The following is a 69,399-nucleotide window of genomic DNA, read 5'->3' as shown; positions in this document are numbered from 1 at the left end:
TCTCGCTTATACGCCCCGATCGCGTCATCTCGTTCACGACGTCCACTATCTTCCCGATCTGTTTGTGGCCAGCGCAAAAATCCACGGTGATCGACATCCTGCGCACTTCAGGCATCGCCGTCGGGTTTGGTTTCGATGAAAACCACCGCACCAGTGAAATACTTCAGCAGGCGTCGATGCAGGTGATCGAGAAGCAGCGATGCATCGAACAGCTGCCTGAGCACGTTCGCTATCTTCCGCAGCACGTTGGGAAGTTGTGTGCGATCGGGACGGAGACTGGCGCCAACGTATGCAGTGGTGATAGTGGCGGAGGGCTATTCTTCGCCAAGGACTCGGTGTGGTATTTGCGTGGTATCGTGAGTGCGGCAGCTCGGAAGGACCTGGATAATGGCAAGTTTAGCTGCAATGCGGCACTGCCCGCTACGTATACGGACGTCTCGGAGTATGTGCAGTGGATCGAGGCGCATCAGAAGATCGTAGATCAACGGAACCTGCTCAAGCTGGAAGAGTGCGGTGTAGCACTTCATTCTGACGTGGCAAACGAAACGCTAAAGCCGATATTCAACCAGTATCCGTGGAACGTGCTGTTGGAGTTTCGGCAGAACGAAAAATCACCAGTTCACTTGGTGTGCAGTGGTGTGTTAGTACATCCGCGTTACGTGCTCACTGTAGGTCACTGTTTGCAGGGCATTCACAACAGCTACAATCTGTAAGTCTTCGCACGGGAAGGTGTTTGCTGGAGTTACAAAGTGAGCTAATGGTGCTTTTAATTTTGCAGAAAATCGGTGCGACTCGGCGAGTACAACATTCGCACGCTAGAGGACGTTAATCCAGACGCCCCGAACGCGACGCCTACTACAACGCAGTCAGTGGACATTGAGCGAATCATTTTCCATACCAGCTTCCATCAACCGTATTATGCCAACAATCTGGCGTTGCTGAAACTCAAGCACAATGCCGACACGAGCAAACCGAACATAATGCCGATCTGCCTGCCGAGTATGGACGACTACAAGGAGTCCTTTCTTACGCTGAGCGGCTGGAAGCGCAACAAGAACGTTTTCCCGCGGATGGAACGATCTGCGATGAACTTAACATCGACCACCGAGTGTCGGGAAGCGTACGAGAAGCTGGGCGTACGGCTACCTCAGTCGGAAGACGCCTTGTGTGCCATATACGATACACAGCTGATGGCCAGGTGTCACAATTACGCGTCGGGATCATCGTTGCAGTACATCAAGCGTGTAGATAAGCAACCCCGCTATTTCCTAGCTGGACTGTTGGCGTTTAACTTCCCGTTCTGTCGCCAGAACGGAAGCGAGATGTTCGTAAACCTCAACGATGCGAGTGAATGGATCAAAAAAGAGATTAAATGAAGCGTTCGGGATGCGTTAAATTATATGATGAACGTAATTAGCTGGTAGTAATGAAGAAAACACAAATGTTGAAAAGTTTGACTACAGAAATGTTACTTTCAATGTTGACAACAACTAAAATAAAATAGCGTTGATAGATTCGTAGAAAGTTATGAAATGGTATAGTTGTTTCAATACTATAAATCGTATATAGCGGCTCGTACCAATTCAATGAGCGCTACAAATATACAATAAATAAACATGATAAGAAATGTATTTTGCGCTTTGTTCTAACATTTACACAACGTCCTAAACAATATTTTTCCAAATGTAACTTTTGAACACTTGTGTTCTCTTGACAAAAAACAATACAAAAAACTCCTCAGCCACCGTACTTATTCGTCAAATATTTGAAAATGTTGGCAATATTCCATAAAATTATTAATATCTGTGAACAAATCGAACGAATTTTAACCGTTTGTCGTTTTCGTTCATATGAAGCGTTTTTCGAAGCGTTTTAAAACATCGAATATAGCTATGCTTGTTGCATAGAAGCAGGGGCATTCGATGTTTTGGACACATCGTTTGAATTAACATTACGATGAAACTGAAAGAAAATGATTAAATACTATTAATAGTATTATCATAACGTTTGATCGCTTACGAAAAGTATTCGGAGTTTGGTACTAATTTGAAATTAACTTGATGTTCAAAACGTTATTTTTTGTATTAATTTATTCCCAATTTGTTGTTAAAAATCACATACAAAAATGCGACATTTTCTAAAACCAAACAGAATTTTTATTATATCAAAAACAGTATCTAGTTAATGTTGTATTTAAAACCCACTTAAATGCAATATGGTCGAAACGCTCGCCTTTGGCACACGTCAATCCACATCGATTGCACAAAACAGTGATAGTAATTGTCGCCCTTGCAATCCGTTGCCTGAATGATTGGCCTTGAATGCTTTTACAACCGGAACCGATTCTCGAACCGGAAAACGTCGCCATAACCACTTTTCGCAACTATCGAAGCATAACGACAACCTACGCTTTCTTTCTAAACGATCGATCACCAGTGATAAAGATTTAAAAGCATTATTTAAAATACGTTTCATTAACTTAAAAACGTATTAAAAACATCGCATTGAAATATTGCATTTTAATTTCCTGTGATTACCAATAAACGTCTTGATTCCTGGTATGAAAATGTCTCTCCTACGAAAAATGAACAAATGTGATTAATCATCCTCTATGCCAAACGAAGAACGATTGATTAAAACCATTTAAGACCGTTAAGTTACTCATAGGCAAAAATGCTGCTCTAGTGAGTCATCCAAAACGCACTCTCGGGGGTTAAAGTATCAATACCTCGATCAATAGTAATCCTAATTAAATCAATCAACCAATGCCGTCAATCGAATCAAGAAGTGCAATCATGTGAATCATCGAACCATCACTTGATCGACATACCAAACCACGTTCCGAAACAATTCTTGGCACAGTTTGTTTAGCTTAAATTTTTTAATTTATGTGCATCTGCACCGTGGCGAATCCCAAAATCAATCGAAACGCAAACACACAACTCTGTGAGACAAACGGCAACGCCCCGTCTCGTCACACATTTGTCAACTCGCTTCTATTAGACTCACAACAAACGCAAATCCAACGGTGAACTACGCACCAAACAGGCGTAATGACGGTAATAAACGATGCCGAAACTATTCCTGCGATTCCATTAAATTCCCTCAAAAAAAGCCACCAGGACCGCCGACGAGGGACGATCCTTTCGATCACTGCGCTGCATTCGGTGAAAGATTTGTCGCTCTGCAAGCAGAACCCTCTGCATCGGGAGCACAATTCAGGACGATCCGGTTGGCGTATCACCAACATCTGCCCGTGCCCGGTGGTACCGCCTGCCGATTCACCAATCCCCGGCACAGGATCAAGCGCCGGGTGCCTCGCCGATTCTGGCTGCAACTGCAATCGACCCTGGCAGAACGACCAAACCAGCTGCTTCACCGAAGACGAGCCACGAGGACACCATTGCGCAATCCCTGCCACGTAAGCGTTCACCCTGGCGAGAAGAACGGAAACGAAAGGGATATGTAAATCGATACCAAACGATTGTACCTTTGCGTTTTATACGAGGCTCGGATTCAACTTGTAAAGGCACCCAGTCGCTGCGAAGCCCGATAGAAACACTAAAAGTGTGTCATTCTTTCCGGTTCGCGTTGTGGTTGACTCGCGCATCCATTGCCAACGGGAAGGGATTTCGATTTAATTTTATTTTCATTTTTCCCCGCCTAAGTGAGGCAACTTTTTATAGAACATATATCTTTCTTTGATTCGTACTCAACGACAAAAGTCCTCCATGGGACAGAGCTACGATATCGTTTCCAGACGAGTAATGGTGCTCTTCCTATCCCAACATGAGTTTGTGCATGGAAAATGCAATTTGCACTCGGTCATAATTTCGTCCCTCCGCATGGGACAACGAATGACCACGATGCTACCGTTCTGTTCCTGTTCTGTTTGCCTTTACAGCCCGCAGAACCGCGTGTGTTAGAAGGGGAGTTGTCAACAGATGTACGCTGTCATGTTAACACTTGCATCACCTAGCCCGTGGACACCGCCCGTTCACGGATGATTAATTGTTTGCCCATGATAATCGGGCCCTGTCGACGCGGCACGGAGGGTGTGTGAAAAATGGGAAATGTATTAAAATTTTCAACCGTTAACCGTCCACACCATACCCGGGGGCTGAATCAATGGAAATAAATTATGTTTATGAGTTATAGGTCAATTTTAATGGGCTACTGGTTTTCTGAAACATTTCTCTAGTGATTATAACTCTAAATTTGTATATCACATTATTGTATAATTTATGCGGCATTTTGAATATGCCACAATGTTTTGGATTATTTAATGTACATTTAAACAAATAGACTGAAAAACGTACGTAAGTTGAGTTCATTAAATATAGCCATAGAATGCATAGAACAAATAGGCCTAATTGCATTATTACAAAAAAAAGTCATCAAGAATAATTTGAACATAGCTTATCCGCGTCATGATTTGTGATGAATTTTGCAGACTGTTCCCTTGAAAGCGTCGTTCCATCTGATCGTGTACTCACTCTTTCCCGAAATCCATGCTCCAATGGGTCTTTATCCCTTGGGTTCACCTCCATTGAGCACAAGTCTGCTCGATCGCTGGTAGGTCCGAGTGATTGTCAAAGGTGTAATGTCCGAGGGATCCGAGCGGGAATGACAAAAAATGCAACTGCCACGCATCATTGGCTAAGAACAACGAGCAAACACATCCGGAGGGTTGAGGGACTCGATCGAGCCTATCGATCGAAGGTTTCCAACCCATTCCCTCCGGAATGAGTTCGTTTTCTCGAACTAGGACCGTCCCTTTCGCGACTGCACCGGTGGCCGAGGTCAAGAACTTTGCGCTAGCGGACGTGAAAATATCCGCGTTCGACCCTAACGAGCCCATCGCGGACAGGACGGGTTTTCTGCTGTCCCGCTGTAGAGTGACGTGTAGAAATGTCGATTCCAATTGCTTTCTCATTCCAGGCAGGTATTGCTGGACATTTTTAAACTGCAGCTGGTTGCATTATCAAGGTGATTACCAACGATCCAAGAGATATAGTTTGTCTTTTGTGATCGATTGGATGAAATAATAATATATTTGGCGTTTCAATTCAAATCACGTTTGAAATTCTACATTCATTTGTGAACACTCGATAACTTTCGAAGTAAGGAATCCAATGTAAGATAACCTTTAAATACATTGTGAACGAATATCCAGTACAAATAAAGAAATCCTTTACAATCAGAGTAACGAACAGCGTAAGGTGTGCTTCTGTTCTAGTAAACGTGCCTACGATCGCTGCATGCGCATCAATCACAGCAAAACCGTGTCAACACGACTGCAAGGACTCACGTTCGCCGTTGGCTTCAAAGGGCTCAAGCTCCGATGCATGGACTCCCAACAGATCAGCCTAGTATTCGGAATATTTGAATTCCTACCATATTCAAGGTATTCTGTTTCCAGCCTTCCCTGTCCTGTCAGGGGTCCTATTCTCCCTTAGACTAATAGAAATTCTACATTTCCCCTCGCTCTTTCTCATAGCTGTTGGCCTCTTTTTGTTGCTACCCAAGTGTGTTCGTAAAGCTTTGCTGAAAAAGGTACGAGAAGCCCAAAAAAGACGTTTGAGTGTATTAGTTTCTCGATCGAAACATCTCTTCGCTGCTCCGTTACACGGGTATTACCGCACTGATGCCTTTAACGTAAGGAAAGGACTGTAGAATGCGTTTTCTTTTTGTTGTTTGCTTGTCGTTGAATTACATTTTGAGCATCCCAATAACGCGTACGAGAACGGGCCGTTGAGGAGAGAATGAAGCTCTAACTTTAAAGGATCAGTTCTTGCTCGATCCATCCACGCTACCAACAATGGTTAGGCTGTAGGCTTCGATCTTCAGACAGATCGAGAATTTCATGCGAACGCACACCGGATGGTATCAGTTATGGTATTTAAGGGGTGAATGTGATTTATGAAACGACCTAGTTATCGCTGAAACGTTTACTTTGGCATTAGAAAACCGTCGATTTCTCCAGACTTCCTTTCCATAACCACTGAGAGCGGATGAAAATTTGCCGTGTTCCTTACAATGGATAGTTTTTAATTGGAATCGAATTGATTCACATGCGTTGAAATATTCGGCAAAGCGATTGCCGTAATTCAATCTTAAGCTTACAGCATCGTTTTATTGCAAATTTGTGATCTATCAATATGTTTCATGGACGAACTGCACATCATACATTTTCATTAAATTCATTGCTTCATTAAATTTAATATTAGTTCAATATTACTTACAGTAGTTCGTTTGTCTATTATGCTATTGATCCTAAAATCTACTAATTCTTCTTATTTTACTTATGCATTATGAAAAAAATACACACAAATTAAAACTTTAAAAATTAAAAGGCCTTATCATCTCCAAGCAAGTCGCATTCGATCTTGCGAAAAACTAAACATACATTGCACCAAGCATAAAATAGCAGAAAATAACTATACCATGAAACACCCTGTGTCAGGGAAACAGTCGTTAAACTCACGCTTACTCTCCTCATTATCCTGCATCAATCTCAACGGCGTTGTAATCGAGAGAGAACAATATAAAGAGAAAAACTGATGTAGAGTGAGGTACGAGAGACACGTATCGAGAGAACGAACCGGCCGGCAGCATAGGGTGCATGCTACAGGGTTGGTAATGCAACATAAAACATTATTCAACATTACTTTATTTCGAATCTCATATCCATCATCAGTTCATGTTCATTCAATTTGTGTTTTTGACTAACGTATCGTTTGACTATTTTGTGGGTTGAGAACGTTTTGTAAGTTGACGAATTTTGTGTATAATGCTTTGGTAAATATGATTTTGGTGTTTTGTATTATGTTTACGCAGTGCTTTCAAAGTCTGCCTTATGCTGGTTTGCCGCGTGTTGAAGAGCCCTGCATATTTCTTCTCCCTGCTTGCATACGCCACTGTTGAGCATTAATGCTCACGCTCTCTCGCACGCACACCACCAGCAAAGGAAGCATAGCCGCGGCGTCATGTTTTATGTTTTCCGTTTATGTTGTTTGAACGCGCGAACCAAGCGGTTGCTGCCTGAGATCGGAGCACGTAGCGCTGCAGCGAGTAAGTGTTGTCTGAGCAGTCGTCTCCTTAAGGACGTATTTAGGTGCGTGTAAGTGCGCTTGTGTACACACGTATGTGCTGTACGAAAGTGGCTAGTGTTCTGACAACGCGCCTTCGAGATAATATCCTTGTTCGAGGACACCACTGGTAGGCGGGCGATAGTATGCGAAAAGCATCCTGTTCTCCACAGGGACAAGGCGGCGAAAGCGAAACCGGGACGTGCGTGTGTGCTTGTGTGTGTGTAGAACGGTGTAACTAAGGCAACCGCCAGCACGCGCGCGCGTTGGTAAAGAAGCCTCCTTATTTTTGTGGTACGGTCGTTGAAGAGAAGCGTGAGAGGGAAAAAAAGCTTCCCAAAAAGGATCATACCGCGGGACGAGAAGCGCTGAATGGGTAGTTTTTAATTTCTTCTCGTTCCCATTCGCTTTCATCGCCGTGCAAAGAAGAAAGGTGTAAAGCAAGGACACCGGTAAAAAGTTGTAAACCATCAACAACTCACCCATAGCTAAAGGGAGAAGGAGATGGATAAATTTGAGAGAGCGAGTGAAACAAATTTTGAGTGAAAATTAATAAAGGATATTCCCGCGCATCTACACTAGAGAGAAAAAAAACTGCCTCCAACCATCGACAGGAGATAATGTGAAAAGGAATCGCGCTTAACTGCTGGCGGGAAAACGAACGCATAAATACGTTGAACCGGTAGGGAAGGGCCAAGAGATGAAAAAGGAAAAAAACACAAAATGAATAACAACAGTGTGAGTGCGTGTGCTTGTATTTGGTGTTGTGCGTGTGTGTGTGTACATTATTTTCCTTTTTAGCGGCGCCTTATTCTCCCCTCAAGCCTTATTCCTGCGTGCTAGCGTAGTTTTTATGTTAGTAGTTTGGTGTGGAAAAGCGAGCGAATGTTCTAGCTCCGGTGTACATTCGGTGAACAAAACAATACTTCTCTTTGTCCACTTGCAAGCCGGCGGCACTGCTAGACCAAGGAAAATTGGAGTGATTCATCGCCACGCCGCGTATATGCGCACAACGCAAGTGGAAAATAGTTTCCACGCGCCCGTACGGATCAACATACATGGGAGCGTGTGTGTACGGTTTTGGGTGTTGATAGTGTGGTGGAAAGATTGAATATTTTCGTGCCGTGGCTGGATATTAGTCTCTCTTTCTCTCTTATCGTAGTTTTGTATATTTTTGTAGTGCAAAGACCACGACACGTCCTTTTACACGGTCCCTCGTTGTTCTCGCACCCTATGGGCTGTTTACGTGTTGCCGTTTTGTAAACTTCACACCTCGTGATGCATATTTTCAATGTTCAGGTTCTTTTGACTCCTTTTATTGCAGAAAGTGACAAATCCTACTGTTTTATTGCTGAAAGAAAGTGTGTTCAACCAGCGAAAAGAAGTGACCAAAAGTGTACTAAGTCCGTCCAGCTGAAGTGAAGCCATCGGCTGATATTACAAAAGATAACAAAACACCGTCCGGCTAAAAGGAAAAAGGAAAAGCACGCGTCAATTTGCGACGCGTGGGTGTTTTCCGCCACAAACAAGCAACAGTATTGTAAAGCCGGGAAACGGTAAGTAAACGACAAGCAACGGAAAACCTCACATGCGTCCGTATTCCCCTTCACTAAGCGGGCGAGAATATTCAACAGCTTTTCCGAGTATAATTTTCCTGCCGGTGCCCTTTACCGCCTGTGAGTTTTCCCGGCCAAGCACACCACTCGTTGGGTATAGGGGACGTGCGGGAAAATTGCATTTATCGATCGAAGCGGACGCTGCTTCGGTGCGCGCGCGTGTATGCGTGTCCGTGCGGTGAGCGCATGGCCGGAAAAACGAACCCCCTTCGCAACGGGCGCAGGGAAACGTGTTAACAGATTTCTATATTTAATGATGCATCGATGCACTCTCGCCGATTGACCCTCCTGTCGGGGGAAAATTCGAGTAAACACCCTCCCCGTAAAAGTTTAACGATAGAGAGAGCGGTTGCGAATTTGTTGAAATCGATAAATCTACGGATAGGAGATTCGGTTTGCAATAATCGACGCTGGAAAGAGTTACTTGGAGGAGGTTTTAGCCCTAACCGGCTTGGCCAAGACCGAGTGAGTCAATAAAAACAGACGCTAGCTGTGGATTATCACACGATAGTGCAAATATTGTTATACTTTCCCCTGCATCGGGAGGCATGATATCGAAATTCATCCCCATAAACCAAGGGATCTGGGTCTTTTATCGCCTCCAGCTTTGCCATACACGGGTAAAGTGTGTAATCCCTACACCCGAAGCGAGCACAGTTTTTATTGTGCAAGAGCCAGTGCGCGCACTACTTTGCCCCTTTTTTACTACACTGCGCTCTTTTATTTCGTCCGTATCATTACCATTTTATTAGGCTGCGAACCAGAGATAAAAAACAGCACACACTTGTGCCGGTTTTATTTTGCGGTGTCCTGCGAGAGGAAATCCTAGACATCAAAAAAGAGCAAGCCTCAACGGTGGCAGCAAATGACGTTTCTAAGGACTCCACGAACACCACGAAAGCCGGTAATGAGAGGACGAAGGCACAGAAGCACAAGAAATAGGACATCTTCTTCAGGGTGGTGGGAAGAGATGGCAGCATCCTGTGGGTGGAAAAACATTCAACGTTGTAGATGTGAGTGCTCATAAGCACCATGCGAATTAAAAGCGTCTCAAGCACTGGGAAGGCAAACCGCAGCACCGAGAGGCGAGAGAGTACGTATAATGTTGTAATATTGTCCCTTGAACGAATGTTCCGTGGACACATTTTCGACAAGGATAACCAGGAGAGGAACCAGGCGCCTTTATGACCGACACACGCTGCCGGAAAGGAAGGTTCCGCGTGAGTGGACGCGTTTGCCGGGTTGTGTGCGTGATGGCGGCTTTTTGACAGCTGCATAATTTTTTTTCTTCCTCCTGGTTGTTTGCTCTTCACGGCCTGCTTTGGGAATGCAATATTTATGCGATGCGGATATTATTCGTGGTGCCGGCACGCCACGGCAATATGGGATTTTTTTCGGGATGGCCGACGAAGACCCTTCATGAAAGTTTCATTTATGTTTATTTAGTTGTGCAATCATGCGACATTTGTCCAAAATGCAATCGATAATTCCCCTTATGAGTTCGCAAACGTTTAATGCCATTTCAATGCTTCATTGAATTGACGATTTAAGCATGATAATTTAGAGAGATTCCTTTTTATTAAAAATACTCTTCCTTTTATCATCATTTATACAAGAAAAAAATCTGGAAAATCGGATTAAAGAAAGTCCCAATGATATTCACTGAAGCGTAGTAAAGTTCATGTGTTTCTGCAGTCGTTTTTAACAGGACCGCCATTTTTTTCAATTATTATTACCTCAAAACCTCAGAAGCCGTACCCATTAGACCTGCGCAGGATGCCATCAGATGGAAGCGCTTTTACCCAGAAATATGACCAAATGCTTCATAACTATGCCCAAGCTACGTCACATTAACAAATTGTTTACCCTGTTAGATCCTTCCTTTACCTGGTCGTCTAAATCTTGATCAAAAAAATATCTTAAATGAAGACAAACTTAACTAGAGGGAGCGAGAGTACACATTCTTAAACGAAGCGGTGTTAGTTTCTCAAGCCAGCTGCCATACCTGGCGTGTTACATAAAGTCCCGGTCGTCCTTTTATCGGGAATATATTCCCATAAAATGAATTGCTTTGGAGGACAGTTTATTATTACCCCGTGCGACCAAAAGCTGCTGTCAGCTTGGCTTGTTCCCAGGACACATTCGGTTGGAGTGTGAATAATTCAGGTAGCATTTTATTAAAATTCTTCAACAACCTATGTTCTTTCGACCGTTTTTCCTCACTAGTCTAATGGATTTTTTCTCTAACGCAGAGCATTCGAGAAAAAGCTCTCTCCACCGTTCCAAATACATTTCAATTACAATTTAAATGTCCTTCAATCCGTCGTAATAATAGTCCCCAACATGGGAAGCATATTTCACCGTTGTGCGGACGTACAGCTACGCTTCATACGGGTCATTGTAGACCAAATTGCCTCGTCACGTCGCGCGACCTCTTATCAGCGCTTTTATTTCGATCTCTACACCTTCCTGTCGAATGTTCCCATTCTTCCATACCTTCCAACGGTTTATGAGTTTCCCAGCCCTGTCAAAACTTCACGCCGCGAAGGGATGGGAGTGATGGGATGGTTAAACAAAAAATACAAGCCTCAGTCCTTTCCGTCGTGCAATAGGAAGCCGGCCCGACCTAAAGCGAATCTAAAAAGAATACACTTCAACCCGAACCGCAATATCACATCATGCGGAAGCGACGTCGGAAAATGCATTTTCATTTCGCGTCCACGCGCACAAAGTGCAACGATGATAGACTGTAGCAGAACATTAATTGAAAAAATAAACTGCAACTGGAAGCAAACGTTTAGCTTGGATCAACTTGGCTTCAGGGCAGCGGAAGTGACTAAACGTTTTTTTTTTCACTGTCTCCCTTTCATGTGAGCTATTGGCCGTTCGGTTCTCCCACCCGACACTTCCGGGTGGCCGGAGAGAACGAGGGGGATGCCTTATGCATGCCATAATCGAACGCTGCTCGCGTGTGAGTCCCGCTTCTAGGTCTACACGGCGGTCCGTTCCTCTTCGGTCTCGGATCAGGATAAATCGCCCGACAGCCATTTCCCCCAGTGGCATTTGAATTTCCCCCTATAGAAAGGATCGCCCGATTCTCGAACCCTCCGCTTGGTCCTGTGATTCGCCGTCCCTCTCTCTCTTACATTCAACATTTAGCTCCGGCTGGGCTATTACGAACGGAAGCCCTGGCGTCAGTAGTTGTAGTAGAACTTTTTTTTTTCTCCATTTCTCAACTCCCTTCCATGGGGTGCTGCCACACGGCAGAATGAAAACACGATTCGATTGGTCCTGCAACCAGGAGGCACCCTTTTTTTTAGCGTGCCGTCCTGGCTCTACCAATCGACGACCCCTCTCGAACCATGCAAGCAAAGGGAACGCGATTGTATCGCACAAAACCGTCTAGCTCGCTCGCCATTGCTTAGGGGACCGTTGTCCGGGTCGACGCTACTGCATTCTCGAGAACTGTACCGCATCGTCTCGAGACCGTACTGACGCCAAGTTCAGCAGCATTTAGCCAAATTCGGAGAGTTGGCACATCCTCGAGTGTGCCAGGATCAAACCATCCGCAAACTAAAGAAGACTAAAATCTCTTCGTTGTACTGCAGGAAAATTCTCCCCAGCTTTGGGTTAGTGTTTCACTTAACAAGCCTCGAACTGAGGGTATCCAAAATAGGATACCAGCATTTATCGATGGTTGTAATTCTAGCTAAATCGAACACATCGGACCGCGAATCGAAGATCGATGCCGCCCGGTTCATTGAACCTTCAGGCAATCGCATTCTCATCGCTCGATCCCGCCTGGAACCTAAGTCAAACCGCACGTGGAGCTCTAGCCTTCTGAATTCGATTCAACCGAATCCGCCCAACGCCGCTACCAGGGGTGTCCGTGATTAGCTACCCCTGCCTGGGATGTGTGGCTGGAACGAACCGTCTTGCCGGGTGGCGAACCATTTTTCATCTGGAGCTAAATATTTAACGAGATATCTCCGTGGTCGTCTCCCCTGCGGGCATGCCGCGAATCGGCTTGGATCAGTCTACCTGCAGGTTTTTTTTTTGCCTGGCGAGGTTCCTTAACTTCTTCCGTACCTGTGTTCTTTTTTTGTTCATTTTCTCATTCCCGTTCTGAAGTCGTTGCTCCAGTTCCATCGTTTAGTTTCACTCGACGGAGAAGCTGCTACAATGTTGCCCACGGCGCAATGTTACGCAATGATGGATAGCACACGGCCACAGCCGACCGAACGAGGAGGAGTCGTTTGAAGCGAAAAATAGGGGGCTCCCAAAAGAAAACACGATGGAGGATTTCAATTTTCGGTTCGCGCAGTTTTTTTCTCCCTTTTTTACGCCCTCTGATTCACGATCCGCACGAGGCACATAAACGCGATGGCATCCCGTTTGCGGGATGTTTTACGAGCGTTAATTTTTAAACGCGCTCCTCCAAACATCGCCTCACTCGTGGTGTGAATTCTGAGAGAAGACATTCACTTTTCCTTCGACCAGGGGTGTGACACCTTGATCCTTGACGCTCGCACTCATCGAAAGATTGATCTAAACGCGAACGATACTGGCGTGTGTCGTCAGGTTTGCTGGTGGCCAACACTTGACCCGACTTAAGAGGGAGATCCCGAATCTGGCACCGCTTCCAGAAACCCTGGCGAGTGGCACCAATTATACGGGCCCCCGTAGCTAAGCGCGGGTCGCATTCGGGTCGACTTTTCCATGGCCCACCCCGAGTCGATGGAGATCATTAAAAGCAATAATCGTAAAATGCTCCCAAATGCGCCAACCCAAAAGCACCATCCACAATGTGTCGGATCAGCCTGCTCGAAGAGGCTCCGGGTTTCGATTCGAACTGTCATCGGGTGAGCTGCTCGTAATGCCATAAAATTAATCATTTCTTCCCCTGGCATCTGTCCAGCGCGGCTCGCTCGATGCAGAAGATGCATGTGCGCTTTCCTTTCCGGGCCACAACTGGAGCATCCGTCCGGCAGTTAGGGAGCTAAGAAAATAATTGGCCGACAGAACATTACCAAACAAATTGTCGGAACCCGTTTGGTTATTGAACCCTCGAACCTTAACCGGGACCAACTGCGCTTGATTGGCTCGATCGATCGCATGTACGCTAAGGGCAGCAAGACGACGCTGCAAAGGCGATGGCCTTTCCGCGAGGTTCGATTCGATTCTCTAGAAACATCAACAAGCGATCGAAAGCGGGAGCGTTTAATCCAGCGCAATGACATCGGCTCTAGATCGCGGTCAGATTTTCCCTGTTCCAGCGTCGGTTACCTTCTATGGTGTCGAGCCCGACGATCGGTTGGAATTGAATAACGTAACACATGCTCCAGCCTTCGAATGGTGGGTTCCGCAGGCCAGTAAGGTCAGGCTGTGTGTCGGCTTGATTAGATTGGGCATAGATACTCAGTCACACACACATGTGCTGGCATTCAATTCCAGGTCTCTTTTCCCTGCTCTCCGCGGGGCACACAACAATGGGGGCCCAACAAAGCGCGCCGAGCTGTCGAAGTGTCGAATTAAAGCAACGCGAGATCCGCACGCTTCTGGAACGAGCAAAGGCGATCCATTTCGCCGGCACATTCTGAAGGTCTCAAAGGTCCCAGAACCCCACAAGGCACACTCTATCGCGTCTCGGGACGTGCCGGAATCGCGGCCAAATCGTGCTCAGGGTTAGAATTCAGCGCCTGTTGGGTTCGCTGCACGGTTCTATGCCCTAGACACCCCTACAGCGAGCTCACCGAACCGTACCGGTTTTGTCGTAGGGGTGAAGATCGGACGATCGAGGGTTGAACACCCACCATGGGCATTGAGGCACGGACACCGGAAAAAGAACATGAAAAAATAACCTCCCGGAAACCTACCAAATCGACGATCGAGCACACGCAAATCAAGGTTAGAGACGAGGCCTGAGTGCACCCCTAACGTGTGTGTGTGTGTCCACAGGTTGATGATCATATGATCTAGCGATCTCTGGAGCGCCTAGGAGGGCCTACTACAATCGGTTCGGGTAATGTCGCTCGCAGCTATAATGGGGGGCGCACATATCGGCTCGTAAAAACATCTCCACCCCTGCGGTGAAGGTGGGTGATGTACGATCACCGTTTGGTGGGGGATGGAAAGGCGAGACGACGAGGGAGAGGGATCGATTGTTCCGTCGTCATTCGAGTGGCACTAAAGGCGCACATTTTAGGTTGGCAACGCTGCACCGAACTGTACCGCGAGCATGTACCAGGTTTATTATTGTTTTTTTTTTGTTGGTTTGTTTGGTCGTTTTGCACCTCCTGCCTCCTGGATCCTTCTCCTTCCCCCGCGACGGTGGCGTCGTGTTCCATGCGGCTCACCACGATAATTACGTAACGAGCAAATATTGCCCTTTTTCGGGAGGGAGCGATCTACACCACCATCATCACCAACGGTCATTACTATTGCGAGGATCTGTGGGTGGGGGTGGAAGGAAGGTGGGGGAGACATTCCTAGGACTAGCTCGTGGGACTCCTCGTGTGTGTGTGTGTGTGTGTGTGTCCTCCCTTGAGCCTCCTCCCACCACACTATACCCCGTAATTATCCATTGTCCAAAGGAATCCTCTCCCTGCATTGGGCGTTCGGGAAAATGCGAGGAAACGAGGTAGGTTTTCCTTATGGCGGGTCTGTTTGTGTCGCAACGTGCCTTTTTTTCTCTTCTGTTGGTCAAATTGAAAAACACGACTCCCATGTTTTAGGCGGGAGTACGCTGCGGCATTGTGCCGACCGCACGAACAGTGTGCAATTTGGTGCAATTGAAGGCACCGGAGGCTGATTTCCTAAACCTTTACCCCATCGTCTCGTTGTTGTCTGCGCTCACGATCTCGATGTTTGTGGTAGAAGGCAGCCTAGAAGCACAAAACCACAAAGAACATGGGGTGTAACACGAAACACAAACGGTCACTGTTGTGAATTTAAACAAATTTAGAAGCTCGATTTATTTTTGTTTCGTTTTTTTTGTTCATCTATTTGGGGAAATAGGCAAAAAAAAGGGAAGCTATTATCATGTGATGAAAATCCTCCATCGAACATCCCCCAGATGCGAAAACAATTCCCTCTTCTCCGTAAGCTCAACTGGCGGTCTTTCCTGGGAGGTTCCGTGGTTTTTTATTTTCATTTGGACAAACCGTACCAGAAGATGGGAGGCTCGTGGGTTGGGTGTGTAATGCTTGCAGAACATTTTAAACTAATTACCCCACCAGCTAGCGGGAAATCGATGATTGATGAGGTGAAACGCGCTAGGTGGGTTCATCATTGCGCCGGCTCTGGCTTTTTTTTTCTTCTCTATTCCATCCAGCATTCGTACCTCCATCCCTATCGGTGGCTTAATTCCTTCTCGATCTCGTTGCTGGCTGACTCAACCTTTCTGACAGGCTGTTTCGATCTACGTGTTTCGCGCTGCCAACGCCCGTTTGACGTAGTCGTGTGGCGAGAATTGGAAATACTTTCCGGTTCTGTTTGATCCCGTCGATCTCTCTACCCCATTCTCACCCCGGATACATTGGAGCTTCCGTAATGGCGCAATTTTCTCAAACATGCGCCGTTGCTCGCCCGACCGATCGCTGCCCGGGTCGGACGGAACGGGGGATGATTTAATTTTTCTTCGGCCACTTTCAATCCGGCTCGGCTACTCGGGTGGGTGAGCCTAAAAACCGACCACAGGAAGCAACCGTTTGGTTTCCTGCCCGAATTCGATTCGCTAGATTGGGCTCTGGTAAGGCGGGTGAGGCTTTCTAGTGGTTTATTGGATTCGGTTCTCGATGAGGCTCCAAACCGAGCGACCGAAATGGGAAACGACACATGGGATTTGTTTCAGGTCTTTGGCCCAGCGGATGACTGACTTGGTAGACCTATCGGCTTCAGACGAAGAGATCAAGAGAGTGATGTCACGTCGGTGACTCTATCGCACGCGATCGTGTCCCTTTATTTCCTTGTCGTGGCTATCGTCCCGGGATTTAAAGCACAGAAAACGCGTCACTCCTTATCGGGTTTCTCCGACAGGACTCGACTGCCAAAACCATCTCGCTATGCCCGCGGGATTTTAGCACCATTTAAGGGGGACCTCGAATCTAAAAAAAGCTCACAAAAAATGAACATCCAGCATCGACTCATGCGGACCACTTCAGTCCCTTCGAGGGCGTCTTTTCGTAACCTTTTTTTTACTCGTTCTTCCCAGCGTACACGCGCATGTCGTAAACTTCGTCGGATTGGGGACTTGAACTTGTTTCATTTCCAGTTCGCCCCAGCCTCCAGGGGCCGGACGCGCTTCGTTCGGACGGTTTTTCGTTTCCTTCGATCTTCTTGCGCGGTATATTCATGTTTTTTTCTTTATTGAGGCTTCGATTTCACTCGGTCCCGTACCACACGCGTGTCCATTTGGCCTTAACATGTTGCTCAAACATTCGACCGCGCGGGCTGCTGCTACAATGTGTTCGCGAAAAAAAAGCCACCGAAACGAGATTCGCTCGTGGAAGGGCCGAGACTCGTCGATTTGTTCCTCCTAGCTTCGCGTATTCGAGCCAGGAATTAAAGATTTCTCTGATTGATGGACACCGTCCTCGAGGGTAAAGCGAGCTTTCCAAAACAAACGGCTATCGTATGCCTTTGGGTCGTTGGGGAGCGAATCGTACGCGCCCGTGGGCATGAAATTGGAAGCTAAATATGTGACAAATGAAGCAAGAAGTTTTCACCATCGCGAAAGAGTCAACCGCGCAAGGGAGCCCACATTTATCTTGCCCGTTTTTAATCGCAACTTTCTCACGTCCGGCAGGCCGATGCGAGCGATTTAAATGCTCATTTAACGCGCTCGACCGCATGATGGTGTAGAAAGCAAACAAGTGGTGCACTTCGTACTGGTTCTTTTGAGTTCCCGAGAACCCAGTTTTCCCAGGCGCGATCGCATTATGCACACGTTTTGACCCGCTTTTCAATTCGGCTCCATTTGGTTTCTGTTCGAATGGAAAGCAAAGCGTGCGTATGTGCCTCTTTCCTCCATCTCCGAAAAGAACAAAAACCCGTGGTTTGACGACACAAGCTTGCGTCACGTTTGTTCCCACCGAATTGGGCCACGGGAAGCCACCACCACGGGATTATCCGATCCGCGGTGCTGCACTCACGCGCGATCGCGGAAAAACAAACAGTTGCAATCAGTGTTTATTGTTGCAAGCGTGCTACCGGTCGGGATTGCCGAGATTGATCCTTCTGCCCCACGGGGCGAAGGTGTGAGAGTAGAGACTCTTCTGCTGCGTCGGCTTCTTTTTTACTCCTTCTTTCGAGATTACCCTCACCACATCACAACACATGCTAACGAGTGTTAACAACTCGGTGCAACAAACCGGTGCTACGGCAACGAAGCACACGGGTGAAGCATGTTTCCATAAATACTGTTCCCGATCGACATGCATCATCGGGGAAAAAAGTGCAACGAGCGAGCGAGCAAGCCCCGGGAATGAAGTAATAGTTGATGCACACGCGCTTATGTTTATGCTCGTTTCAGCTCTCAGGCTTCAGTGCGGACATATGCTGCTGGAAATGCTTTCTTCTGGGCCGTTGTTCATTTGTCAGGTTTGTTTTCAGTGGATTATGGGTGCGCTATTTATCACGCCTGTAACCGTTTGTCAGCAATGCATTTTTTCCCAGCGCTAGTAATAATCGCGATGATCGATCATGATCGTGCTGTTTGACAGTACGAAATTAACTGCCGAAGGGTTCCAGGCAGTAAACAAAGACTTCTATTCGCTTCTTGTTCGAGCGATTTTTTTCAACTTCACGCTCTAGAAAACATGCGATCGATATGATTTTGTCGTTTTTGTTTACATTCCGCTTTGCGTCATCGCTAAGCTATGTTTGCCTGAAGAGCATAAAACAACGTGGACATTTATACATAGATGAGTTCTAATTTCTTGAATATATTTGATTTCGTCGTCATGATTTCTAATTTTTATATTTTTTTGTGTATTGTTTATTATCATCAGTAATTTAATCAATAGCTCTGTTTAGTTTTTACTATGTTTCTCAGTAAATAATTATTTAGTAATAATCAAATAACGTTCTGCAAAATTGATTTTTCTCAATTTTCTACGCAATTTGAACCATGTCGATCCAACCACAGATAGTCTCTGAACACGAGCATTAAAATGCCCTATTTTACCCCGGTCTCATTTGTAATTAAATGAAAGTACCTTTACTGTAAAAAGTCAGTAATAAGGGGACCGTAGCACCCCTAAGTACCATTAAGGAGAAGCTAAAAATAGCAAACTCACGGTAAAAAATTCACTTCCGCCGCCGGTACGCGATAAGAATCCAATCAATTTGCAATAACTTTCCCGTCTGGGAGGCATTCAAATCGAGCCCGAACCGAAGCGGGAAGGCTTTCCCGTTCCCGTGGTGGTTTTATTATTATCCTCCGCATGCTTCCGCTTGAAGTGGCGCAAAGCCCTAGATCGCTCTTATCGCGAGAAGCGAAACAAGGCAGGGAGCAAAAAAAAAGGAAGGCTCCCATTGCATAAACATAAAACAAACTGCTCGACTCGCCGGCGTTACCGTAAGAGCGTAACGCGCAAAAGCCACCCTTCGCTGCTGGGATGTGTTCTGTCGTGGCTCCCTCGTGGAGGTATGCTTCGTACGCCGGATGCAAAAAAGCCCCTCCGGGAGTCGACCGTAACAGTAAAAGTGCATTTCGCTATCGTGTGCAACCGATCGGCGCGATTTCCGGCGTGCAGCAGCGTGATGGTGTTATTCGCGGAAAAAACACCGGAGTGGAAAAGATGGTGGTATGGAGGCCACGCTCCCGAACACGAACACGAGCCCATTACAATGTCGCCGTCATGCAAAACGCGACGCTTTATTGCACCCCGGCCCAAGCGTACACGCACATGTGAACCTTCGGAGCTGCACCGATGCACATCGGGTGCAGTTTGTGACGCATTTTCGCTTCACCTCGGCTCAGGGTTTGTTAATGCCCGTGAAAATGGGTCTGATCGATTTGTGGCAGGGTGAAATCGGCCGGTACTTCACATTGAACTTGGCCTCCGTTTCGTTTTTCCACCTCGACGCGTGTGTTTGTGCCAAGGAACCAGACGCCCCGTAAAGGGACTCGAATTTCCTCCCTCATTAGAACCATTGGTTCGTTGTGGTGTGTAGACTTTTCCGACTCGGCTCAGGTCGTTGTTTATTCCGTACCTTCGCGTAGCACGCGAATTTCTCGCCAATGAACGCACCCAAGAGCTAGAAGATAGATGGGACTTGTGTCCCCATCAGACATCGGACGTCGTCTATTTTTCTTCTTGACTCGGGCTCCTAGAACGGAAGCTAAAATACGGGTGTGTTCTTTCTAGGGCTTCAGGAGCGACGACGCACCTTTACGAGGAAGCCCCGTAACGTAAACACAACGCGCGGGAGTGGAAGTTAACTACAACCTTCCGAACTTGGGCAGACCGTTGCATTTAGGCTCGAGGTTTAGCTTTCGAGAGGTTCCTTTGTTTCGTTAGGTCCACAACCCACCGGGAAGGGAACCATTTTCTGCGGGTTGTGATTGGAATAGCAGAAATGTAAGACTTGTAAGTGCTTCCCGGGATGCGAGCTAAAATCCCGTTCTACGGGATAATCCAGCTGCAAATGCGAGCCATTGTTCGGTCGGTGCTTGCATCTCGGCTGGAAGATAAACATTGCTTAATTGCACGAGCCGAACAATGGCAAGCAGCAATGCACCGAGGTGCAAGAATTATGCATACCCACCGGAAGCCAGATAGTTATCGTTTGCCTGGGCGAGAAAGACTCGGAAAAGTCGAGTCGGATAAGCGAAAAACGTTTTTCTGCCATGAAATTTTCGTCTTCTTTTTTCAGCTAGAAGAGCCCTGGAAAGAGGGAAGGCATACTTGGCTCTTATTAAATCAATCCCCAATGGTAGTTTTAGACGCCTATTGCATTTTCCCGGTGAAATGGTAACCATGAAAGGGGTGACAGCGTCATTCGCAGGGCCAGAGTTTGTTCGCTAACCTTTCAGGAAGCGTCGTTACTACACCGTGAAAACAATCTATTCTTCCTTCTCCACGAGGTTTAACCTTCTACCCATCGGCTAAGGTGGCGTTCCTAACGGACCGTGCCCGTGTGCCAGCCCGTTCTCTTCCCATCGCGTGATGATGAGCAATTTTCCTGTCCCGGAATCGGAATGTTCGTTCGGTGCAATACAGTTTTCACCCGGTTCGTTTCCCTGTATTGCCGTACTGCTAGATGTTTTTTGCCAATTTATGGGTGTATCTGTTTGTTCCGTAATGAAGTTTGCAAACAAAACAGTTTGTCTGGCATTCTTTTTCTGTTGCTGTTGCGTGCATTATTCGTTTGCCAGACATATAAATTTCGTATGGATTTCTTTTTTTACACCGCTTAATTGCTCGGCGCATGCAATCGTGCCAGGACGATTTGATTGATCGTTAGCATAAAACAAGTATTTCTGCTTGCATATTTTAAATCAACGATAGTGGGGAGAAGATATAAGGCAGTTGTTTCTGATAAATAAAATAAGTTTTTTCTATTATTTTTACTCAAACAAAACTGAATACAAATATATATTTGGTTGATTTACGAACCTCAACTAAGGCGCTCATTAGTTGATATTTCTAATAGCATTAATTTCTACGACGCATATTTGTGATTTTCAAGGTTTAATGTTATTCTTTTTGTCTCCAAACACATTCCTCATTAAATCTGATTTATGTTTGCAAGGTTTTGAGTGTTATTTTTCCCCCGCTTCTCCATTTCCCAAGAGCCAATTTAGATGGCACAAAAAATAATAAATCTAGTTCCCATAAAGCACCGCCCTTTGAATTCATCATTATATTTGCATAAAAAACTCACAACGCATATTGTCCGCTTAGCGCTCCGTGCTAATTAAATAATATCTCCAACGGTTTGGTTTTCCCTTTTTCATCCATCGCAGTTCCCCACAGCTCCAAGGCTCTTGATGTGCCGATCGGCGAAGGGTGACGGACCATCTCTAGCGAACCATCCAAACCAACCTCCCCAGTGAGCGAGCGGACGCCATTTCGTATCGGAATTGAAGTGTGAATCCGGCGGTTCACCGACGACGACGGCAGTTCTAACCAAGTGAAGGTAAGCGTGCCAGCGGCCGGTTTGAGCTGACCGTTTTGTCTAGTTTGTGCTGGTTTTTGGGGAATTTAAATCGAGAGAAAAAACAATTATTCTTTTCCTGCTGGACAGCACACACGTGCGTAATAGATCGACATGCCTACACGCGATCTAGGACTGCGGTGGGATGGGAGAAAAACGGAAAAAGGGCTCCCCAAACCCGATCGTAAAACCGATCCCGGCTGTTTTGTTGTTGTTGTTGTCGAGGAAGGCTTTCACTGGAAAATGGAAAAAAATATATATATGTATGTGAAACCCAACCGTGTCATTATACGGTATGGAGCTCAATTGTACAAACCACCATTTCTCGACACTTTGTTTCTTTCCTAGTCGGTCGAGCTCTTTCATTCTTTCCATCTTTTCTCACCATCGCTTCGGTTGGATCCTCTTTGATGAAGATCCCGACCGTGATTATAGCTTGCCTTAACAAACTTTTTCCCCATCTCTCGGGGCTCTCTTCGCTGCTTCCATCCTCATCAATTATTAACACGATATGTAGCACGTACGCGGGCTGGCTTGTAAACCACGCGGACCCGTGTACAACATAAAACATAAGAGGAGGGCGCGCACGTGTGCCAGCTCGAGTTTGTTCGTTCGAATCACGGGGAAGTGAAATAAATGGCGACCTGGCCGTGGCTCGAAGATAATTGCCGGTGCCCGATTCTTCCGAGCTGGCCTTGGGAGTGCCTCGGAATGGACGCGTTCGAAATGTTGTTTACGTCGGGCAGGCGAGCAAGCGAAGCGGCGGTAGAGGCGGCCACAGATCAAGCAGGAAGTGGAACAACTCCAACTTCAACGGTCAAACGGCTGTTGTTGTCGAGGGTTTTGTCACAAACTCGTGCGTGTCCTAGGAACGTTCGTGCTGGATCGATAAGACCACAGAGACGGTGAGATGGAGGCGAATATTTTTTAAATTTAATTCCGTACGTTAATTGCATTCGACGGCATGGAGAACGGAATGAAGAATATGGCTTGAAAGACGAATAAAAACGAAACGGTTTCATGCCAGATGTTCGAAAGGATGTTTCGGATACCGCGTGGAGCACGCTACTCTCGAGTGCGTAAAATATGTTCTAAATCTGAGCAAACACGTGGTGAGGGCGAGAGAACGAGAGTGAGAAGAAGAGAAGAGAGACAGAAAGGGAGATTTCCACATGGGGCCGAGCAACGGATACGGACCGAACCCGGAGGACGATTAAAGCATAATTACAATGATTTACTCCAGCGCACATTGTTGCCGGTGCCGGTTGTGGCCGTTAGAGTCAAGCGCCGACGATGATGAATATGTTGGGGAAGAATTTCCATAGGAAACAATCTCGCCTTCCTTGTCCCTTTGCTGTACCGGAGTGGGAAGCATGAGAAACAAAACCTTTATTTAGTAACGCATTTCCTAGGCCGTTGGTTTAACGGAATCCTTGTCCCGGGTGCTCGGCAGTTCGTTTTTATTTTCCACGGCTCCCTCGGTTCGGTGAAATCGGGTCAGTTTCGAGTTTAAAGAGCCTCGTCCAGGGGTTTGTGGTTGGGATTTAAAACATGCCTCGGTTGTATGACAAATCTGCGTTCGTTCTGGAGGGGACACTTAAATCGAAACACATGTTACGGTACGGCACGCAGTGGCATATTGCTTATGCTTATGCTTACCGATGCAAGTAATATGCGAGCAATCAAATCGAGAGGGGCAATGATCGTAAAACAACGACAGTGAGGTTTATGTTTATGTCGACCCTAACAAGCACGCATTTCTGGACACCCGTGAATGCCGCAAGATGTGCCATGTAGAATAGAAGTGCCTTTGTACGATCGAATCTAGTCTCAAAAAGGTTGTTCTTAGCACGCCTGAACTCACGGGCACCATTCGAATTTGCCATCTTTTTTTTCAACAATCCATCTTCGTCTGAATGTTGCCCTCAGCTGGTGCAAAGCATGGTTCTTCGCTAGTGATCTTTAGTCTCGATAAAAGAATGGCCAACCACCAGAATGGTGGCCCCCATCCAAAAGAAAGCCCCTTAAAATCGTCTTCCCGCACACATTAATGCTCGCCGGCGTGTCTTTTCTTTTCCTCCATCGCCATTGTTGTCCCTTTTTGCTTTTTTTCCCTTTCGTCGCGTCTTAGATCTCCACTCGAGACGGATGCAAATCCTCCCTTGTGAGGCCTTTCCTTGCAAAGAGCGTATCTTGCTTTCCGCGCTGGACAGGAAATGAATGAATGGATCCCGTTTCCACGACCATGTGTGTGTGTGTGAGTAATTCCCCCGCGGTAACAATGGCATCCACGCCCCGAGAAAAGGCCGCCAAGAGTCCGATGATGGTGACTGAAAATGTTCTTCAAGAAGACGAGACGTTGATGCTAATAAAATTCAATTTACGAGTCCTGTGTCCCGGGGCCGATGATGCGGCTTGAACTTGTACTGCAATTGCCCATTCGAGCTTGTCCGTCTGATCGTCGGACACGTCATCAGGCGTCATTAGCCGGGCGCTTGTCCAGGAGAGCGTGCTTTAACCAGTGTGTAATCTCCCAAGGGTCTCCAAGCGATGAGGTCCTCGCGTATAACTTCACGTTCCTTGCTCGAGATTCCCAGCGACTCAACAGCGACCGTGAGGGAATCCAATTACCGGCGTACATTACACGCACATGACAGCATTAATCCCTCGCGGGTCAGGAAAGGAACCATCGAGGAATTGCTGGCGGTGGAAAACTGACCGACGGGCAATAAATTACAATATTTTTCTCTCTTCATTCCGCCTGATCAAGTGCAATGATTGGCTTGGTCGAGCGAGAGCAGCACGAGATCCACAGACGACAGTGGCATTAAAGGCGTCCAGAGTAGTTCCAAAATGGAGTCTTTGGAGTTGCGCCGACCGGAACGAGAAAAAGGGGTTTTCTTTCCCGAAGCAGCACGAAAAAACCGAGATCTTCTTGATTTATTTTACGACACCTCCCGGTTTGCTTTCTGCAGGGGTTCCTATCTCGGATGATGCGGGTCAGATGTTGTTGACCCGCCAGCCGGCGTGGGGTTGTGGCATCTCTGGATAAATTTGACGGTAGTCAAAAATCAACTACCACCGTTACGACGACACTGGGCTGTGGCGTCGGCTGCTGTTAGCGTGAATCATTGTCGGACAATTTCTCTGAATCCGAGCCGGCGCAGGGCAACATATAAACATATGGATCTAGTCGACGATAGCGCCCTCCGGTATCCGGTCGCGGGATCGGGCTCCTGAGGTAACGCCCTACTCCGAGATTGGTGGCTGAGAAAAGACACAAACCAGACCCGCCAGATCTCGTGCCGGTAGTCTATTCGAAGTACTGGCAGCTCAGACTCAGCTCTCTGGCGTCTGGTAGGAATCGTAAACGAGTTGTCGAACCCTCTTCAACGTGGGGAGATTGTGCTGACGAGTTGTTTTCGCTTTGTGCTGTAACGATGTTTTGATTTAGAGCTATCCGATTACCACAAATTAGCACCTTTTAAGGTGGTGGATGATGCGTGGCCATTTCGTGAAGCATTTACATCGGGATCGATTTAATCCAAGCTAAGGAAAAAAATGCCGCAAAGCCCTTAAACCGAAGGCATCTTCGTATGCTCATTTGTTTCGCATCTTGAATCCCTTCTCGAACGAACTATAAATGGGTTATTAATAGGTCCGGTACACGCACGCCCTGCCACACACATGCTCACCGACATGTAATCGCACCGCGCCGAAAAAAGACGTGTTTTTTGGTTTCTTTTTCTCAAGCGCATTATGCATACACAGTCTCACCCGTTAATTGCATCAAATTAACAGCTGAAGCATGACCGAGGACCAAATAAATTAACTGCCAGTGCAGGATTTCACTCACCAGCGACGCCAATCCAGCGGAGTTCAAGCATAAACTCGTCCTACCACGAACACAATGGCTCCAAAACGGAACGGCAGCTGACGTTTCCGAGGCCCCGAAAATAACGCACTCGGACCGGTTTTTGGCTGGGGAGTTTTTTTTTTGGTTCACTCCTCTGTTTGTCCTCGAAATCCTCGGTTTGTTCGGTTGATAAATCGAGCTCATCGTTCACACTTCCGCCCACGGTGCATTTCCCGTGGTGGTGCCCTTTTTCGGGAGGGGGCGATGGTTCCACGCGCTCTAATGAGATCTAATTTGTTGAAAAACGAAAGGACGCATCATCGCGGGGCTGTTCAGTCGATTTTCCAAACATTTCCTTCGGCACGGGACACTACCGCTTTCACTTCAAGGGCTGGCTCCGAAAAAGAAACCAAGGTGGCCAAGGTTTTCGTCGTCGTCGTGCAAATGTCGCGCACCCCCTCGGGGAAAAAGGACACGTTAGCAAACCCATACAAGCGCTGCTGGCTAACGACTATTACTCCATACCGGACGGCTACCGACGGCGAGCCCGAACGAACGAGGATCACATTTCACGCCATCTTCAAGGGACGGATGCTTCCGCTTTATGAAGTTTCACTTAAAAAAGCCGACTTATTAGCCCTCCGCAAATTCCCCACCCTTGGAAGTGATTGGGAAAGAGCCACCCGCAGTTCCCAACGTTCTCGTTCAGTTTGTAATCGCTTATCTGCTCCTACGCTCCATGGTCTAGGAACGCTGAAATATGATACCACCGTACGGGCGGGCGCCTGATGCAGCATCGGAAAGGGGGATCAATTACACAAGGGTGTTTTTTTTTGCGCCCAGAACCACCCTCTCATGGCGTCACCCCGAACGCAGGTGGGGCAGCATTAAGTTCTTACGTTACGCTGCACCTGACATAATTCTGCTGCTCCATAGGAGGGATGGCACGAGAGAGCTTGCATCATTCATGGTTTTGTAGCCAGGGTTTAATGCACACAAACACTGCTGGAACTGTTAGGGATATCATGATCGTTATGAGTTGGCTATTACTTGGGTTTGGGGACCGAAATCCGATTACCAATACGTAACATACATCACACACAGTACCAAAACCCTTCGCTTGGATTCGTCGTTGTCGAGGTTCATCGAGTGATCGAGTTGGCGTTGGAATTTTGTTCAAAATGTACTCGTAAACAACGCACTCCGCCACAAACGGTCCCTTTAAAGCCTCGTTTAGATAGTTTCCCCGTCTCGCGCTTAATTTGTGCCTCATCCAGCACCCTCTAGCACATACTTGACATTCCTATCCGAACGGGCAACACTCGCGATCACCCCTATCACGCCCACGACGTCCGAGCGCTTGCTTCCGTTGAGAGCATTCCAGCGAAGTCAGTCCAGCCCGGAATGACACACTCCCGAATATGTAGCCCATTCCGAGGGTGTGTGCGTGTGCATTGAGATGTGCGCTTTTCCAACCCCCATAGCGTGCGCCACCCAACCCAAGGGTGCATTATTTACGGCCGTGTGGCGTTGGGCATTAAGTGAATTGTTCCACGCCACCGTTCTCCATCAAGCGAACTCGGTCTCCGATGCCGGTGATATGCCGGTGTGATGTGTTAAGTTTCTTTCACACCCGCGTTGGCCGATGGCAGTGAAAATGGTGGAGCAACCCAACGTCGCTGTGTGCCACTATTTACAATGGGGAAATGAAAATAAACAGTGTCATTGGTGGGGTGGTGGTGCAACCGAGCAAGGCCTCTGACAAGATGCATTCCCAGGCTGCATCGATGCACCGATGGTCCCTTCACCGTCGTCCTCCATTGCAATCGACGGTGCTGCTAGAAGTGACAAGCTAACTGTAGCAGATGGATGTGTCAACACGCGAACGGCGGCTTCCATCCATGCACCGCCGGCAATATTGCACTTCCAGCGACTGGTAATTGCTGGGAAAATGCATTTCCTTTGCTTCCGCGGGCCGTGCCGGGTCGGGTCGACTAATTAAGGTTACGTTCCGAGCGGCCATCATCCACTACGTCCACGATAGCGATCACCGTTCTGCTACCACTTGGAGCAACGGGGCGCAGATAAGACACCCGGCACACGCGAACGGCACGAGCTGGAACGATTGACGAAAGCCATTAATGGGATCCCCGGGTGCGGAGTTCCGGTGTGGGGGCGCAGGCGCGCTTGGTACATAAATTATGCTGCCAACCGGCAGCTAACGATCAACCACGAGGGGTGTTTCCACGTGTAGATGACAAAAGTGATTGCGCTTGTGGCTGTGGTGGGTTTTTAATGTTACCCGGTCGGGTCGGGCTGTTTGATCGATGACAAAGCCCGATGGTGAGGTTGTGGAAAACGGGGAAAGAAGGCCGGAACCAAAAAGAATTATACAAAAATAGAAATGGCTGATTAGAATACGCTCAAACATGCGCTCTCACTTATTTAAATAGCCACCCCCCCGGTGTGCGTGTTTCGATGGCGACATTTATGGTTTTATGGGCAAACCACCCGCCCGGGCGTTTATTGCCCTTTGGGTGTTCATTTAGGGGTGCTTTTTCATTCACCCCATTGCACAGGTGTTAGGCCACGTATGGAAGTCGCAGTGTGGGATCGGAAGTGCCGCAATCTGGAATTGAAAACAAAACCAAAAAAGCTACATTTTCTCACTTCCGTTTCGTCGGGTTCGGGACGGTGATGCGCATTCGCTGCATCGATGTGTGCAGTTCCGGATCCGACCCGGGCTGATTGGTTTGATTTGGTGTGAACGTCCGGTTTCCGCATGTGGATGAAAATTACACGATTTCTTCCCGCCGGCGAACTAAACCTAGGGTGTGTCGAATTTTAATCGATTATTTATTCAATTTTAAGTCTCGAAAAAAGTTATAGCTTTGGTTAACTCCCCTAGCAGACATGCATAATTGCGAAAGAAGTTAATGCTTCGAATGCAAACATGCTACACAAACAAAAAGAAAGAAATTCCAAACGTTCGCATGCTGGAATGGAAATGAATAAGGCACTTTTTTGTCCATGGAGTTTGCTTTAGTTAGCCGCCACGGGCTGTGTCGCGTAGGCTTATAAATTTCGAATGTTTGTTTATGTAGTTCACACCCAGAACCATCTCGGTCAACAATCCTTCGCTCCAGGCATGAACCTACCCTTCAGCTTCAGCTCGAAGCGGCACGGCATCATCAGTGAGAAAAAGAAAGGAAAAGAACACATCAAGGATCAACAGTTCGGCACGATCGGCCGGACCAATCGGTTTCCTTTTCCTTGCGCGTTCTCTTGCTTTATTGTTTCTTCTTTCACTTGGTGTTTTTTCTCAGAGAAGATGATTCTGTAGGCCGTATGGACTGGTTTTTCGATCAAACCCATCCGAGGAAGCTCATGAGCGGGAATGAATCCCGAAAGAGAGAAGAAAGGATCATAAATTTCCCCCACGTAAATGAAAACAACCACGCAACCGCGTCCTTTTTGGTCGTCGCGTGTTCCTACGCCCTCCGCCGATGCCCTTCATTAGACCGTGAGTCTCAGCGCTTCCACAGCACTTTCAATCGTGTAATGATCGTCGTCTTCCGGGGACGTGATTACGAGGAGTTGCGCGTCCCGGGCCTGTACGCTAGGTTAGCCAGGAAGCTCCTTTTAAATCATAAATTGTTGCCTTCTTTCGAGATCCAACGCACATTCCCGGAGAAACGGTCAAATCTTTAGCATCGTTCCGATCGGCACTTTCCCTGGCTCGAGCCAACGGGGGAAAGCCATTTCGGCTTCCTTTTCGGGATGCACTAAATTAAACATCGAATGACCTTTTCCTCCTAAATGGCCACCTAGGCTGTGTGGCGTTCTTTCGAGTGAGTCGCCCAAAACTTGGAACTTGATCTTGTGGGCAGTCTGGGGAAGATGTAGCTCCTTTCAATGTACGCAGTAAAATGTGCTCCGACGATGGAAACGACACACGCTCGACTCTTTGTGGATTTCCTGAGAAGAACTTCGGAGGCGAGTAGATCGGAATCGCCCGTTCGCTGGATTCGATTCCCTTAGACGGCTGCGTGTCACCGGAGATCCATTTCGTGTGCGAGTCCAAACCTTTAATTGATTTTTTATGCTGATCGTACATTGACGATCGGTAGGCTCATGCTCCTTAGCGTGTTGGGCGATCCGTCGTCTCTGTTGGCGTTCGTCTGCTGCGGGATCTGCTCCCGTAGATCGTATCATCGTGGGTTGATGATCTTCTAAAGCATCATTCCAGCACCTTTTAAGAGCATTCGACGGTGATAGCCATACTCTCGCGTTGGGCTTCGCTTTCTTTGTTTGTCTCACGATTAAAATCTTTCCATCTTTCACTCCACGATCCACGAGGAGTTCTGTGGTGGGCGATGGGTCGAATAACGAAGGGCTTGCGAGAATTATTGGAGGGAAACAATTTGGATGTCATAAAAAATATGAACGCAACGTGCGCTGGTTGGAGCAGCGTGGAAAGAAAGACCGCGCGAACTCTTTCCCAGCAGCTTCTAGGCAGGGCAAAGTTCTTTTTTTTTTCTTTGAAGGGGTCAATCCCATCGCCCAGCGACCCTTGGGGCAGTTAGAAGCGTTTTATGTTGCAGGAAAGTGGTACTTTGAAGATGTTTACTTTGGTCCACGCCATCATCATCACCACAGACCGGAGTAGTCCGGTTCCGCCCGTAACACACACACACAGCCCGCTATGCTGGAGGACAGAATCGACCTACGAAGCCTTTCTTTTATGGGTTTACATTTTTTTCTCTCTCTCGTCAGTTTTAAGTTTATTATTGCAGTGGGTCTTTGAAATTTCTAGGCCGAACGTGATCCGGAAGAGTGTGTCTCAAGTGTGAGCCTTATGCAAAGAAGTCGAAGTAAACTTCCCTGAGACACACGCTGATTGTTTTATATTTGTTTTTTTCGGCGGTTTTTTTATTTGTTTCAGATGCAAAATAAAAATGATCTCAAAACTGGTTCTCTTCACACGTTGGAAAATTACGCCTTTTGGATTTGTGGGTGAGAAGTTTTAGGACACACGCGACGGCTGTTGAAGTTCATTTACAGCTACTTCAAGAAAGCTCTATCCTTGGTCCAGATTGAAGGGCCGAACAAAGTGTAGTGAGCATTTTATTCATGCCACATGCTTTCCCATGCCCCCTTTATGGTGATGAGATGGTCCATTACTGTTGTCGCCTTGGCATGTTTGAACCAACCAATTATGAGTCATTCTGCATTCCTCGGCAATAAAATTCGACAGAACATAATCGATGCTACCGAGAACCTTCCTCTGATTTCAACGAGAGCAACATGTATGCACCGGACACGAAACTAGCCCCGTGAGAATTATGCTTGTGCGCTGACCGTGTTGCGGGCGAATCACTTTCACGACCCGAGCACCGATTGTAATCTAATTGAACGACCCCGTCGGTCGGTGGTAATTGAACATTCATTGTGTGTAGTGTGACCCTCAGCATACCGAGACCCGGACTTGGACCCGGAGCATGGGTCTCACCCAGTTGCTATGCGCGGCCGGACACATCTGGACCGTTAGCATAAGATCACACTTTGGGGAATACAGCCCGCAAAGGGGCGTGTTTTGTTGAAGCTTAATTAAAACATAATGCCTTTTGGGGGATGCTGACTAGGGGTGAGAAGGCAGCTTCACTTCTGTGGATGCTTCTGGGGGTGTCTGATTCAACCCTGACGGGAGCAAACGACACGACCTTCCAAGCATCCCATGCAGGAAAGCATACAACTCCATGTTTCAGGCTCATCGCTTGTCGTTCTTTCATGTCGGTTGGATTGGATCATAAATAAATCTGTATTTTTCTCTTCGCCAGATTTCGGCTCAAGCTTTTAGAAAATGATATAGAGGGCCGTTGGTTTGATATCACCACACGTGCGGCGTACGCTTTTGAGATGAAGGTACCGGCATCATTTCTCGCGATGCATTATTTATTGCCCGTGAAAGGGGCTTGATTTGTTTCAATTAATGCACCACCGCAAGAGGGTTGAATGTATCGAACGAGTGTGATTTTTCCTATCCCTCCCGAATAATGGGCGTGTGATGGGCTACAAATCTCCGAACAGCGTGCGGCAATAAAATTTCCACTACACCCCGTATTGCTGAACCGCTGCGAGTTGGAGAGCCTTTCGAAAGGGATTATTACACTCGAAGACGCGATCGATTCCAAGTCTAGCGAGAGAGAGAGAGAGAGAGGGCACCTTTCAATCATTGGCGAACAAATTGCCCTTTAAACAGTCCCTAAGAGTCCATTTCCCTAGCCGTGTCGAAAAGGCGCCCTACGATCGGATCCACCTTTCCCCGGTGCATGTAGTCTGGTAAAGTAAGATGAAATTTTTTCTTATTTTCGCACCCATTTCGTGCTTGGCGAAAAAAGCAGCGAAACGGACGTTAAACGAGCGCTGGTGTGTAGCGCAATTAGCTTGCCATATTAACCGAATGACCGGAATTGGCCCCACGCGGAATGGGGGCCTTTCTCCATCAGCTGGGCAACCGAACCGGACCGCCGGCAGGTTTCGTAATCTCGGATAAGTGCAATGATTGGCCCAATGGGTGGAGGAAAAAAACGCGGATCCAATCGCGCACTAGATTGAGAGATCAGGCTGGAATAGGCCACGTGCTTTTTTACTCCTTTTTATCTGATTTTATTTCTCCTCCATCTGGCATGATCTGGCGCGGCAGATCAGGTGCATCTGGTTGTGGTTCGGTAGAGCGATGGATCTGGTATAAAAGGGGAGGGGTTTCTTTGGCCTCCGAAGAAGGCGCATCCGAAGAATCTGGCTCGCAGAAACCGGACTGAATTGGGGCCACGCTGTATGGGAACCGCGTCCGGCAATGGATAATGCGTGCGGTGAACAATTATGATCGACCATTACCTACTTTCGATCAAGCAGCGCATTCACTTCCTTTTGGGATCGCAAAAGCAGGCTTAATTCAGGGGCAGACGTCAGAACGTGACCCATTATCGGTGCATATCGGTGGCAGAAGGGCAGAATTTAAATTGCAACCTAGAAACAGGAATTCGTTAGGGGTAGAAAACTGGATGACCCCAAGAGAACTAGTTTCGGATGTCTAACTCAAGCTGATCCGAGATGGAGAGATGGTGAAACTCTCTCCGAAAGGAAAAACCCAAGAGGCGTTAAGCAAGCTCTGGTTTAATCGCGCGAATCGATCCCTGCAATTGACGCAGGTCCTAAGGTGCGTCCGTTCGTCATGCAATGTTAACCTTCACGAGTGTGGCGATTAGTGAAGAAAAAGGTTGCTTTTTTCGTACCTTTTGCTAAGCTGTCGCAATTTGTCCGTAATTGGTCGGCGGGTCCTTTGAGGGAGCATTCAAAAGGGTGGCTTCGATAACGCCCGCAGTGGCCCGCGATTGAATATGCACCGAAATGGGGACGTGGCCGGTATTAATGGGATTCTCCATGGCCTGATTGCTTGGCGAACCAAGCGGCATTAGAAAGCGCGCTAATGAGATTACATCCTTCTTCCGCAGGTTCAAAGACAGCAAGCAAAGCTGCCAGCTAAAAATGGGCGAAACCGATGAGAAGGAAACCGCACCGGCGGCGACAACAAACGAAACGCAAAAACCGGAAACTCCCCAACCAAGCGCGGACGGGTCCGAGGTAGAGCCGAAGGAGACGGAAAAGCTGCTCGGAAACGTCACCTCGGAGCAGGAGCCGGTGGCCACGGACGAGAAGCCACAGACCAAGGCCGGTAGCGAAAGTGTCGCTGTGCCGAACGGAGAAGAGATCATCAACATACCGGAAGAGGAGGTCGGTGGCGGGGGCACGACCGAGGAGGGCAAAAAGGACACCGTCGAGGAATCGGGCAAAACGGACAAACCTAACAAGGTACAGGCGGAGGAACGCGAGGTAAAGCCGAAGAAGGTCCCAGCGGGCGCATTCAAACTGCCCGGCTTCTTCAACAAGAACAAGGACAAGCCCAAGGAAGCGGACGGCGCAGACAACGAGCTGTTGGAAAAGAACGGTGGTGAGCCCGGGGAGGGCAAGGACGCAGCCAAGGCTGCCGAGGAGGGCAAGGCAGGTGCGGAGGAGAAACCGAAGCGAACGGGTGGATTCTTCGCCAACCTGAAACTACGCAATCCATTCGCCAAGAAATCGGCAGCTCCGGAAGGTGGTGCAGAGGGCGCAGATAAGGTGCCTGAGGAGGAGGAAAAGGACGAAGTGACGGCGGAAGCCACAGACAAACCGGTCGGAGCAGAAGAAGTGGCTGGAGACGCTCCCGAAGAGAAAAAGCCCACGGACGAGGAACCGGACGTGCAAGCACCTCGCAAAGGACTGCTGGAAGCGTTGCGAGTGCCACTGGCAAGCATTATCCCGAAGCGTTTTAAGCCGGTTGCAAATGGAGAACCTGAGGACGACATTGAACTGGGCAAGACACCGAAGAACCGAGCTGGACTGGCCTCGATGGAGACATTGGACGACTCGCTGAAGGACGCCGACACTAAGGACACGGTGGACAAGGCTGGTGCCAACGGGACGGACGCGGAAGCGTTGGTTAAGTCGGATGACAAGGAGGCGAAGGATAAGGCGGCCGAGGCGGAAGAGGACGCTCAGGAACGTAGCCTACTGCAGCGAGTGCAGTCCTATCGGTGCTCAGTCGGTAAGTAACGCAGGAATACAACTACCTAACCTATAGCTATTCTGCACAAGTACTTAAGTACCTAACCTCTGTCTCTATTGTAGATGACATCGCCATCATCGCCGGAGTGATGATCTTCTTGATCCTGGTCGCGTTGATCATCGCGTTCACCTTCGTAGGCAAGAGCGAACCAATCACGGCTCCAGTACGTGACGGCAAGTACATCGAGACGGTGACGAACTGCGGCCGTGTCGAGGGCATCCTTGAGGACGGTTCGTTCGCGTTCCGAGGTATCCCATATGCAGTGCCACCGGTTGGACCGCGGCGCTGGAAGGCGGCCCAACCTATTGAGAACATTGAGCACTGCTGGAACGGCACGCTAAAGGCGCATAACTCCACGGATGTCTGCTGGCAGTTCTACGCCGATGGCAAGGTAGATGGCGCCGAAGATTGCCTCACGCTAGACGTCATTACTCCCCACGTGCGCTACGACAATCCGCTACCAGTTGTGGTGTTGGTTGGTGCTGAATCCTTCACCGGTGACTCACCCGGCAAGCTGCGTCCATCGACTCGATATGCTCGCGCACGAGACGTCATTTTCGTGCGTCCAAACTTCCGGTTGAATGTGTTCGGTTTTCTGGCGTTGGAGCAGCTTACCAAGGCAACACATCCACCTACTTCCGGCAACTATGGACTGACAGATCTGATCGTGGCACTGAAGTGGATCCAGCTGAACATCCCGCACTTTGGAGGTGACCCGAAATCGGTGACGTTGTTCGGACATCGAGCTGGTGGAACGCTTGTTACTGCTCTTGCGTCATCAAACAAGACGAACAAGCTGTTCGCACGAACCTGGGTGTCTTCCGGTGCGTCCATCTTCCCTGGCAAGCCGCTGGTTGACTCTGAGAAAGCAAATGCACTCTACATGGGCAAGGTTCGGTGCGAAACAGCCGAGTGCCTGTTGGACAAGGAGGACGAAGAGATCCTCGACGCGGTACCGGACGTATGGCGTCGCACTTTCCCCGACCTACCGGCCGCTGATGAGAACACGACAGCCCAGCACGAGTGGCTCGTGTTGGATGGCAACATCATGCAGCAACACCCGGCTGACGTGTGGAGCGCGGACGTATCCAACACCGTGCGGTACGTGATCGGGTCTACAACCCACGAGGCGCACAACTCAAAGCTACACCTGAAGTACACCGAATGGACTCCGGAGCTGGTGACACGCCATGTCAACGAGAGCGTAGTCGGGCAGCTGGGACTTACTGAGGAGGCACTACGTCGATATAACGCCACCTATCAGGGTCTGGTTGCGATGGTGTCGGACATCCGCACCGTCTGTCCACTGCTCACGATCACGGAGAAGCTGCAGAGCTCACAGTTCTACGTGGTATCGCAGACGGGTGGCGAACTGGGCATGGCCGACGTTGACTCCGACGTACAAGCCATCTTGGGACGTTACGAACCCAAGACACCCGAACAACGGCGGTACGTGACGGCGATCCAACAGCTGTTTTACCACTATGTATCGCACGGGGAGATCAAGCACGAGCTGCGGAGAAAGCTGCTCGACGTCGGCCAGGACGCGCTGCCGACCTACAACACCGACAATTGCCTGTTCTGGATCAAGAACGATGTTGTGCCGCGCTACGCACGGCTTGATTAAGGTGCCAGGAGTGAACCAAAAATCAACGACTTGACAGATTGACGGACGGACGGCGAAAGACCGGTTCCGGCGAGACGGACGAAGGACGAAGGACGAACGACAGTAGGACGTCATGTAACAAAACGCGGGACTCGGTTCCCGAGGGCAGTTGTAGCGTTTAAGTATCGAAAATTATAAACCACAATCTTTAAGACAATGCGACCAGTTATACACTATACAATTATACAAGTATGTAATCGTAGTAGCCAAGCCGATATTTGAACCGAGGAAAGAACACAGCCACACTTGCCAAACCGCGGAAAGTCGCTCCTGCAGAGGGTCCTGCACCCAGACATAGCTCAAGAGCCTTTTAGAATCGGAAAATTAGTGAGAAGGCTGTAGTTTCGCTACTTCCTTTGTACTAGTTTACCCTTCCGAGCGCATTAGAGGGAAGGTTTTGATAAACACTTTTTCTCTGGATTTTTTGTACTACATATTGCGATCCTGACGGAGGATGATCCTTAGCTGTAATATTCGTAGCGACAGTATTCCGGATGGCGAGTGTCTGTGTGTTTATGAGCTCAACCCATCAAAATCACCTTTTGCAGCATTATTATCATCAAATATCATGATTATCATCACACAATGAGCGAAAGTAGATTTCATACGCCCGGAAAAGAGGGCACGACCGGTGTCGCCTTCTAGCTGGCAGCTTCATTTTCGTATGCAATTCGACGTTGGCTTGTTCAGTTTGATTTTCCGCGCTCCGTTACATTCTGGGGCATTTTGTGGCTTTTTAATATATATGTAAAAGTAGCGAAGGTTGAGTTTTCTCTTCTTTGAAAAGAAGTATGAGCTTCTATTTTTCATCTAAAAACTAACCAATATAATGCGTTGCCGTTTCTAAGCAAGGAAATGGTTTGAGAAATCTAATCATGAAACTCTCATTTTGTACGCATACTAACTTATGAGTACACCTTTCACAGGTCTCTTCTTGGGAGACTGCAGGATAAATTTTAGCATTCAAAGTAAGAATAGATAGCAGGAACACGACTAGAACTGAGACGGTACGCAACGTTGAGAAATTAAATGAAATCGAAATGACATACGTGTAAAGACGTTTAAGGTAATATGGTACAGCAAAGTGTGAATGTTTAATATATTAAAAGCAAAGTTTACGCAACCTGAACAGAGTCGTATGAGATAAGTTGAACAAGATCAACAAGGACATAGTTTTGATCAAACAGGATGAAAAGGACAAAGGTCATATGTGATTGAATGACTAGAGAATGGAAATAAAGGGAAAAAGTGAAGGAGAAAGAGTGAGTTGAAAAGATAAGGTAAACGCGAAGAGGTGTTAGCGATCGTAATTTTAGCAGAAACCCGCAGGCGAACGCATCCTACGTGTATTTGTTGTAATTTATATTCTATTTGATAGTTTTTAATTACGATATGTCCTACTTTACGGTCATTTTACACTCCTCCACCTGATAGGCATTTCCGAGGCGTTTTAAGTTTTTTTCTACCCCACTTTCTGCAACATACCTAACATAATCGTGTAAAATCTACCCCTTGGCTTGTGTGTATGTTTATGCTATAAAGTACCCGTACCGCTTAAGTTAATTTCTGTCCGACTACTCTAAAAGGTCAACTACTACCGAAAATAAGGTACTACATAATGACGCTACAAAAAACAGGAACGCGAACGAGGCAACCAATGAGCGATCCTGTACAATTTGAAACCGTGAACAATACTCAGCCAATGCTCCTGTATGCATTTACTTCAGTCAATCCAGGAGAAACTAGTTGAACATCCTATTTATCGTACTAGCGATGCAGCTCTTCTTTTGCTACCGCATATTTCTTTGTCACAATTCAGACACATAAAACAACGTACAGTTTCAGCATCATTAGTCGTGAGCGTTCGTGCAAAAATGCAGCAGTAGCATAAAGAGTACGAGAGGTAGTGAAATAGAACGAGGAAGCGATGCAATCTGTAAAGTATTAGCATGCTATTGAAACAAAAGGAATGAAGTAAAATATACACCCTTGTTTGGAAAGTAACTGTTTCTTTCTAGTATTTCTTTCTAATAGAGGTATCCGAATCTTAGTTTAGTTTTTAGCATGTATTTTTTGTATTGCTTTTTGTCTGTTTGCTGCTTCATAACTAAGTGTTTAAAAGACCATAAGACTTGCGTTTGAAAAATAACGTCATTTTTATTCTGCAATTCATTGAGTAAAAAAATCGTCAAATTAGCTACATATAGTACACGCTGGCTTCCAACCTGCTTCGCAAAAAGCTTCACAAAGTAAAAAACATTCAGAAAACGTATGGATTATAAACATTTTGCGACATCGGTTCGTGCCAGGGTTATCAGTTGCTGCCCTTACTCAGTATTCAGTCGATAAATACGACATCTACATTCGCTCAAGGCGGCCAAGTATGTTTGCCCTGGAGTAGCACGAATCGGACAAATATCAAGGATACTTTCGCTCATCGGCAGATGCTGAATTGAACGCTGGCCATTATTGGTGCACCAGGTGGCGAGGATCTTGGAACTTTCTACATATGATGCGACAAGCGTGTCTTTGTCGTTCAGGTGCACTTGGGCGCAACGGTACATGAGAGTTTGCACACGCGATCCCTCAAACGTGTGTTGAATTTGCAATACAAACGATTCGTTGCTTTTCTCGATAGTGGCCAACACCAACGTCGAAGGTTTATCTACCGTCGGTCGGGCGCTGATCAGAATCAGGCCGCTGGAAGCGTTGTAGCTCATCGAAGAGAACGTTCCGGTAATATTTAGCAAATGATGCTCAATCTGTTGAGTCGGCTTATACTCGTAAAACCAAACGGATTTGAGCTTACACACCAAGAACCCACCACACGGAATGACCGACGTGGGTTCTACTGGACAAATCTTCACCACGGCAGTATAATCCTGATTCTCAAATCCCACACGGAACTCTTCCAGCAGCTGGTCCGGTTGCCGAATGTCGTACACGTACACGGAACCACGTTGCGATCCGAGGTATAGGAACTTAGAACGCTCCTTATCGAATGCGCACGACCACAAAACTGCGTCTTGGCTCGGCGTGATTGTGCTCTGAACCGAACGGCTTTGGATGGAGAAAATCTTTACCGTTTTCTCCATAGTGGCACAAGTAAACAAGTCATCGGAAGCATCGATGGCAATGTCTCGCACGGAACGGCTCGATACTAGCAGAGTAGATCCCCCACCGGTTAAGCTAAATTCAGGCACTAGCATCATCCTGACGGAGTACCCGGGAAAGAGTGGCAGTGTGGACTTTTGCGATATTAGCAGTGTCTGTTGTTTGGCTGCGTACGCCATCACCCGACAACCTGGATCTCGCGTTATCTCCAAGTTCTTCTCCATGAACAACCTGTAGCTTGTCCGGCGGGCTGCCGCACCCTGCAATCCATTATCGCCCATCTGTAGAGGAAGCGCATGCAACTCCTGTTGCTGGGTTTTGTATCTTTCTATCATCTTGCGACAATGCATTAGCTCCACTTGCACAACCGAAAGCTTTATAGTTAGCTCAGTGTTCTTCTTTTTTTCTATCTCAACCTGTTCCCGCAACATCTCCTCTTCCGTATTATCCACTGCTTTTATACTCCTAGCGAAGATGAAGCGCATGTCGCGCACGGTTGCTTTCGCTTTACATGTTGCGCAAGAACGGGTAGCGGCAGTTTTATCCTGTAACCACCGCTTGATGCAAGACATTCCGAAGAGGTGACCACATTTTAAGGACACCACTCGATGATCGCCAGTCACCGTCCATTCGTCCAGACATATAGAACACACTGTTCCGTCATCGTCTTCGGCATATTTTGCTGAGCTGGGGGGTTTAGTTGATCGCTCTGGTGTGTCGATTCTTTTGCGCTTTTCTGCAAAGAGATTTTTCGATTGAACAAAATCATCATTTCGCTTTTCGGATACTTGAAGCCAACAAGAAACCTATTATTACTACTAACTACAATGAGACGTAGACAACTCCTCCGCCGATGGTCTTCCAGAGTTTCTGGGAGAATGCGGGCTGTAATCAGGTGGTAAGTTTCTAGACGATACGATAAACATATCGGAATCGAGTTCTTCCATAGCAAATTGGTCATTGCTTTGATCTGTTGAGATGTCGATGATAGACTGCACTTCTGGTTCATTGTTAACGTTGTTGAGCAGAATAACAGGAGAAAACATGCCTTCTTGAATGCGCGCCAGCTCGATTTCCATATTTACGGTGGGATTGTCCATGGCGTTTGATAATGGCTGTTCGAATATCTCCACAGAAACATTGTTCGAACTTTCTCCGGGCAACGGAAGGCTGTTTTCCAAAGGAACGCCTTGGGATGGTTCTCCAAGTTCAGCTCCTTCATCCGGGTCTTCTGGTACGGCATCGTTTGATTGGTCCATTATTGAGTGGTAAGCATTTGTTATTTAAACATTTGAGAAGTTTCAGTAAAACGATCGATTTATTTGCAAAACCAAGCGCAACAAAACGCATAAACAAATGGTTGACAGCACTTTTAGCGAACCAAAATTCAGAACGTTAATGACGTTTCAAAACTAATGTCTGCAATGGCGCAAACTAAATTTGTTCATATGAGCATTTTGACCACCCAGCTTATTTACAAGAAATTTCCTATCTGGTCATGGTGGCGCAGTACAAAGCTTTTTTTATTTTACATCTTTTACGTTGATTTCTGGTATTAGCTATATGATTCATTCAGCATAGCAATTAGTTCCTGAATAAAATCATTTACTTGATGTTGACCATTTTCTTTAAACATTATGTGTGCATGAAGAACGAATGGATAATAAACAATTGTTTTCAAAAACTATGCATAAAGTAACAAAATATGCTAGAGCATTAGATTTAGCTCATATTTTCAACGGTTATACGAACCACGTGTAACCCTGCTTTGTAACGCGTGGAATGAGCTGTTCGAAGCGTGTCTCTATCAAATTTATTTTATTTAGCTTAATATTGATCTATATCGTTAGATAGATTGATTTTCTATCGGATGGTGAGCTTTATCCTCATTTCAAATTTAATATGTTTCAGGCATCAACGAGAGCCCTAACCTTCAATCAATCACTGAATTTACAAGCGCTGTGGGCACCGTGTGCTCAAACGAAGTAGTTCCTCAAATTAACTGCCATTGTGATGAACTCGAAAAGGAAAATGTTTTTAATTTAGATATTTGTTAGTAGCATGTGAAAGTTAACGATTTGATTTTAAAAAAATATGAAACAATTGTTTTTATTGATTTTTATGCTTTCGAGTTATAACACATAGCTCAAATGCATCTTCGGCAAAAAGCCAAGCAACAATGGAGCATGACTTCTCAATCGTTTGGTATAAACCGTATAGCCACCCTCAAGGCAGCATAGCATTCTGACATTACTGCATCATCAAAAGGCAGCCATTGCTGAAAAATATCGCATTCGGTGAGGTTGCGTGAAAAGTGAAGAAAATCGAGAAAACATTTGGATAAAACGCAGGTTGATCGGCTGCCGAAGCTGTAAGTAGTGCAATGGATAGTGATTTATGCTAGCATATCGTTTCTGTTTTCGCCAAAACACTTTATCCTAATCGTCCGTCCGCAAATCGATCCGCCCGTCATGTAGTGTTGTGCGCGCGTGTGTGCTGTACCTATGGCTATGCGATGAGGGGCTTGGGAAGAGAGTAGCATCCATATCAAAAAAAGTTAGTGGTCGAAAGCCAAATGGACACACCCAGTCGTAAAAGCGCCCGTTGGTGTAGATTCGTGATAAATTAAATGAAGTTAATTGGATGTCCTCCATCGCATTGCAGTGGAGACGAAAAGGGCATAGATTTCACTGGAGAAACCTGACCGCCGCCGCCGCCACCTCCTGCAAATATTTTCCATTCCGCACCGCCGCGGACTCCCTCCGTCGCACAAGTCCGCTCCGGAGCTGTGGTGTGAAAAATCGATATTTGCTACAACATACCCCGTTTTCGCTCGCGGATCGAATTTGCTACGCAGCCAACACACTGCGACATTTCGATTGCGTACGTCCAAGAATTGGGTTCTCGTGCCAGTTCAGTGCAGTGGAAAATGGGAGGAAGATCCACACCCAAATACGTACTTATATCTGTTTCTCTTTGAAGTGGCACTTGATAACACTGCAGGTTTCAATTGCATCGCATCATTTCGTACGAAATATCTTAGGTACGTAAACCGTTAGCCCGCATTCCTTCCATTAATGGGTCAGCTACTGCGAAGGGACTCCCCACGTCTCAATGCGTACGATTTCTAAAAACCCAATGGTTTACTCCAGGGTCTGCTTGTGTTTTGACCCCAGTCTCCTGATTGGGTGAATCGGAATTCATGCCGCACAATGCACACTAAGCTGCCCTGTACACGCCCGATTACGTCATCATCATTCGGTGGGTTATTTTTAAATATTACCAGCTCCGGTGGCAGCGTGCAGCAATGATCATCGTGAATCGAGCTGAATCGCCTCCCACTTTCCATCCCCTTTGAATAAGAACGATGCGCATTGGGAAGCTGACTGCGTTCGTGTATTTGTGTTCGTCATTTCCGTTAAGCATAGTGCTGTTGGAATTCTGGACAATTATGTCATCTCGGCGCGATGAAAGCATTGCAAGCTATGCGACAGAGCATTTATAAGTATATGTAAAAGTTACATATTATGCAAAAATGTTGTGCACTAGCTAGTCATCAAAACGTGTGACAACATCGGTCATTCGTCATGGATTTTTAATGCACGCAAAGTTTTATTTTTTGTTTGTTATAACTTCTTTGTTTGCCAGCCTGATTGAACGTGGAATTCGATGCCGTCATACTGGTGCTGGTTTTTAGTGTATGGTGTATCACCAAACGCGTACGATAAGATAAGGAAACATGTTTCCTCCATAGTCCAAGGCGCGGTGTTCCTTGGAAAAAAGATATTGCTATGAAACTTTGTACGGAAGATCACCTTGCAGTTGTTATTTGAAACGTAACCGATGTACTTTAAGGCTTGTAAATCTCATCGATACCTAAAATTTCCGGTAAGCTTATTCGTCTCTCCCAAAAAGGGGGCGCATTTTTGGACGTTATAGCCGTATCACTATTCTAACGCGTTCAGTGAAATCAACGTTCAAGGGTGTTCGTATTAATCGGATCAAATTCAATTGTCTGCCTCCCATCCATGATTATGTTGTGTTTTTCTCAACGAATCTGGAGAGTGGTGAAAATGACTTTAAAGAAAACTGGAAGAGAATTGGGAAGAGAAAGTCGCTGAGAAACCTAAATAGAGAGAAACTGAGAGAGATATCAAGAGAAAGAGTGAAGTGGGTATGTAAATCGAGAGAAACATTTGCAAATTTGTAAATGTAAAACAAAACGTGTGTGGTGACTGCCTTGGCGTGCTTTTGATATCGAGTGAACATGAAACCACCCAAGCTGCAGAGTGCCTACGTACATGGAAAAGGCGGAAACAGTAAGCAAAATTGCCACGGATGACTAGATTTCGTTGTTATGTTGTTGGGTTACTTTCCGGCAGCACTGTTAACGATTGAGACGAATCTATTCATGCCATTTGAAATCCTTTGCTTTCGATCAAACAAGAGGTTTTTTCGAAATCGATGAAATAATCTAAATAGAATTGAACTGGTTTTTTGCCTGAAGTCGTGTAAACCAATAGATGGAAATTAATTTCTTACCCATATTATGTGAATTCTTCTGGTGAAAATCACTTCATGAAATATTATTTTGATCATACAAAAATTACACCCATAATTAGATCACCGTTCTTTGGTTGTATATTTGTACTGCTCACATGGTAGAATTTAATATTTGAACATTTAAAGAAGTGTCCACGTAACGTAGCCACGAACCTACCGCCTGGTCTAGCACATAATAGTTTTTTCGACATCTTTTTTTGAAAGTTCTCTTTTCTCGCATACTCCTGCATTCACCCGTGTATCAGTAGTTCTGCAAGGAAGATAACGAATAGTTCGTTTGGATGGGAGAAAGATTTGCAGTAAAGTAAAAGTTTGCTAAACTTTTCTTTATTTGATAAAAAAATGCCAGGGACTTCGATTGGTTGTATAATGTAGTAGACTATATGAACGAAAAACCAACGAAATTTAGCATATTTTGTTATCTGTAAAATCTGACCGTTGCTCCTTTATCTCTTTCTCTTTCTCTGTATCTCTCTGTTTTCTCTCTGTTTCTCTCTTTCTCTTTCTCTATCTCTCTGTCACTCTTTCTCTCTCTGTCTGCCACTTCTTGGTTGGTGAAAAATGTAAAAAAAAAACACTCATGTGGGCCAACTCTTATGTTCTTCTTTCGTACGCGCGGCGCGATCACGTGGACGGTAACATGTGTTCGGTGAACCGGAATTCAAACAAATCCCACTCTCGACTTGATACGGGTGCTGATGGAAAGCAGCAGTAGCTGGTGCTGCAGCATACTTTCCAACGTCGGCAACGAAAGAAGAACAGAAGTGAAGCGGGGCGGGGAGCGAAGAGTGGACGACACCATAATACGATCGTACATACAGACATAGACACACACACACACCCGGGCATCTCCCGGCTATCTTCGGTGTGGGAAGTGCATGCTCACTAGGTAGGATCGCCAGATCGTCTTCCGACTCTACTAATCTCGTCGGTGGCATCACTAGCAAGAAGTCATCACCAGCGGCCAGAAGAAAGGGGTCAAAGCACGAAAGAAGCGGCGGTGTGCGAAGAGCGAGCGGGACGGCAGCATGGCTCAGGCAACGGCTTCTACGACCGGCGCCCGGCAACCGTCCGGTGGTGAAGATCTGATGCCCACAACACCCACGGACGATGAGAATCTCTTCATCAACCCGTCCGATGGCCTACCGAACGAACATCCGGCCCTGCCGAGCGCATACGATTCCGACAACGAGTCGAACCCGGTGGCAGACGACGATCTGTTGGACGATCTGCCAACGTCGATCATAGTGACCAACATCCACTCGGAGGTGTTCGCCGACGAGACGTTAAAGGCGAGCCTGGAGGACCTTTTCCGGACGTTCTCCGAGCACACTACCTTCCAGTGGCTGAAGAGTTTTCGGCGGTTGCGTGTCAACTACGACAGTGCGCTGGCGGCTGCAAACGCCCGCATCCGGTTGCATCAGTATCCGTTCGGCAAGTCTGTCATCAACTGCTATCTGGCACAACCGGTGACGCCGGTATCAAACACGAACCTTAAGCCGCCTGCGCCGGTCAAGCAGTTCCTCATATCCCCACCCGCCTCGCCGCCGGCTGGTTGGGAGCCAGCCGAGGAGGGAGAACCCTTAGTCAATCACGATCTACTGGCAGCACTGGCGAGTCTAACGCCGGGCGAAAGCCATGAAATCCACGCCCAATCCGAGCACCATCCGGGAATCATACTGCACACTGCGGCGGAACAGCTGGAAGCAGCCGCAGCGGCTGCTGACGGTGCCGATGATGACGAGACGGGCGGAAAATCGTCCAGCATGGGTAGCAGCTTCGAGGACGATGATCCGGATAAGGAAAATTCGCCCGTCGTCGGGGCGAACGTGCGCAAATCACGTATCGTGCAAACACGCTGCCCCGAACGTAAAGGCTCCACCTAAATTGGGGGATTTTCCATTGCTAGATTTCTGCTGCTCGATCCTCGAAAAGACGGATTGGCCAGTACTCAAAATCGGGGCGTGTTGCCACCGTTCTGAAGTGAAATCCTTCCTAAAGGGTTCAATGATGAGTGGCATGTAAAAATGGAATGGCCCTAAAATATGTTGAATATTGAAATTCGATTCTTATTTTAAACAAGTTCGCATTGGTCGCCGATCCCCATTTAGTCTTGTTTAGAGGAAGGCGAATCGGTTGTAGCATAAATTGCAGTAAAGGTGCAGAAAGAATATCATTATTACGATATCAGTCCGCGAGTCGGTCGCCCTAAATATGTACGATACAAATTATGAAGTTATCGGTTGCGTTTACTTGTTATTTTGATAAGGTTGCGTGTTAGATCCAATTTGGATATGAATTTTTCTTATAGAGAAAACAAGCAAAAATACGATACATTAAGCATGCGCGTCTCTATCAATCAGAATTTATTTGGGTAACGTTTTTGTTGTTTTGATTTCATTGAATTGTTTTATTGTGGAATGAAGCGAATGATACGTATCGCAAAGTTGATACTCATGGTGAAGGAGAGCGAATTCTCAAATGTACAAGCTGTTCTGCTATTCTTATGTGATTTTTCACCTTTAACAATAAAATCTGTTTAGTTGTATTGTGATATATACGCATATTTTTTGTATTCAAATCGCTCTTCTGCAATCCATTTAGTCATATCAGTTGGTGCTCTCTCCACGCTGGTTGGTTAATTAGTTGATTGGTTTGTTTTTACGATAAGTTGTCGCTCCCGAATGGCTCAGACATACTGTTGACTGTGTTGTTATGGCCCTGGTGTCGAATTTAGCTTTGTTGTGCTAGACACCTTATTCTTAACGACGTAGATTGAACTCTGTAAGCATATCGGAATGGTTTTAACAATTTTTGTCATTTATATCACAGCGCAGGCTGTTAGTGCAAACAAAACCGTTCGTAATCCGCATATGGGATGTTTGAAACACAACCGGGGAGGAGAAAATGTCCTTAACGCATTCTTCCGTTGTATAATAACAAGGTCATGAGTACACACACGGAACGAATAAAATGGCGATTCGTGCGACGATCCGAGGCGAATCTATAACTAAATCCAATCAAAAGGTATCGCAAAACAACATGTATCGCATAATCTTAGAAAATCGCTCTGGAAGGAAGTGAGTGTCCTTCCATCGTTTGTTTGTAGGAAGACTTTGCTCTTGCCCCGATTGCTTGATGCTGGGTGTTTGAGGCCGGAGGATCGGGTCAGGACGATGAATTTGTGTTTGTATGTGACGTATTTCATGAACAATAACGATGCTGTTGCTATATCAGATGTGTTGTTACCTTTCCACTCTCGTATATATGTAGAAGAGAAATATGCATGTATTTTTGTGCGCTCGGGTCGGACATCCTCTATTTGTGTCCCCGGCCGTTTTATAAGTGTTATATCTATTTGGCGATGATGGATCAATCGGTCCATTAGTTGGTGTGCTCACCCGAGATTTGCCCCTATATCTCTGTGGTATGGTTCGGTTTTTGGAACATTTTTTTCTATATAAATCTTTTTAAGCTGTACTTAAGTGAGGTGCATCACGAAAACGCGCGCCACCAATGTCATCGATATAAAAAACATCGTTAACCTTTTGATCTACAATGTAGAGATGGCGTAGAAAAACCACTTTTAGCGCCCAGGCGGCGTGTTGATTGGAACAGGCCTCTAAGCGGTAACTACTTCCAGAGGATGCGGCATTTATCGTTAGAGCCTGTATCTAGATGCAAGCAGAGTGACGGCATCCTACGGGAAAATGAAGCTTGGTAAAACAAATCAAACATTGTATCAGCAAAATATGGAATATTGATTTAGTTAGTGCTACTTATCAAAATTTATAAATGCTGACCAATGCTGTACAATGCATGTAGCTTGGAGTTAGAGGAAAGAAGAAAAGCAAGATCGGCTGACTGCTAATTTTATTGCAAAATTGAGCAGATTGAATTCAAATCCCTTCGTGAATGCCATAATGCCAGAAGTGTACGAGAGGATGCATCCACTAAGAATAACTATTGTTGAAGAAGGCAGTGTAATAACCGGGAAAAGGACAACAACGGAATGATGGGAAAATATGTACGAAAAGAATTCCAGAGGTACGAACATCTCGTTAATTTTTACCAACAAGGCAAACTAATAGAACTAGTAAAAACATATAGACAGAATGTAAGGAGTGAGAAAACGAACGGGCATTGATGCTAAAGACTAGAGTAGATGAAAGATGTAGGCAAAATATCAGACATGTTGCAAAAAGATGAATCAATTATTATTGATGAAGATATTATATACATAATTGTCAAATAAAGTTTGATATAGATTTAATGGGTGCTTCGATATGTTTTGTTTTAGTGTTTTCGCGTAAGGTAATCGAAAATGCTATCAATGACACACTACATGGCGTGATCGATTATATTTGGATAGTGTCTTATCATTACAATTTTATTTGAATGCTAGTATGAGTGATTTTTGCTTTATTTTCGATGTATTTCATTCATGTTTTCAGATTTTGTTGACATAAGCATAGAAACATCATTAAAAAAAAATCATTGTTAAAACGCAACCTCTGGGAAGAGTGTTCAGAAATCAACCGAAACAATCACATCGAAAACAAACTAATTAGAGGTAAGCCTAAGGCTGCAAGTTTATTTGTAGATACAAAGGTTCGTTGATGAAATAATATATTTCTTTTTTATAGGCTAACGAAACGTATTTACATTGATAAGGTTTACATTAAGAATCAATTGAACATGGAGCAATTTACCCCGAAGGAGGTGCGAATCCTCGAAAGCGCTGAAGATATTCAAGAGCGACGCGACCAGGTGTTGAACCGCTACAGCGAGTTCAAGCTCGAGACTCGTCAGAAGCGCGAAAAGTTGGAAGATTCTCGCCGGTTCCAGTACTTCAAGCGTGACTCGGATGAGCTGGAAAGCTGGATCAACGAGAAGCTGCAGGCGGCGAGCGAAGAAAGCTATCGCGATCCAACCAACTTGCAAGCGAAAATCCAGAAGCACCAGGCGTTCGAGGCCGAAGTATCGGCGCACAGCAATGCTATCGTGGTGCTGGACAACACCGGCCAGGAGATGATCAATCAGGGTCACTTCGCTTCGGAAACGATCCAGCGCAGGCTGGAGGAGCTGCAGCGCCTGTGGGAGCTGCTGCTATCGCGGCTGGCCGAGAAAGGCATGAAGCTGCAGCAGGCTCTGGTGCTGGTGCAGTTCTTGCGTCACTGCGAGGAAGTGATGTTCTGGATCAAGGACAAGGAAGCGTTCGTCACGGCGGACGAGTTCGGCCAGGATTTGGAGCATGTCGAGGTATTGCAGCGCAAGTTCGACGAGTTTCAGAAGGACATGGCTTCCCAGGAGTACCGCGTGACGGAGGTGAACGAGCTAGCCGACAAGCTGCTGTTCGCCGGACATCCGGAGCGGGAAACGATCACGCGCAAGAAGGAGGATTTGAACGAGGCCTGGCAGCGCTTGAAACAGCTGGCCATATTGCGCCAGGAGAAGCTTTTCGGGGCGCACGAAATCCAGCGTTTCAACCGCGATGCGGATGAGACGGTTGCGTGGATCGCTGAGAAGGATGTCGTGCTGTCGTCCGACGATTACGGGCGCGATCTGGCCAGCGTACAAGCGCTGCAGCGCAAGCACGAAGGTGTGGAGCGTGATTTGGCAGCGCTCGAGGACAAGGTGGCGGCTCTCGGTACTGAAGCCGGCAGGCTCTGCAGCATTCATGCCGATCATAGCGAGCAGATTCGTGAGAAGCAGGCTGAGATTGCTGCTTACTGGCAGTCGTTGACAGCGAAAGCCAAAGAGCGCAGGCAGAAGCTCGACGAGTCCTACTTCTTGCATCGTTTCCTGGCCGATTTCCGTGATCTTGTGTCGTGGATCAACGGTATGAAAGCGATCATCTCCGCAGATGAGCTGGCAAAGGACGTTGCCGGGGCTGAGGCGTTGCTTGAGCGTCACCAAGAGCACAAAGGCGAGATTGACGCACGTGTTGATAGCTTCATGATGACAACGGAAGCCGGCCGGAAGCTCCTCGAACGTGACCACTACGCTGCGGCCGAGGTGCAGGAAAAGCTTGCCGCGCTCGAAAACGACAAGAGCTCGCTGCTCGTCCTGTGGGAGGACCGCCGCATCCTGTACGAGCAGTGCATGGATCTGCAGCTGTTCTACCGGGACACTGAGCAAGCGGACACGTGGATGGCCAAGCAAGAGGCATTCCTGGCAAATGAAGATCTAGGTGACTCGCTTGATTCGGTTGAGGCATTGATTAAAAAGCACGAGGACTTCGAGAAGAGTCTGGCAGCTCAGGAGGAGAAGATAAAGGCGTTGGATGTGTTTGCGACGAAGCTGATCGACGGTCAACACTACGCTGCGGACGATGTGGCCCAACGTCGAGCCATGCTTCTTGCGCGTCGTTCGGCTTTGCAGGAGAAGTCCTCAGTGCGACAGCAGTTGCTGGAGGACTCCAACTCGCTGCAGCAGTTCGAGCGGGATTGTGACGAAACGAAGGGTTGGATCAGCGAGAAGTTGAAGTTCGCAACTGATGATAGCTACCTCGATCCGACGAATCTGAATGGCAAGGTGCAGAAGCACACCAATTTCGAGCATGAACTGACCGCGAATAAGAGCCGTATTGAGGACATCACGGCCACCGGTCAGACACTTGCCGAGAAGGGTCACTACGCTTCGGATAAGGTGAACGGACGCATGCAAGAAATCGTGACACTGTGGGAGTCTCTTGTGCGTGCCTCGGATAAGAAGGGCTGTAAGCTGCAGGAGGCTTCGCAGCAGCAGCAATTCAACCGTACCGTCGAAGACATCGAACTGTGGCTAAGTGAAGTCGAAGGTCAGCTGTTGTCAGAGGACTACGGCAAAGATCTGACGAGTGTGCAGAATCTGCAGAAAAAGCAGGCCTTGCTCGAAGCTGACGTTATGGCACACCAGGACCGTATCGAGGGCATCAAGGTGGCCGCAAACAAGTTCGTCGAAAGTGGTCATTTCGATGCAGATAATATTCGCGCAAAGGAAGGTGCTTTATCGAAGCGTTACGCTGCACTAGCTGAGCCAATGTCGATCCGAAAGCAGCGTTTGCTCGATTCGCTGCAGGTTCAGCAGCTGTTCCGCGATCTGGAGGATGAAGCAGCATGGATCCGTGAAAAGGAACCGGTTGCTGCTTCGACAAATCGCGGACGCGACTTGATTGGGGTGCAAAACTTGATCAAGAAGCATCAGGCCGTGCTTGCGGAAATCAACAACCACGAGAGTCGTTGCGCCGGAGTGATCTCGAGCGGTGAGCAGATGCTAACCGAACAGCCCACTGCAAGCGAGGAAATCAAGCTACGCCTGGATGCGCTAAAGGATCAATGGAACTCGTTGAAGGAGAAGTCGAACCAGCGCAAGCAGGATCTGGAGGACTCGTTGCAGGCGCATCAGTACTTCGCCGACGCCAACGAAGCGGAATCGTGGATGCGCGAAAAGGAGCCAATCGTGTCGAATCAAGACTACGGTAAAGATGAAGATTCCTCGGAAGCGCTGCTGAAGAAGCACGAGGCTCTTGTGTCGGACCTCGAAGCATTCGGTAACACGATTCAGGCCCTGCAAGAGCAAGCTAAGAACTGTCGCCAACAGGAAACCCCCGTTGTGGACATCACTGGCAAAGAGTGTGTGATGGCACTGTATGATTACACCGAGAAGTCGCCGCGTGAGGTGTCGATGAAGAAGAACGACGTATTGACGCTTCTTAATTCGAATAACAAGGACTGGTGGAAGGTGGAGGTGAACGATCGCCAAGGCTTCGTACCAGCGGCGTACATCAAGAAGATCGATCCTGGACTAAGCGCTAGCCAGCAGAACCTGATCGATGGACACTCGATCTCAAAGCGCCAGACGCAGATCAACAGCCAGTACGATAATCTACTTGCGCTGGCACGAGAACGCCAGAACAAGCTGAACGAAACGGTCAAAGCATATGTGCTGGTGCGCGAGGCAGCCGATTTGGCCGCGTGGATCAAGGATAAGGAGAGCCATGCGCAAATCAAGGATGTCGGCGAGGATCTCGAAGAGGTAGAAGTGATGCAGAAGAAGTTTGACGACTTCAACGACGACCTGAAGGCTAATGAAGTGCGGCTGGCAAAGCTGAATGAGATCGCTATCCAGCTGACGTCGCTTGGCCAGACTGAAGCGGCATTGAAGATCAAGACCCAGATCCAGACGTTGAACGAGGAGTGGGCTACCCTGCAGACGATCACACAGGAGCGGGCGAGTCAGCTTGGATCGGCGCATGAAGTTCAGCGATTCCATCGCGATGTCGACGAGACAAAGGATTGGATTGCGGAGAAGGAGAATGCGTTGAACAACGACGAGCTTGGTAAGGATCTGCGTGGAGTGCAAACGCTGCAGCGCAAGCACGAAGGTTTGGAGCGAGATCTTGCTGCGTTGCAAGACAAAATCCGTCAGCTGGACGAGACTGCGAACCGGCTGATGCAATCGCATCCGGATACTGCTGAGCAGACGTACGCCAAACAGAAGGAAATCAACGAGGAATGGCAGCAGGTGGTGACGAAGGCGCAACAGCGCAAGGAGAAGCTGCTCGATTCGTACGATCTGCAACGCTTCCTGAGCGACTACCGTGATCTGTCGGCCTGGATTAGCTCGATGATGGGACTGGTGACCTCTGAGGAGTTGGCCAACGATGTGACCGGTGCGGAGGCGCTGATCGAGCGTCATCAGGTAAGAAATGCACGTTTGAAATCCTAATGATTGTTTTGGGCAAATTATCGTGGGAGGGAGAACCAAATTTCGAGGAACTTGTTTTTTCCTCACAGCCTTAGTTATGTTGATGTGTAAGTTGGTTCATCACTTCGTGTAAGCGTGTTTCCATTTATCCAGTGTCCGTTTTAGTAAGTGAATGTTGCTAGCGCCAGTGTTTCCCATTCAATTTAAATATTCTTTTTCATGCCACGGTTGACACTGTTTTGTTCCAGTTTCATAATCATTCTGCCGTTGCCAGGAAATGTGGACTATTGGTTTACCAATGGATGACACGCATAGCTTTCATTTTGCACGAAACAGACTGAAATAGTGATGTTAAGTTTTCGTTTACCATACAAAAGGCATCAACGCTGTAAGCGAACAGTACTGGAGAAGCGAGAACACCTCTGCACACAAGACATCGTTTTGGGTTTAAAAGAAATTGTTATTTATTCGTTGAAGTATTATCGTATTATGGCTGTGTAGTGACCGTGACCTTGTTTTAATAGAAACAAATTCGGTATATTTTTTGGTTAAAGATCTACAGAGGCAATATGTCAAACATCTAATTAGGATCGATCTAATCTGGCGGAAACAAAATTACTTTCACTATTTTCCAGATGTTCAAAATTCACCAATCAATATGACATGTTACTTGATGTGAATCGCATACTAAAATGTTATTTTTTCCCAAATCTGTAATTTTTAATTTTTCATAGAACCATCGTGCCGAAATAGATTTTCGTTGCGGTATCCCGCAGGTACAGCCGACCAAATAGCCTCACTACCAAAATTCACGCATTTTTATGTTTCCAATCATGTACTCTAAACATTTAGCTATTAGCGCCTCAAATAAGCATTTAGATTTATTTCCTGCAATACGATTAATCAACGTTTTAGTTCGCTTCTACCTGTGAGAGCTGACGCAATGTCCACTAGGATATCGATGTTATTTTACGATGCCCTTCCGTATCTTTTTACGGAAACTAAATTGTTGCATCATTTGTCTCTTTGTGTTATTGTGTGATTAACGGCCATCGTATATTTTTCAATAGATTATATTTTGCTCTATGATCCTATCATTTTTGTGGCTGTAATTGGTGCTAGAATTTAACTTCTGCCGTTCATTATTTTTAATTAATCGGCTAGTATCGTTTTTTCATCACCTTTTTACAATGTTTTATTTAAAATGCTGCTGTTTTTGCTTTTGGACTGTTTTTAATAATTCTTTCTGTAGCTAATACAAATGAAATACGTTCGTAGCATTAGTTTGTACGTGATAACATGGGCTGCACTCACGTCATGATATTTTTGTCGTCTCACAGTCGTTCATGGTAACATGTTGCCATATCGTCCCTAATTGAGATGATAATTCATTTGTTTTAATTTACATTCGTCACGAATCGGTAGGAAACAATAAACACATTCAAACTAATAACGAATAGCATCACAGTTTAGTATCGCATTTTTGCGGCACGGTATGATGTAATACATAATTTATTACCATTTGGTTTCATTAGGTCTGCTTGTTCCGTATATCAAAGATCTCACCTGTGTTATTAATATAGTTTTATCTTATCGCGCGCTGTTAGTTTAATATGTGAGGCGTTGATTTTAATTTAGTGTATTAATTATCAGCATCGTGTCGTAAGCTCACCGTACCTATAATTTTGCTGACATTTTTGTAAACACATATTGCGCGGGGTGAAAGCTCATAACATGCTGCGTGTAATTTAATGGGAAAATTGTGCTAATTCTTCACCTTCACTTGATCGCACTCGCTGCCCCTATATCATCTCCAGGAACATCGCACGGAGGTAGATGCACGCGCCGGTACGTTCTCGGCGTTCGAGCAATTCGGCAACGAGTTGCTGCAGGCAAATCACTATGCGGCACCCGAGATTCAGGAGAAGATCGAGAATCTGGCAAAGGCTCGCGAAGAGCTTGAGCGTGCCTGGACAGCCCGCCGGCTGCAACTCGACCAGAACCTGGATCTGCAACTGTACTTGCGCGACTGTGAGCAAGCCGAAAACTGGATGAGTGCTCGCGAGGCATTCCTGAACGCGGAAGAAGTCGACTCCAAGGGCGACAACGTTGAAGCGCTGATCAAGAAGCACGAAGATTTCGATAAGGCTATCAACGGGCATGAGGAGAAGATTGGCGCTTTGCAGGTGCTGGCCGACCAGTTGATCGCGCAGGAACATTACGCCGGTCGGTTGATCGATGCCAAGCGCCAGGAGGTGCTCGATCGCTGGCGTCACCTCAAGGAAGATCTGATCGAGAAGCGGTCACGTCTCGGTGACGAACAGACGCTGCAGCAGTTCTCTCGAGATGCGGACGAAATTGAGAATTGGATCGCGGAGAAACTGCAGCTAGCCACCGAGGAAAGCTACAAGGATCCAGCCAACATCCAGTCGAAACATCAGAAGCACCAGGCATTCGAAGCGGAGTTGGCGGCCAACGCAGACCGTATATCCAGCGTGCTAGCCATGGGAAGCAACCTGATCGATCGCAACCAGTGCAGCGGTTCGGAGGAAGCTGTGCAGAAGCGCTTGACGCAGATCGCTGACCAGTGGGAATACCTGACGCAGAAAACGACAGAAAAATCACTGAAGCTCAAGGAAGCGAACAAGCAGCGTACGTACATCGCCGCAGTGAAGGATCTGGACTTCTGGCTCGGTGAAGTTGAGAGTTTGCTAACGTCGGAAGACGCCGGCAAAGATTTGGCATCGGTTCAGAACCTCATGAAGAAGCATCAGCTGGTGGAGGCTGATATCCACGCGCACGAGGATCGCATTAAGGACATGAACAGCCAGGCAGATTCGTTGGTTGAGAGCGGCCAATTCGATAGCGCTGGCATTCAGGAGAAGCGACAGTCGATCAACGAGCGGTATGAACGAATTCGCAACCTAGCCGCTCATCGACAGGCTAGGCTGAACGAGGCGAACACACTGCACCAGTTCTTCCGCGACATTGCCGACGAAGAAAGCTGGATAAAGGAGAAAAAACTGCTAGTTGGATCGGATGACTACGGTCGGGATCTGACGGGTGTGCAGAATCTTAAGAAGAAACATAAGCGCTTGGAAGCGGAGCTTGCGTCGCACGAGCCAGCCATTCAGGCGGTTCAGGAAGCTGGAGAAAAGCTGATGGATGTGTCCAATTTGGGTGTTCCGGAGATCGAGCAGCGTCTGAAGGCGCTCAACCAAGCCTGGACCGAGCTAAAGGGGCTGGCGGCTACCCGTGGACAGAAGTTGGACGAGTCGCTCATCTACCAGCAGTTCCTGGCGAAGGTTGAAGAGGAGGAGGCCTGGATCACGGAGAAGCAACAACTGCTCTCCGTCGAAGACTATGGTGATTCTATGGCGGCCGTGCAGGGCCTAATGAAGAAGCATGATGCCTTCGAGACGGACTTTGCTGCACATCGCGATCGTTGTTCGGATATTCGTGACCACGGCCAAACGCTGGTGACGAACAATAACCACCATGGTGACAGCATCTCGCAGCGCTGCGTGCAGCTTGATAAGAAGTTGGAGAACTTGCAGGCGCTAGCCACGCGTCGCAAGACGGCGCTGATGGATAACTTCGCCTATCTGCAGTTTATGTGGAAGGCGGACGTGGTCGAAAGCTGGATCGCGGACAAGGAGAATCACGTCAAATCGGAGGAATTCGGGCGTGATTTGTCCACTGTCCAAACGTTGCTCACGAAGCAAGAGACATTCGATGCTGGTAAGTAGTATGAAAACTGAGCTCAATTTTTCGCAACGTTAAGCTAACGAATCATTTCTCGTTTGGGCTTTCAGGTCTCTCGGCATTTGAGCACGAGGGAATCCATAATATAACCGCACTGAAGGATCAGCTGATCAACGCGAACCACGCCCAGTCCGCCGCTATTCTCAAGCGCCACGAAGATGTGCTGACTCGCTGGCAGAAGCTGCGCGCCGATTCTGAGGCTCGCAAGTACCGCCTGCTGAACATGCAAGATCAGTTCCGCCAGATTGAAGATCTCTACCTCACTTTTGCTAAGAAAGCGTCAGCTTTCAACTCGTGGTTCGAGAACGCGGAAGAAGATCTTACCGATCCGGTGCGCTGCAACTCGATCGAAGAGATCAAGGCATTGCGGGAGGCGCATGCTGCTTTCCAGGCATCGCTTTCGTCGGCCCAAGTCGATTTCCAGGCGTTGGCTGCGTTGGATCAGAAGATCAAGAGTTTCAACGTTGGCCCGAACCCGTACACATGGTTCACGATGGAGGCGCTTGAGGACACCTGGCGAAATCTGCAGAAGATCATCGAGGAGCGCGATGCGGAGCTGGCGAAGGAAGTGCATCGTCAGGAAGAGAACGACAAGTTGCGCAAGGAGTTCGCCAAGCACGCCAATCTGTTCCACCAGTGGCTGACGGAGACCAGGTACGTTGTTATCCTTTTGTTTCGTGCAATAGTTTCCTTGATCGTACAACACTCACCTTTACCTCTTGAGTGCAGGACCGGATGTTAAATGTGCTCATTATCTTATTTTCTTATATTCCACAACCAACTACACTTCAAACACATACGTGTTTCCGATCACTATTAAACAACATCCAACATGTTTCCTTTCACCAATGTCCACCTTCAATCGACAATCGTTTGTCTCGTTTTCCGACCATACACAACTTCCAACCACCACCATCTGTTTGTCTGGGTTGCAAACACCAAAGATACAACATTCTTGGCTGGGATAAAAATGGGTAACGAACGTGTTGTGCGCACTCACTCTGACTACTGTCTGCAGCTGATGTTTTCTGTCGACTTGCGCAGCTACGCCACCTAACTTTTGCAACTTTTGAGCGGCAATATTTTAACAACGATACTAATGCTTGCGTGATTACTGCGGACTGAGTTGAATGAAGATTTGGTTTAGAACTTGCAATAAAACGAAGGCATGATCATGAAAGGAATTTTTTTATTGTAGAAAATCTTCTGTTCGATAGAGCTGTATAGAGATCACCAAAATTTGTGATATTTCCTACAATTTATCAATCTAATATCCTACTGTGTGCAATAAGGAAAGCATTTTCGATAAATATGTTGCTTAGTAATACACAACACTTATCGTGGCATGTTCGCTGCAGGAATTGAGGTTTTCCGGTTGAATGTGAGATTGTCGTTGCAATTGATATTAATCCATTATTGTTTCCCTACAGAACGTCGCTCATGGACGGCTCAGGCTCGTTGGAGGAGCAGTTTGAGGCGCTCTGCCACAAGGCGAACGAAATCCGTGCCCGACGAGGCGATTTGAAGAAGATCGAGGAGTTGGGCGCCACGCTAGAGGAGCATCTGATTCTGGACAATCGTTACACGGAACACTCGACGGTTGGTTTGGCGCAGCAGTGGGATCAGCTAGATCAGCTTGCCATGCGCATGCAGCACAACCTGAAGCAGCAGATACAGGCCCGCAACCAGTCGGGTGTCTCCGAGGATTCGCTGAAGGAGTTCTCGATGATGTTCAAGCACTTCGACAAGGACAAGAGCGGCAAGCTGAATCACCAAGAGTTCAAGTCGTGTCTGCGTGCCCTCGGTTACGATCTGCCAATGGTGGAAGAGGGTCAACCAGATCCAGAGTTCGAGGAGATCCTGAACGTTGTCGACCCGAACCGCGACGGCCAGGTATCGCTGCAGGAGTATATCGCTTTCATGATATCGAAGGAAACGGAGAACGTGCAAAGCTTCGAGGAAATCGAGAATGCCTTCCGCGCGATCACGGCCTCCGATCCCCGTCCCCGCCCTTACGTCACCAAGGAGGAACTCTATTCCGTAAGTGTCCCGGGCACATCTTGGGTTGTCTTCTGGATTCCTAAGGATTCGAAATATGATATACTCTCGCTCTATTTTCCTTCCTGCAGAACCTCACCAAAGACATGGCGGACTACTGCGTGCAGCGCATGAAACCGTACAACGACCCGAAGACCGGTCATCCGATTACGGGCGCCCTGGATTACGTGGAGTTCACCAGAACGTTATTCCAAAATTAAGCACCCGCGCTTGGCGATCAGCAACGGTGCGGGCATTAGGGTGATGAAGGGGGACGAGGTAGTCCGATGTCGCTTTATATCAACTATATTGCTACCAATTGGGTTTTTACCGCATTTTGACGATGATGAAGAAGAAAAGGTTCAAATAATATATTATATATTTACTTTGATTTTATATATTTATACACATTTTCGAGCGATCGAGCCACAGAACGTGCTACTAGCGTGATAGTAGAGCGGCAAAAACAGCAGCCTTCCGCCATGTGTTTCGCCTTTTTAAATCAGCTCCTTTTGGATTTCCCGGTATTGGGCTTTTGTAAGCCGCCGTTTAGTAAGCAACGATCGAAAAAGGCAACCAATGAAAAGCCGAACGAATAACGACACATGCGAACCAAGGATATCATTGCGAATAGGCGGCTAGGAGGTATTATTGAATAGTCAGGATCTGTACGTGATGACGATTGGTACTGGTGGATCGTATAAGAAAAGAACACACTTTCTTCTGGTCAGTTTCTCTGCAGAAACAGATCTTGAATGATGCGTTTTAGTTTGGCTACCTGCGTTGGATTTAAGATACGTTCGCTTCCTATCGCAATGTCCGGTTGTAGGATTAAAAAAACTCGAAACACATCTATTACCTTTGAAAGTAAATTAAAGCTTATCTCTACTAAAACTGGTTACGAGAAAAATTGAATGAAAATTCTCTAAGTGCTTGTTGGAAAACGTTTATAGCAAGATATAGGAAGTATTTATTTACAACCACCGTCAAGTGCGGTCTCAGTATCGTTTGAAGAGCGAAGGAGCGGAAGGCTAGCAGTAGACATGTAATAGAAAATAGCGCAAAATCAAATGTTCCGCTTAAACAATTGCAAACTAATCGGCGTGACCATACCGAAAGGATGGGCCGACCAAATATGCACACAAACTACACCACTACGCTATCGCTATATGTGTAATTCTATTTATCACTGGCATCACTATGCCACGGGCGGATCTAAATCGTTCGTAAAATATTACTAAATGTCTTCTTCAAATAAATGATTGCATGAACAAATATGATTTTCGGTATTATTATTTATTCATGAGCTTTCAGGGCACGTTAGCGATTACGGTACACTGTATTTAGAATGGAATTGAATCTGCTCGTCTTGCATTTGATGCGGTAAAAGGTTGAGCAGAGGGAAAGACTGGAAATGGCTTATCGGCACGTTCTCGCCCTAAAAAAAGATCCCTTTGACGTGTTGGTCCAGTATCTTCTTCGTTTCCTCCGTCACGTCGATCAAGGTGGAGCTTTTGTTCAGGATGATGAACACGTGCCTCGAGTTACAGCTCCGCTTTACGATCCAGTAATCGTCATGTGTTTTCACGATCGTCTCGTCCATTACGCATGATCGATTGCTCCGGACGTCGTCCAGCAGATCCACGATCAGGTTCATCACGTCGTTCGGCAACCCGCTACCAGCGACCGATTGGTGCTGCATCTGGCCTAACCGAACAGTCCCGCGGTGTTGTAAGTTTAGCTCGTTGAAAAAGATGAACTTTGGTGCAGTCGCCGAATCGTCCTTGTTTGTGCTAGAGCAACCAATGGTGTAGCATGAGTCCGCGCCGCTCTGCAGATGTTGGCTAATGTCCGATGAGATGCTTGTTAGCTGGGGATTAACTACCGCATTCAGCTCAAGATAGAGCGACTGCTCGTTCTCCACCGCGTCGTCATCCAGCAGCAAGCACAGGGAAATGTTTTGCACCCTGCGGCACATCATTAGTGAGTAGCGCTTGATTTTGCCACCCTCGGTGACAAAGATAGGACGCGTTTGTTTCGACTGGGACACATGGTCGTACATCGGGCTGTGGAAGTACTCGTACAGAGTGTGCAGATCGGTTGGATTGATGCCGCTCCACACCACCTGGTCGCTGTACAGGAAAATGCAATGTTTGATCGGAGCAAATGTTGCCTCGATCATATTGATGAAATTTTGCACTCTCAGAAAGAGCAGTTGGTTCAGAGGCAGATATTGTACGCTGCCAAATGCATCCACCACGTCGCACTTCTTCATCTGCAGGTGCAGGATGTAGCTCTGGTAAAACGTTTCCAGCATGCCGATAAGGTTTGCCTGTGCGTCCAATTCTTCGGTCGCTTGCAGGTTGTCTGCGAATGTCCCATGGAACATGCGAAACATGCGGTAGGACTGACGCAGCACCGACTGGAAGATGGTGTCATGTATCGAATCGCCATGATATTCGTTATATTCGCCCGAGTCGCGCGTCTTTCGTTCGAACGGAACGTTCAGCGTCATGATCATCCAGTAGCCCGGCTCGGGCTGGTAATAGAACTGGCAAGTTTTCTGCGTATGCATTGTCTGTACGCTGTCATCTTTGGTAAATGTGCTACGGTAATCAAGCGATTAGGCGAAGCATCTTTCTGACTGCGATGTGTTTCAACTCACCTGCTAAATTTTATTATTGCCTCACTGAGACCAACGTCTTTGATTTTGGTATCAATGTCCGTGTCCTGGGGATGGTAATAAAGTACTTTTTTCTCCTCCTAAAGACAAATATAAAAAAAACAATAAATGAATCCGTACAAAATATAAAATGATAAGACTAGAAAGAGTCTTGCATACCTCGCCTTCTTTTGGGCCAAATGATGAATTGAAAATATAAAAACTTCGCAAGGAAAGCTCTGCCGTCAGAACAGGATTAGCCATCGCGTTAATTTACGGTTATCCTAGCTTCCGATCAATCTATTTGTTTCTATGCAACTTCCGTGCAGAATATTGCGTAGGTTTTGTTTTGATTATCACTTGTTTTCAGTTTGATACGAATGCACCCCTCAGTGACAGTTATTGTTTACGTTTTTCCAAAGCCAAGAAAAGCTGCGAATCACAATTTTGAATTTACGATGTTTTTCGTATGGCATGGCTATGGATTTTGTTGCAAATGGCTTGGAAAGAGTGTTAATTTGACCATGTAGCTATCAGAAACATCTTTTCTAAAACAATTTACAGCAAATATTTGCTCTTTTAGAATAACGGTTACCAGTTGAACCGGCAATAGGTTTTTCCTTGTCAAACTTCGACCACGAAGAGATGACGTTAGCGTAAACTGTCACCAGCAACGTACAGCAACTGTTTTTCTCTGGTGTTTCTGTTTTCGCCAGCTGGATCGTGAAAGCTTATCTGTGAAAATGGAGAAAATTAACAGAAAATCATCGGCTCGCGCTTCGATAAAGCTTGGAGAGCTCAACTACACGCCGGTGCTGATCGCGTTAGCTGTAGTGCTTCTAACACTTGGTAAGATCACGCATAGGGCACCACATGGAACACGTTTAACTCTTATCCCATCATTGCAGTTGTGCTGTTCCTATGGAAACGCAAGAAAACCGAGCGATCCGCAGTGCTGCTCACCGGCTTGTGTGACTCGGGAAAGACGTGCCTGTTTACGAACTTAATGTTGGGTGGGGTACGCGAAACGTTCACATCGATTAAGGAAAACGTCGGGTTCTTCAAGACGGAAAAGGGACGGGAACTGAAGGTGGTTGATGTCCCCGGGCACGAACGATTGAGGAGCAAGTTTTTCGATGAATATAAAAACGTCGCCAAGGCTATAGTTTACGTGATCGATAGCGTATCTGTTCAGAAGGACATCCGAGACGTAGCCGAGTAAGTACATGATGGAAGGATTTTCTTAACGAAGAACGGTGAAGGTAATTACAATCAATTGCAGCTTCCTGTATACTATCCTTGCGGATAAGGCAACGACCAAGATTCCAGTAGTCGTACTGTGCAACAAGCAAGATGAAACATTGGCTAAAAGCGAATCGGCTATCAAAAGCATGCTGGAAAAGGAAATGTATGTCTTCCTTGTTTGGCTAGCTGCAATACGAATACGAAGCAAGCTTGAAAGTATGTGTCTTTGCTTTTATTTGCAGCAATATTGTCCGACAGACCAGAAAAAGCCAGTTGCAATCAGTCGATAACAGCTCATCTTCGGAGACGTTTTTGGGTAAATCTGCTGGAGTTGATTTCGACTTTGAGCAGGTCGGTCAGAGGATACGCTTCGTTCCGTGTTCGGCAAAGGAGGAAGATTATAACGGACTGACGACATTCCTGGAAGGCCTGTGAATTAATCGCGTTTGTTTCCACATCATTTTGCCTTCTCATTAATTTTTATATGCGTGTACGTAATATGATTGTTAAAATAAAAAAAAATACCTGATGAAAGATGGGTCTAATAGTTCTATATTTAGCATGACTCAGAGTTTCAACGAACGTTTTAAATATCATTTTGTAACATCGAGAAAATGGGAATAAAGTGTTTATGAGTAATATCACGATACCATGCTGAATATATAAAAAAAGCTCCATATTAAGCTGCGTGCTTTTCATTACCTTAGTTCTAAAACGCCTGAAGATATGCAACATGTAAAGTGTTTTAGTACCAATGAAGCGGTATACGAAGGATCAAAAGGATTCACGTGCAGAATAACTAAATGATTTCGTCCTTTATTGTAATAATTACGATATACGAACGTTTAACACTTCATTAGTAATTAATTGATTAACACTTCAAAGATACATTTTGTTTTGATAATAAAATAACTATTAACACATGGCCACTTCGTTAGAATTTTATTACAATTATACTCTCAATATTGAGCGATATCAGCCTACAAAAGTCTCGATGAGTACAAGGACCCATCTCTTGCTAAGCAGGACATATCTTTCACCTAACTCGCCCGTTGATGTCCGCCTGATGAAGAGACCAGCCTTCGAGCGAGTGCCATAAATTACCGTCATAAATTACGTCCGACCAAAAAGTCACGCGCACCGTACCCCCGGTGCGCCAACTATGGTGGAGCAATCAAGGCTGCTCCCGGTCCTGCTCGGTGAGCATAATGCCAGACTTGAAGAGAAAGAACAGAGCCTCCGGGATGGCGCAGGCGCACTTTTAATGCCGGTCCCGATCCCGACCACATAAATATCTGCGCAAGGGCTATCCATCGTGGTAATATGAGTAGATTAGCCCGGCAGCAACGGCAGCGGCAGCAGCACGAAGGCTTAAGCAGGCCGGAGCGCTATCGGGAGCGAAAAGAACCGCCGGGCGGTGCCCGTTTTATTGCGCCATCAAAACGCGACCTGCCGTTGCGTGCGACGCAAAGGGACGATTAAAATTCTTCCCGATCGTCCCGTGAGCCGTCTCGATCAGTCGATAAGTTGGAAAAGGATGCTGGAAGCTTACGCTGGCTTGGGAGAAAGTGAAAGACGGATGGGTTGGGAGCGAAAATTAAAAAAAAGTAACACAACAGCCAACCCAACAGGAGGCGCTTCGAGACACTGGACGCGCGCGCGATACTTTTAAATTGGGCTGAAAAAATTTGAATTTCAATAAGGCTCTTCTGATCTCTGTAAACTTCCTGGAAGGTTTTGGAGGCTTTTATCCATGTTTAGCTTGCCCTTTTCTGCACCCTTCTAAGCGTGCACCGATCGTATACTTTCGCTTTTTTGCTGGAGCCCCTTTTCGCCTTCGGGGATACGTTCCTGGAAGAAATGATCGTCGCGCAAGTCAGGAATGGTTTCCTTCAACGGCATAGAAGGTAAAGACTGTGTTCTGTGATCCTCGTCTAGTCGATCCTTACCGTATATACAGAACCGCATCCGACAGGGCTCGATACCGTTAGACATTTATGCGATCCGGCTAGAATCAACAACCGTTTTGTATGGGAATTATTAATTTTCGATCAGTTTTGCTTAGGTTATCTATATATGAATTTACAGGTTTAGTAAAATGCTCCTCAAGAACCCCATTATTATGAACCCAAGCGTCTCGTCAAGTTTTTCGTGGAAACATTTTGATTTGGGGGCATTTAGTGCACAACATTTGGTGGGTATAGGTTTCAGAAAATGCGTAAAAGATGTGTTTTCTTTTTAATTCTTATCTGTTGCTGTTAACAGTATTACTCGAGTGCAAATAAGATGTACTATTGTTAAATAAAAAGACCTTATGCCACAATTTTGTGATTCGATTTTGTACTTGAAATAAAATAAGAAAATCGACCCCCGAATGCAGCAGAATCCACGACATAAAACAGTTTTTTATAGGAAAAGATAAAAAGCAAACTTACTGTTGATATTATCAGGTCCTATTTCACACATTGTGCTAACTAATGACAACTCTAAGAATCCAGATCCTTCAAACTTGTGCACCTGCTTCTTACCAAACATATGTATGTCTTCGTTGTATGATCAATTGCCGAAAGTAGCCTTAACTAAACGATCGAACGCTCAACAAGGGCAGCAGCACCGTGGATCGCTAATGAGGATCGCTGATTATTCCCGAGTACAAACTCGCAACCGCATAATGTATCATAATTTAATCAACCGCCATGATCGCCTCTAGGGTGATCTGAGGCCGGCCACATGAAGCAACGGAAGGCATCCCGTTTGTTATTAATTGGGCGCAACTAAGCGCGGCGGATTGTTTAGCGGCTGTTTGTATGTATGCGCGCGTAATGTCAGTATCACGATCGCAGAACATCCTCCCATTCCCATGCGCCCATCAAAATACGCCACAACCGTGTCGGGATGGGGATGCAGTCGGCTCGCATGATACACATTATTCTTCGAGTGCCCTTCGAGGTTAGGCTGTTTATTTATTTAGTTTTTGTTTTGTTTTGCCGGCTCTTTGCGGAGGCTTTTTTGGGGTTTTTCGTAAGCAGATTAGCCCCGAAGGCGTGGAACCGGCACCGAATGGGCAACAGTTCGCACTCAGTACGCCTCACCAGCAGTCCGTCAGTCGTTTAGCAGCCGTGGATCCCGTGCTCAGACCCTCCTCTTCTGTGGCACACGTACTTCTTAAGCTTAAGCTTAATGTTCGGCAGCTTCTTCATTACCCGGTGCTTCGGCCCGACGGGCATGCCCATTTAATTTGATTGTGGCAGCGAGCATTCTTGGCCGCTGTCAACAGCTGCCCGGTGATTCCGAGGCTCCACCGAATCCATGACGAATTCTTTTTTTGGTGCCCTTCAACGGGTGAACATGTGGGGCTGTCGGTTTTATGGATTTCGTGCCGAATTTCCACGGACACTCGGAATGCAGCCGCAGCATTCCACAATCACGTCACAGGGTGGCGGGTTTTGTGCAAAAATTATTGAATAATTCTAGTTATTTCGCATTGGCTCTGCTAATGGTAATTGCCGTCAATCCGAGCTGCTAGGCTGATGTCGCGTACACGCGAGTCCCCGCCGGATGTGGGATTGCGTTTCGGTCCTTCGAGCGTGAGTGTGCCAGAAGCACCCGAGGCTTGATCGCCTTTCCAACCGGATGCCCGTCGGGAGCGCCTCATTGGTGTTGATTTTTGCAATTGACCGTGTGGAACGAACTCCTTCGGCTGCTGGCTCAACTCCGAAAGGGAAGCAGGAGTTCACGTTGGTGGGCTAGCTAATTAGTTGGGATTTGTTTCACGGTTTGCGCTTCGGCCACTTCGGATTAGGGCGGTGCGAAAGCTGGAAAGGTGGCAATTACACCGAGTGCGTCTTGGGTCTGAGCGAGGAAAAAGTGTTCAAAATGACCCCACGGAGATGGCCCGGGGCCAGGCAGATTAAATGTGCTGCTGGCGGTGCTCCATTCGGGACGGTTTTGATTGTTTGTCATTAAGGAGCCTCACGAGCGGGTTAGAATAATGTATTCAACCCAAGCCAAAGGTGCGTTCTAATCTGTAGAGAACGCGGTAATGAGCGTTAGGTTGTAGCGAAGAAACACACGTGTACACGAAGGCGAGAAAGGTCAAGCTGTTCGGATGGAATTGCTTAATTCTCACTGGACCGGTGCGTAGCATTTCGTTGTCATTAACACCCTGAAAACGCTTGTCTGCTCGACTGGCTGCAGCGTTTTTTTTTCTCAAGCAAAGAAAGGGGTTGGAACGTGGCGTCTGTTTTGAGTTTGAGAAGCTTTTGGGAGGCAACACCGTAAACACTTGCTGCCATAAATTTGAGAGCCTTGGAAAAAGTGGCTAGAAATTAACAGAACAGGTAGTACGTTGAAATTTGAACGCAATATCAATTTCAAATACATGAAAGATGTATTTGACATTCATTTTGATGAATGAATAAACATTTACCACTTTTAAAACGATTGGTTTATATTAAAACAACTGGAATCGTTTTTTAAAATCTACATTAGTGATAATTAAATTTCAGTATTTCGTCTCAAACATCAACTAGAAACCATACCAGAAGCAATGAACAATGATCTTTCCAAAATGGAATAGGAATGTAAATGTAATGTGGAAATTTAGCTAGTTAATTGTAGTTGAAATGTTAGCCTTTATAAAGCAGTTCTACTATCATTGAAATTCGTCTTAAATTTGGCCTCCCATTACAAGCAATGCTAAGCCGTTTCTTTCTTCATTGCACCTCGTGGAAACTTTCACCAAATCACCTTAAATATCGAACGCTATAAATATAAAGCCTTGCCCGGCCCACCGTCTAAGCGAGCATTCCTGCACCAAAAACAGAGCCACACGAGCCGCTGAAGCAGTACTGAATGAATCAATTATCAACGCTAACCGACCCGCGGATCATTTGATCGAAGGGCGAAGGAGCCGCCAATCGGCTTAGCACCTTTTTGGAGCGACAACCATCGAGAAGGGGCGCGTGTTTGGTGTCCCCGTGCGGGTTTTTGGGCGGGATTTTGGTCCCGCCATCTTCTGAGACCTTGTCGCAGGGATGGCTACCAGGACCGGTGCCTTAAATTTATAATCCCACCTCGTTTATGACGGATTTTCCCACGGCCATGGTTCGGGCACTCGCACACTTTGGGAGCATATAAATTGTGGGCTTTGGAGAGACCGGCTTCCACCGGAAGCCGGTGTAGATCGGCTGCAGATTGAAAAGTCGTTCCCCAAGAGAAAAAAAAACAGGAAAGCGAACGAAGGGAAACGACCAGCTTTCGTCATCTTGTGCAGGTCTTCAGTTAGGCTTCCCGGTCACCGATTCGGTTGTGTGTCCTTTTTTTTTTCATTCTTCTGCTCGCAGCAAAAAGTGTCATAAATAAATCGGTTCAGCCTCAATCCGGCCACGTTCCTGCGGCGGTTCGTTTGTCGTCGTGCATCATTAGCTTTGTGGTGAGGCTGATTAAGAAATACATCATCGCTAGGTGGCTTTCGGCGGCGCATCTTCGGCCATTGAATTGCTAAGTAGCGCTCTTTTGGGAGGTGCTTTTCATTCCAGCCCTCCAGAGCTGCTTTCTAAGAGCTTTTCATCCACAGGACCTTTTCGGATCGTAGTCGTGGGATCCGCTCGACATATTAAAAACCAACAACGATTGAGATTCTCGCCGTTTGTCGGCGTTTGGCAGGAATAAATTGATCATGCATTCGTTTCCCGTTAGCAAATGCATCTAAAAAGTGCATTAATTGACCGACTCCATGTGAGCATCGGTGTTTTTGCTTCCTCCCATCGGCATCCAATAGCTCACACATGACGTCTTCTGGGAATGAACAAGCAACGCCTGACACCGGATAAAAACCCCATGGATCGGCGCCCGATACCGGCGTAATTGATTTTCATGCCGCATGAACGGCGAACGATTTCCTTCCGCATCCCGGCATGGGCGCTATTAAAATCTCGGGCGCCGGGAAAACCGCCATGAAACCATTAAATGCTCTCACCTGCGGGACGTGCGCCCGGCGTGAAGCCAACCCACAGACAGCGAAAGGGAACTTAAATTTAAGGAGAAAAACGATTAAATGTGAAAGAAAAAAAATCAAATACCCACCGAACGGCGATCGTCGCCGGGAAATGAACATTTACGGAGCGTGCGTGTGAGTGTGGTACGGTTTTCGGTAGTGGGGCGCTTTTATGGCCATCCGGGACGTGGCTTTGGCCATGGCCGGACGGAGCCTTCTAGCCGGGTGCGCTTCCGTTCCCGTGGTGATCGCGAGAGAATATCACGGCACGAGAGCACGCAGTCAGAACCCCCGGCATGGCAGAACTACGCGAAACACCTATAAAACATAAAAGCTGAATGGAGCGAGGATCGTAAGAGGCAATGGACTCCGTTGGGCTGTGCGCAAGTAATGAAACTTCACCATGTAAAGATGTTTAATTGAATTCTGTACTACACATTAACGTGCGCTTGTGAACAGGAAGGCCCAACCACGTGAGAACCGGCTATGGCGGGGGACGATGTTCAAGAGCACAGGCGGTAGTTCCGGGGGCTCATTAAAATGGTGTTAGGAATTCATTAACGGAATTAAAGGAGCGAACCACGCACCATGATCTCCCGGAACGGTCGCTGGTTGGTTTGGGCGTGCTCCGTTTTTATGGCTTCCGGCGCCGTGGTGACCGTTTTCGGTCGCACAGTGGCACGCAGATTCGTCCGTCTCGATCGTACCGGTTCTGGCGATCATTTGGAGCAGGCACATAATTTAGTCCGTCGGTGTTGGATGGGAAGGAGTCGCGTAAAGGAGCGTTTTGTTTTGGCCAAACCCATTCAAATCCAGCGTCGACCGCAACAGCTTGTTTCGGAAGACATAAGGAGTCGGGGAATTTATTTGCTTTCCTGAAAGTTTTACAATAAATCCAGTTTTTAGGCTAATAATCAATTTTTGGTAGATCGTGGGACAATATTCAGTTAGAAAATGACATATAATAAGCAACCATTAGTGCTGATTATTTTACATTTTACGTAAAAAATGTTAAAAAGTTTTACAAACAATTTCATGCTGAATTCGTGCTTGGACTCGCAAATCGTAAACAGGTCAGGAAACTCTCGATGGCTTCGTAATGATACACGTTCACGTCACGTCACCGAAACACCTTGGCCGAAATCAGCGAAAAGTCGCCACCTGGGAGCGAGAAATCCAAATCACTACCCAGAGGCACTAAAAGTTATCGCTACTTCACGAAGCAATGTGCCTCAATTACATCCTGCCCGGCCGTGTGCGCAC

At 46.8% G+C, this 69,399-nt stretch overlaps 7 protein-coding genes across 9 annotated transcripts in view; 5 read left to right on the top strand and 2 right to left on the bottom strand.

Moving 5' to 3' along the window:
* Positions 1-1,490, top strand: part of LOC128725873 (polyserase-2-like) — a 2,052-nt gene extending 562 nt beyond the window's left edge. The window contains exons 3-4 of the mRNA XM_053819643.1: positions 1-709; positions 779-1,490. The exon at positions 1-709 is cut by the window's left edge and continues 156 nt beyond it. Coding sequence (XP_053675618.1) covers positions 1-709; positions 779-1,376 — 1,307 coding nt within the window. The 3' untranslated portion in view covers positions 1,377-1,490. The remainder of the gene's footprint in view (positions 710-778) is intronic.
* A 31,788-nt stretch (positions 1,491-33,278) lies between these two features.
* LOC128722530 (neurotactin) lies at positions 33,279-38,041 on the top strand. Its single transcript, XM_053816200.1, has 2 exons — positions 33,279-34,374; positions 34,458-38,041. The coding sequence occupies exons 1-2, from the start codon at positions 33,279-33,281 to the stop codon at positions 36,020-36,022; spliced, it is 2,661 nt and encodes an 886-aa protein (XP_053672175.1). The 3' UTR covers positions 36,023-38,041.
* Positions 38,042-38,338: 297 nt separating this feature from the next.
* Positions 38,339-40,434, bottom strand: LOC128725007 (E3 ubiquitin-protein ligase RFWD3). Its single transcript, XM_053818725.1, has 2 exons — positions 39,999-40,434; positions 38,339-39,911 (listed from the first exon to the last, which is right to left on the bottom strand). The coding sequence occupies exons 1-2, from the start codon at positions 40,432-40,434 to the stop codon at positions 38,389-38,391; spliced, it is 1,959 nt and encodes a 652-aa protein (XP_053674700.1). The 3' UTR covers positions 38,339-38,388.
* Positions 40,435-41,436: 1,002 nt separating this feature from the next.
* On the top strand, positions 41,437-46,346 carry LOC128725400 (protein sarah). Its single transcript, XM_053819142.1, has 2 exons — positions 41,437-41,546; positions 44,448-46,346. Exon 2 carries the CDS (start codon positions 44,767-44,769, stop codon positions 45,622-45,624), a length of 858 nt encoding a protein of 285 aa, XP_053675117.1. The 5' UTR covers positions 41,437-41,546; positions 44,448-44,766; the 3' UTR covers positions 45,625-46,346.
* Positions 46,347-48,436: 2,090 nt separating this feature from the next.
* LOC128723306 (spectrin alpha chain) lies at positions 48,437-59,508 on the top strand. Of its 3 annotated transcripts, XM_053817032.1 has the most exons (7): positions 48,437-52,423; positions 53,164-53,205; positions 54,247-56,170; positions 56,245-56,848; positions 57,139-57,168; positions 57,625-58,234; positions 58,324-59,508. In XM_053817032.1, the coding sequence occupies exons 1-7, from the start codon at positions 48,437-48,439 to the stop codon at positions 58,450-58,452; spliced, it is 7,326 nt and encodes a 2,441-aa protein (XP_053673007.1). In that variant the 3' UTR covers positions 58,453-59,508. The 3 variants fall into 3 exon arrangements, with proteins under 3 accessions (XP_053673007.1, XP_053673008.1, XP_053673006.1); XM_053817033.1 differs by lacking the exon at positions 53,164-53,205; XM_053817031.1 differs by lacking the exons at positions 53,164-53,205; positions 57,139-57,168.
* Positions 59,509-59,546: 38 nt separating this feature from the next.
* On the bottom strand, positions 59,547-61,157 carry LOC128726535 (vacuolar fusion protein CCZ1 homolog). Its single transcript, XM_053820349.1, has 3 exons — positions 61,074-61,157; positions 60,897-60,994; positions 59,547-60,837 (listed from the first exon to the last, which is right to left on the bottom strand). The coding sequence occupies exons 1-3, from the start codon at positions 61,155-61,157 to the stop codon at positions 59,670-59,672; spliced, it is 1,350 nt and encodes a 449-aa protein (XP_053676324.1). The 3' UTR covers positions 59,547-59,669.
* Positions 61,158-61,614: 457 nt separating this feature from the next.
* LOC128725451 (signal recognition particle receptor subunit beta) lies at positions 61,615-62,666 on the top strand. The gene is made up of 4 exons (XM_053819194.1): positions 61,615-61,742; positions 61,802-62,111; positions 62,176-62,301; positions 62,381-62,666. Exons 1-4 carry the CDS (start codon positions 61,637-61,639, stop codon positions 62,571-62,573), a joined length of 735 nt encoding a protein of 244 aa, XP_053675169.1. The 5' UTR covers positions 61,615-61,636; the 3' UTR covers positions 62,574-62,666.
* The last annotated feature ends 6,733 nt before the right edge of the window (positions 62,667-69,399 follow it).

The sequence above is a fragment of the Anopheles nili genome, chromosome 3 (assembly GCF_943737925.1).
Source record: "Anopheles nili chromosome 3, idAnoNiliSN_F5_01, whole genome shotgun sequence".
NCBI lineage: Eukaryota > Metazoa > Arthropoda > Insecta > Diptera > Culicidae > Anopheles > Anopheles nili.
Note: the sequence above shows the minus strand (reverse complement) of the source record. Positions and strands in the feature narration are given on the sequence as shown.

Excerpts from the sequence above, each read along its gene's own strand:
- LOC128722530 (XM_053816200.1), top strand. The coding sequence starts at position 33,279 with ATGGGCGAAACCGATGAGAAGGAAACCGCACCGGCGGCGACAACAAAC. Across the intron at positions 34,375-34,457 it reads GTCCTATCGGTGCTCAGTCG|ATGACATCGCCATCATCGCC; the intron begins GTAAGTAACGCA and ends TCTCTATTGTAG.
- LOC128725007 (XM_053818725.1), bottom strand. The coding sequence starts at position 40,434 with ATGGACCAATCAAACGATGCCGTACCAGAAGACCCGGATGAAGGAGCT. Across the intron at positions 39,912-39,998 it reads GTTGTCTACGTCTCATTGTA|AAAAGCGCAAAAGAATCGAC; the intron begins GTTAGTAGTAAT and ends ATCTCTTTGCAG.
- LOC128725400 (XM_053819142.1), top strand. The coding sequence starts at position 44,767 with ATGGCTCAGGCAACGGCTTCTACGACCGGCGCCCGGCAACCGTCCGGT.
- LOC128723306 (XM_053817032.1), top strand. The coding sequence starts at position 48,437 with ATGGAGCAATTTACCCCGAAGGAGGTGCGAATCCTCGAAAGCGCTGAA. Across the intron at positions 52,424-53,163 it reads CGCTGATCGAGCGTCATCAG|AACCATCGTGCCGAAATAGA; the intron begins GTAAGAAATGCA and ends AATTTTTCATAG. Across the intron at positions 53,206-54,246 it reads TTCGTTGCGGTATCCCGCAG|GAACATCGCACGGAGGTAGA; the intron begins GTACAGCCGACC and ends TATCATCTCCAG.
- LOC128726535 (XM_053820349.1), bottom strand. The coding sequence starts at position 61,157 with ATGGCTAATCCTGTTCTGACGGCAGAGCTTTCCTTGCGAAGTTTTTAT. Across the intron at positions 60,995-61,073 it reads TTGGCCCAAAAGAAGGCGAG|GAGGAGAAAAAAGTACTTTA; the intron begins GTATGCAAGACT and ends ATTTGTCTTTAG. Across the intron at positions 60,838-60,896 it reads GCAATAATAAAATTTAGCAG|CACATTTACCAAAGATGACA; the intron begins GTGAGTTGAAAC and ends TGATTACCGTAG.
- LOC128725451 (XM_053819194.1), top strand. The coding sequence starts at position 61,637 with ATGGAGAAAATTAACAGAAAATCATCGGCTCGCGCTTCGATAAAGCTT. Across the intron at positions 61,743-61,801 it reads TGTAGTGCTTCTAACACTTG|TTGTGCTGTTCCTATGGAAA; the intron begins GTAAGATCACGC and ends CCATCATTGCAG. Across the intron at positions 62,112-62,175 it reads GACATCCGAGACGTAGCCGA|CTTCCTGTATACTATCCTTG; the intron begins GTAAGTACATGA and ends AATCAATTGCAG.